General features: G+C 35.6%; 4 protein-coding genes across 7 annotated transcripts; 1 reads left to right on the forward strand and 3 right to left on the reverse strand.

Annotated features, from left to right (window-relative positions):
• Positions 1-17,796: 17,796 nt before the first annotated feature.
• LOC116165977 (relaxin receptor 2) lies at positions 17,797-24,486 on the reverse strand. The gene is made up of 18 exons (XM_031480767.1): positions 24,350-24,486; positions 23,821-23,940; positions 23,673-23,765; positions 23,506-23,617; positions 22,432-22,500; positions 22,312-22,383; positions 22,110-22,253; positions 21,604-21,672; positions 21,483-21,554; positions 21,355-21,426; positions 20,871-20,942; positions 20,606-20,677; positions 20,411-20,550; positions 19,337-19,498; positions 18,991-19,287; positions 18,815-18,944; positions 18,579-18,769; positions 17,797-18,526 (listed from the first exon to the last, which is right to left on the reverse strand). Exons 1-18 carry the CDS (start codon positions 24,435-24,437, stop codon positions 18,303-18,305), a joined length of 2,199 nt encoding a protein of 732 aa, XP_031336627.1. The 5' UTR covers positions 24,438-24,486; the 3' UTR covers positions 17,797-18,302.
• Positions 24,487-30,040: 5,554 nt separating this feature from the next.
• On the reverse strand, positions 30,041-32,138 carry LOC116166091 (arrestin domain-containing protein 17). Its single transcript, XM_031480921.1, has 6 exons — positions 31,869-32,138; positions 31,661-31,813; positions 31,214-31,608; positions 30,973-31,161; positions 30,711-30,927; positions 30,041-30,659 (listed from the first exon to the last, which is right to left on the reverse strand). The coding sequence occupies exons 1-6, from the start codon at positions 31,981-31,983 to the stop codon at positions 30,517-30,519; spliced, it is 1,212 nt and encodes a 403-aa protein (XP_031336781.1). The 5' UTR covers positions 31,984-32,138; the 3' UTR covers positions 30,041-30,516.
• A 5,569-nt stretch (positions 32,139-37,707) lies between these two features.
• Positions 37,708-40,950, reverse strand: LOC116165279. Of its 2 annotated transcripts, none has more exons than XM_031479571.1 (7): positions 40,423-40,950; positions 39,843-40,374; positions 38,770-38,939; positions 38,594-38,708; positions 38,396-38,545; positions 38,209-38,345; positions 37,708-38,163 (listed from the first exon to the last, which is right to left on the reverse strand). In XM_031479571.1, exons 2-7 carry the CDS (start codon positions 40,246-40,248, stop codon positions 37,939-37,941), a joined length of 1,203 nt encoding a protein of 400 aa, XP_031335431.1. In that variant the 5' UTR covers positions 40,249-40,374; positions 40,423-40,950; the 3' UTR covers positions 37,708-37,938. The 2 variants fall into 2 exon arrangements, with proteins under 2 accessions (XP_031335431.1, XP_031335432.1); XM_031479572.1 differs by having other exon boundaries at positions 38,209-38,321; positions 40,423-40,947.
• Positions 40,951-46,860: 5,910 nt separating this feature from the next.
• LOC116165276 (dihydropyrimidinase) lies at positions 46,861-54,527 on the forward strand. Of its 3 annotated transcripts, none has more exons than XM_031479568.1 (8): positions 46,861-47,284; positions 48,833-49,112; positions 49,162-49,577; positions 50,380-50,591; positions 50,728-51,064; positions 51,112-51,318; positions 53,773-53,896; positions 53,951-54,527. In XM_031479568.1, the coding sequence occupies exons 1-8, from the start codon at positions 47,246-47,248 to the stop codon at positions 54,025-54,027; spliced, it is 1,692 nt and encodes a 563-aa protein (XP_031335428.1). In that variant the 5' UTR covers positions 46,861-47,245; the 3' UTR covers positions 54,028-54,527. The 3 variants fall into 3 exon arrangements, with proteins under 3 accessions (XP_031335428.1, XP_031335427.1, XP_031335429.1); XM_031479567.1 differs by lacking the exon at positions 50,380-50,591 and adding an exon at positions 49,895-50,127 and having other exon boundaries at positions 46,862-47,284; XM_031479569.1 differs by lacking the exons at positions 46,861-47,284; positions 50,380-50,591 and adding exons at positions 48,494-48,674; positions 49,895-50,127.
• The last annotated feature ends 3,560 nt before the right edge of the window (positions 54,528-58,087 follow it).

Here is a 58,087-nt window from a genome sequence, read left to right on the forward strand (position 1 = left end):
ATTCGGTCCTACCTAAGTTGCAGTATTCGATTGAAGGGGTTGTAAATTTTGTGGTCGGTCAAATATTTATATTTCCTTAATGAATTAAATTATAAAGAACTACAAGCAACCCCTCATTTGCCAAGTATAAGTAAAATCTCGTCCCGTATTAGAAATTCGTAAGTTTAATGAAAATTCGCTCCTACATAAGTTGCAGTATTCGATTGAAGGGGTTGTAAATTTTGTGGTAAGTCAAATACTTATATTTCCTTAACGAATTAAATTAAAATGAACTACAAGCAACCCCTCAGTTGCCAAGTATAAGTAAAATCTCGTCCCGTACTAGAAATTCGTAAGTTTTATGAAAATTCGCTCCTACCTACGTTGCAGTATTCGATTGAAGGGGTTGTAAATTTTGTGGTAAGTCAAAAATTTATATTTCCTTAATCAATTAAATTATAAAGATCTACATAACCCTTCAGTTGCCAAGTATAAGTAAAATTTCGCCCCGTATTAGAAATTCGTAAGTTTTATGAAAATTCGCTCCTACCTACGTTGCAGTATTCGATTGAAGGGGTTGTAAATTTTGTGGTAAGTCAAAAATTTATATTTCCTTAATCAATTAAATTAAAAAGATCTTCAAGCAACCCCTCAGATGCCAAGTATAAGTAAAATCTCGTCCCGTACTAGAAATTCGTAAGTTTTATGAAAATTCGCTCCTACCTACGTTGCAGTATTCGATTTAAGGGGTTGTAAATTTTGTGGTAAGTCAAAAATTTATATTTCCTTAATGGATTAAATTAAAAAGATCTACAAGCAACCCCTCAGTTGCCAAGTATAAGTAAAATCTCGTCCCGTATTAGAAATTCGTAAGTTTTATGAAAATTCGCTCCTACCTACGTTGCAGTATTCGATTGAAGGGGTTGTAAATTTTGTGGTCGGTCAAATATTTATATTTCCTTAATGAATTAAATTAAAAGATCTACAAGCAACCCTTCAGTTGCCAAGTATAAGTAAAATCTCGTCCCGTATTAGAAATTCGTAAGTTTTATGAAAATTCGCTCCTACCTACGTTGCAGTATTCGATTGAAGGGGTTGTAAATTTTGTGGTAAGTCAAAAATTTATATTTCCTTAATGAATTAAATTAAAAAGAACTACAAGCAACCCCTCAGTTGCCAAGTATAAGTAAAATCTCGTCCCGTATTAGAAATTCGTAAGTTTTATGAAAATTCGCTCCTACCTACGTTGCAGTATTCGATTGAAGGGGTTGTAAATTTTGGTAAGTCAAATATTTATATTTCCTTAATGAATTAAATTAAAAAGATCTACAAGCAACCCCCATTTGCCAAGTATAAGTAAAATCTCGTCCCCTAGAAATTCGTAAGTTTAATGAAAATTCGGTCCTACCTAAGTAGCAGTATTCGATTGAAGGGGTTGTAAATTTTGTGGTCGGTCCAATATTTATATTTCCTTAATGAATTAAATTAAAACTACAAGTAACCCTTCAGTTTCCAAGTATAAGTAAAATCTCGTCCCCTATTAGAAATTCGTAAGTTTAATGAAAATAAATTCAGTCCTACATAAGTTGCAGTATTCGATTGAAGGGGTTGTAAATTTTGTGGTCGGTCAAATATTTATATTTCCTTAATGAATTAAATTAAAAAGATCTACAAGCAACCCTTCAGTTGCCAAGTATAGGTAAAATCTCGTCCCCTAGAAATTCGTAAGTTTTATGAAACAACGCTCCTACCTAAGTTGCAGTACTCGATTGAAGGGGTTGTAAATTTTGTGGTCGGTCAAATGTTTATATTTCCTTAATGAATTAAATTAAAAAGATCTACAAGTAACCCCTCATTTGCCAAGTATAAGTAAAATCTCGTCCCCTAGAAATTCGTAAGTTTAATGAAAATTCGGTCCTACCTAAGTAGCAGTATTCGATTGAAGGGGTTGTAAATTTTGTGGTCGGTCCAATATTTATATTTCCTTAATGAATTAAATTAAAACTACAAGTAACCCTTCAGTTTCCAAGTATAAGTAAAATCTCGTCCCCTATTAGAAATTCGTAAGTTTAATGAAAATAAATTCAGTCCTACATAAGTTGCAGTATTCGATTGAAGGGGTTGTAAATTTTGTGGTCGGTCAAATATTTATATTTCCTTAATGAATTAAATTCAAATTTGCAGCCACATACGGATTTAATTGCAAAGGAAGTGGTCTCAGTGCTGAGATCTAAAACCCTCACAAAGCGAATGACTTTTCACTTTTTCAGAACATTTTCTTATAGATTTTGTCGAGGATTGTGTACTGTGTAGAATCCAAAACATCGACAATGTTGGAGATTGGACCACCACATTAAAAGCGATTTCGGCCAATGGCCTACAAATGTGGCCAAATCGCGTTCTGCCACCATTGTTAAACGTTCGAAAACCCGCTGTCCGTCAGTAATGTTGCCCAATAAGGGTAGTTTATATAAAGTAGTTTATTCCAAAAATGTTATTGTCCAATCCAAAACGAACAGAATTTTCAAAATAGGACTAGGTACTATATCCAAACTTACATCCCTTTCCTTGCTGTTTGTAAAATCGTTTCTTGTCCACTATACGGACTATGGATGTAGCAGTGCAATCTGTAAGGGAGTTACAATCCCACTTGATCCCATGTGAAATAAACAACAAAAATTTTTCTTGTCCAGTTTGTAGTAAAGGATTGGTATAAAAATCTATTACCATAGAGGAAATACAATGGTATTACCTATAAATGACGCGTCTTTTAACCCGATTTAGTTATATGTAGCACAAATTTGAATTAATCTACTGTTTAATTTCTCAAAAGCACTCGATCAAATTCACTCGGCGCAGTTTGATCGCACTAGCTATACAGTAAATTTCATTCTCTTTGTAATGGGCAAGGAATCAAAAAATCCCGCCCCTCAAAAACTAAGGAGTACCTAAGTGTCCCAGCGCATTTTAATTTATTTGCTTGGAAAGTTTCTCGAAGGGCCAACCAATCTTTAATAAAATAAAGTTAGACAAAACTCACCCTTTTCACGTGGAATATATACAGGTTTCATAGGAACAGAGTACATACAACCGCACTTTCTGGCGATTCATTCGCAAATGAATTGGGTATAGGTATACGTAATCTTATATAACTGCAATATTGATAAAGAGAAACAGATGCAGTCACTTGACCACGTGTTTACTTTACCTTTATACATGCTACGGTCAAAGCAATGATTCATAACTGATGATTAATGTTAATAATTGAAGGAAGGAACATTTTTTGAACAGATTGATCCCATAGGTACCAGCATAAAAAGTTATACTACTTTCCTTTTTCTTTTGAAAATCGGTTTTTAGTCCACTTTTGATGTAGTCGTATTGTATTACCTACAGATGAAGCGTCTTTATTAGTTCGATTTAGTTAAATGTAAGCACAAATTTGAATTAATCTACAACCGGTTTAATTTCTCAAATGCACACTCGATCAAATTCACTCGGCGGAGTCTGGTCGCAGTAAATTTCATTCCCGAATCAAAAAAGCTCATTCCTCAAAAACTAAGGAGTACCTAGTGTCGGAGCGTATTTTGATTTATTTATTTGCAAGGAAAGTTTCTCGATGGACCGCTCAATCTTGAATAAAATAAAGGTAGACAAAACTCACCCTTTTCACGTGGAATATATAGAAGTTTCATAGGAACCATTGAATAAAAACACTATTATTCAATGTAGGAACGGAGTACATACTACACTACCGCACTTACTGGCGATTCATTCGCAAATGAATTACGTACACACGTAATCATGTTTAACTGCACTGTTGATAACGAGAAATGGCCAATGAAGTCGCTTGACCACGTGTTTTCAATACGTTTATACAAGAACCATTGAATTTACGTGCTACGCTCAAAGCAATTAATGCGGCAATTATTCATAACTGTTAAATGTGAATAATTGAAGGGAACATTTTTTGAAGAGCCCTCGGAATGATTTTTTTAAAATTCAATATCTTCATAAAAGGCAAGTTTCCCTTCTCTTAAAGTTTTGAAAGGAAACGTACCCCAAATTTATTAGATTTACCGGTGATTATGAAGAATTGCCGCATTAATTATAATTTCACCGTAACATATGGAGGCACACAAAAATGATTTGTCGTCATACTGTTTTCATTTAGACGAGGGGGACTTTTGACCCAAGTCGCCTAATCTCGAAAGTTCTTGATGTTTTGGGTTCTACCATTGTTTAAATCTACAAAGCATAATCAATTATATTAAAAAGATGTACAAACAACCCTTCAGTTCCCAAGTATAGGTAAAATCCCACCCCGTTTAAAAATTCGTAATTTTTATGAAAATTTGTGCCTACCTACCTAGCAGTATTCTATTGAAGGGGTTGTAAATTTTGTGGTTTGTTAAATATTTATATGTCCTTAATGAATTAAATTAAAAAGATCTACAAGCAACCCTTCAGGTGCCAAGTATAAGTAAAATCTCGTCCCGTATTAGAAATTCGTAAGTTTTATGAAAATTCGCTCCTACCTACGTTGCAGTATTCGATTGAAGGGAAGGAAATTTTGTGGTAAGTCAAAAATTTATATTACCTTAATCAATTAAATTAAAAAGATCTACAAACAACCCTCCAGTTGCCAAGTATAAGTAAAATCTCGTGTTTGTATCCAAATTTTCCCGTTCGTTCGTTAATGGTAAATTAGGTAAATAAATATTGGGACAGCGTCACTTACCGGTAAATTTACTTGTTCTATTTCGGCGGCATCGCACTCACTCTCCTCGTTTCGCTATCTTCCCGTGACGCTGTTTGAGAATGAGGGAAAAACGGAATTGAACGAACTTTATTTTATTTAACCTATTTCCAACATATACCCCCCACCCAAATTTAACTATTTGCTCAAGTTAAGATTTAAATTAATTTCAAAATTTCACAAAAAAAATTATAAACAAATGTAAAGCGATTGATTTGGTTTAGGTTCCAAAAATAATAACAAAAAAATGCATTTAATTAATGAATTTTCTTTAAGGCGGTCCTTGATCGCTATACAAATTACAAGGTAATCCTCGCCTTGAAATAAACCTATCTAATGCAGAAAAGCAGGCTTCGGTAGTTAAAGAGGTGACAAATTCTAAGTGAATAGCTCTTGAAACCATGCAAATGAATAGTGCAACGTAACATTTTTGATATCTATCATGTCTTAATTTTGAAATTTTTACTTCAAATGGTCCTGCGTAGGCCAGACCTGTATGAGAGAAACACCTACCCGGTTCCAAACGATATGCAGGAAGATCTCCCATCGGAGGTTGGATGGGTTTTAAAGCAAATCTATACCATACCAAACATCGAAAAATTCTTTTCCGAATTAATGTCCTGTAACTTGGTATCCAGTAATACCGTGCAATTAGCGAATGTACCAAACGTTGTCCACCATGACCCGAGTAGATATGAAAATGATCACATATCAATATCGCCAATCTGCTTTCCATTGGAATCAAGTAAGGATGTTTTTGTCGTGAAGGTAATTGCGAATGTCTCAAACGCCTCCCCCCCACCATCAGGTACCCGTTCTCCGAGAGAAGTGGTGAAAGGAATCTTATATTCTTCGAACACACTAACCCCCGTTTAATCAAACTGATCTCGTTAAATAAATACTTATAGATTGTGTTATGCGTAATGCTAATAGTATACCGTTTTGGTATTCTACAGATTTAAGAGGACCAGTTAAACAACAAGAATCAGTGGTGGTGCGCTGTTTACCTATCCAATTTTTAACAAATCTAATTACATAACCAAAAATACGTTGTATTTTTAAAAGAGACGAATACCTTTCTAAAATATTAATGTAACAGCTATAATCAATTTTCGTTGCTAGTAATGCTATCCCTATTTCAGGCAGGTCTTTTGTTTCGTCTAAATTTGAGGGAAGTTCTTCTTCCAAAAGATAACTTGGGCCTTTCCACCAGAGTTTCCACCACAGATCGCATGACACCAATTCACTCGGAGTAAGCCCCCTGCTAGCCGGATCAGCCGGATTTACCTTTCCTGGTACATATTTCCAATGGGCTGTGGGAATGTTTTCGTGAATTTGAACTACCCTATTAGAAATAAACGTTTTTAATTTATACGGAGGTGTTTTTATCCACCCTAACACCGTAGTGGAATCTACAAAGCAAGTGGGTTCCGTCATGTTTATAAATGACCTACACGCCTCTATCGTGGGAACTAATAATTTAGACAAGAGACACGCAGCTCCAAGTTCTAATCTCGGAATTGTCCAGGTTTTCAATGGAGCTACCTTAGTCTTAGCACATACCTAATTTAAAAGGCAATTATTATTAATTTCTTCACGTAAATATATTACCGCTGCCATCCCCATACTACTCGCATCTGAAAAACCTACTAACCTAGCACAAGATACTTCCGTTTTGTATATACATCTAGGTATGGTTATACTGTCTATCAAAGGTAATTGTGCTTTAACTAGCAACCACTTTTCTAAAATATCGATTGGTAAAGGCTCATCCCACCCTATTTTTTGCAACCATAACGCCTGAACCAAACATTTAAGTAAAAACGTAAAGGGACTTAGATAACCATTAATATCATAAGTTCGCGCAACCCTTGACAATATGCCTCGTTTCGTTGCAGGCTCGTTAACCTCATGTACCTTATATTGAAATACATCGCTCGTTGTATCCCAGTAAATTCCTAACACCTTGACAGCAGATTGTATGATTCCCATAGGGAGCTCTACAGAGTCTTGTAGCGGTTGAGTGACAACTACGTCAGAAGATGCCCATTTCCCAATTCAAAACCTCCTGCCTTTAATAAACCTATAAGCTGCCGCTTAATTTCGAAGGCTTCGGATTTGTTAAAAGCTCCGGTTAAAATGTCATCAACAAATGTTTGCTGCGTCAAAGCTAACGTTCCTTTAGGATAATTTTTACCTTCATCGTAGGTTAATGGTACGATTTGCTAAAAACGGTGATGAGGTTGCTCCGAATATAACTCTGGTATGCTCCCACTCCCTTATAGGTTCGTTGGGACTTGATCGCCAAAACATATGGAAATATTTACGGTCTTCGGGGTGTACCATAATGCATCTAAACATTTGACAAATATCGCAAGCTAAAGCTATCGGTCTAAGCCTAAATCTCGTTATAATTACTGATATGTCCTGTTATAATTTCGGACCCGCTAATAAGTAATCGTTTAAAGAATATCCTTGAGTATCTCGTTCCGTAGGATTAAATACCACCCTGACCTTATTCTCCCCAGTTCATTTCAAAATCCCATGATGAGTCATAATATAAGATGATGCCTTTGTTGTGGGAACTAAGTGACCCTGTGTAATATAACCGTTAATATTTTCAGAGTAAAGTCGAAAATACTCTTCAAGTTTATGAAATCTATTCAAAACACTTTCCGTGTTACTCGCTAATTGAGGTCCGTTCTTTTTAAATGGAAAACGAACAATATATTGACCCTTCTCGTTTCGTTTTGTGGACATTTGATACTGTGTTTCACAAAATTGATCAGCTAGAGAGACTAACCTTGATAAAGGTACTTCTTCACACTCCCAAAACATTCTCAGAATTTCGTCAAGTGACGGTTCGTTATCTATCGTAACATGCGCTGCCAATTTTGTAATTGTAGAGTTTTGATGTACGTTTCCCGCTATTACCCACCCCAATAAGCGCTGATGGGTGTGCCCTTAATAATGGAAGGCTGTGCAGGCGTTAAGTCTAAAACCGACTGTATGCCTAACAATATATCCACGGGGGATGAAATATTAAACTCTGGGTCTGCTAACTGAACACATTCAAAACCCTTTCCAATTTCTTTCGATAAATTTAAACCTGGCAAATTTGATGTAATACGTGACAATACGTTAGCCTCAAAATTAAAAACTGATTCAGGATTATGTATGGATTTAATCTCACAATATACCTTCCCTAGTGGTTTGCAAGATGGAGAACTTCCAATACCTGATATTTCATGGATACATCGTTTGCGTTTTAATCCTAATTAATTTATTTGTTAAAAGCGTTGTAATAAAATTGCTTTGCGATCCGGTGTCCAGCACAAGTCGACAAGGAATCCATTCCCCCCTATAACTTTTTATTAACACCCTTGCGGTCGCCAATAAAGTGTCTGTAGTTTTTTCATCCGCGCAAGATAATGCCACTGAATTAGATGTATTTTCTTCGGTGGAGTTGGGTGTTTCTAAATTGCATTCCTTTTTATTATATTGATCGTCGTGCAAAACACTATTGTGACGAGAACTTGAACAATATCTGCAATTTACTTTAATATATAAAAAAGGAACCACAATCGTTTATTGTTTCTAAAGCGATCGATTTCGGGTTTAACCACCCATCATCAGGCTATGCTAAACCCGAAATCGATCGCTTTAGAAACAATAAACGATTGTGGTTCCTTTTTTATATATTAAAGCAAATCTCAACGAACCCCAAAAATGGAGAATTACATTACAAATATCTGCAATTTATTTTCATCCTACATTGTGAAATTCGATGAGGATACAGAAAAGCGTAGCACCTTGCACAAATGAATGACATTCCTTTGGTGTCAACGAAATAAATTTTGTACATTTTATTAGCTTACCATGGTCGTTTTGAGAACAAAATATAAAAGTTTGGTTCGGATATTTAGTACTATCCCCTTTGGCAACCAATGACACCCTTTTTTTATTTGTATTGATTGTAAGTACAACGCTCTTATAATTATGCTCTACGTTCAAACTTGCTCCTAACAACTGGGATACTGAACACTTATTTCGTAAAAATTCTATTAAATTCTTAAAGGTTGGAAATTCAGTTTCAAGATATTTTTTCTCAAATTCTTCTTTAGATTTATTATCTAATAATTTCAGTGAAAATTGAACAAATATATAATCATCTAAATTAGGAATCTGCATATCACGTAAAGCCGTAACGTTCGTTTGTAGCATTTCACACAATTCGGATATGCTTTCAAAGGTATCAGTACTTAACGACTTTAAATTAAAAATCGTTCTCAAATAATGATTGGCAATGACACGTTTATTGGTGTAACGCTGTACCATTTGGTTGTAAACTACCATATAATTTTCGGGTGAAAAGCGCACGGTTTGTGCAAACTTTAATGCCGTACTCCCCAAATGATTAATTAATATAGTGAATTTTTCGACATCCGAATATGACATATTATGGACCATTGCATCATACATTGCCCTAAATGCGGGGAATTTCTCAGGACTACCATCGAACTTCATTAAATTTACATCCCGTAATGATAATTCTTTCTTCACAGGTGTCGTAATAGATACCGAGGGTTGAGTATCACCTAACGGTCTACTATATTCACCAGCGAATACTAATATTTCATAATAAATACCATCAAAGCTGGATTCTAATTGAACGACATCAGTATTGAATTCTTTATGTTTATTAGATAATAGAAATAATTTGTCCAAAACCGCCGTGAAATCATCGCGTACTTTATGAATTTCTTTACCCCTCACCTTAAATTGCGCTAAACTTGGTAATTGTTTTGTTAATGCATAGCAGTCTTGCAATTTGCGCCATAAACGCTCCTTGTAACCCGTATATTTCATAAATATAAAATCTTCTTCGCTAGGCCAAGCCATTTGCCTTATAGTATAAATGAAATATGTAAAATTATCGATAACTGCAAATTATTCGTTCTGGATCGTGAATACCTAGCCGATGCCACACCTGAACTATATAGATAACATACATTTCGTTCAAAAGGAGTTGTAGATATACGAATCCTAGATTGTACACAATTATAATTAAAATTAAGAATTGAGATAGATATGAACTAACAGACCTCAATTCTTTCGTTGCAATTTACAATCAATTAAACCAAATCAATCGTTATTCATATATCGTATAATTATTCGTTATTCCTCAAAATCCGTTTCAAGCTAAGAAACCACGCTCTGCTACCAGTTTTATGTTTGTAACCAAATTTTCCCGTTCGTTCGTTAATGGTAAATTAAGTAAATAAATATTGGGACAGCGTCACTTACCGGTAAATTTACTTGTTCTATTCTCGGCGGCACCGCACTCACTCTCCTCGTTTCGCTATCTTCCCGTGACGCTTTTTGGGAAGGAGGGAAAAACGGAATGGAACGAACTTTATTTTATTTAACCTATTTCCAACATCTCGTTGCAGTATTCGATTGCGGGGGTTGTAAATTTTGTTGTACGTGAAATATTTCTATTTCCTTTATCGATTATAATAAGAGGATCTGCAGACAACCCTTTAGTTTCCAATTACAAGTAAAATCCCTACCCCTTTTAGAAATTCATAATATTTAAGAAAATTCGCTCTTACGTAGCAGTATACGAATGAGGGGGTTGTAAATTTTGTTAGAAGTCAAATATTTCTATTTCCTTAATTAATTATATGAAAAGAATCAACAAGTAACCCTTACATTCCCAATTATAAGTAAAACCCCGTCCCGTTAACGAAATTCGTAATTTTTAGGAAAATTCGCTTTACTTACGTAGCAGTATACGATTGAGGGGGTTGTAAAATCTGTTGTAAGTCAAATATTTTTATTTATTTGATCGATTATATTAAGAGGATCTACAGACAACCCTTCACTTTCTAATTACAAGTAAAATCCCATCCCGCTTTAAAAAGTCGCAATTTGTAAGAAAATTCGCTCCTACCTACGTTGCAGTATTCGATTGCGGGGGTTGTAAATTTTGTTGTAAGTCAAATATTTTCATTTCCTCGGTCGATTATAATAAGAGTATCTGTCGTCATACTGTTTTCATTTAGACGAGGGGGACTTTTGACGCAAGTCGCCTAATCTCGAAGGTTCTTGATGTTTTGGGTTCTACCATTGTTTATATCCACACAGCATAATCAATTATATTAAAAAGATGTACAAACAACCCCTCAATTCACAAGTATAGGTAAAATCCCATCCCGTTTAAAAATTCGTAGGTAATTTTTATGAAAATTCGCGCCTACCTATACATAGCAGTATTCTATTGAAGGGGTTGTAAATTTTATGGTAAGTCAAAAATTTATATTACTTTAATGAATTAAATTAAAAAGAACTACAAGCAACCCCTCAGTTGCCAAGTATAAGTAAAATCTCGTCCAGTATTAGAAATTCGTAAGTTTTATGAAAATTCGCTCCTACCTACGCTGCAGTATTCGATTGAAGGGGTTGTAAATTTTGTGGTAAGTCAAAAATTTATATTTCCTTAATGAATTAAATTAAAAAGAACTACAAGCAACCCCTCAGTTGCCAAGTATAAGTAAAATCTCGTCCCGTATTAGGAATTCGTAAGTTTTAAGAAAATTCGCTCCAACCTACGCTGCAGTATTCGTTTGAAGGGGTTGTAATTTTTGTGGTAAGTCAATTATTTATATTTCCTTAATGAATTAAATTCAAAAGATCTACAAACAACCCTTCAGTTGCCAAGTATAAATAATATTTCGTCCCGTATTAGAAATTCGTAAGTTGTATGAAAATTCGGTCCTACCTACGTTGCAGTATTTGATTGCGGGGGTTGTAAATTTTGTTGTACGTCAAATATTTCTATTTCATTAATCGAATATAATAAGAGGATCTACAGACAACCCTTTAGTTTCCAATTACAAGTAAAATCCCTACCCCTTTTAGAAATTCGTAATATTTAAGAAAATTCGCTGTTACTTACGTAGCAGTATACGATTGAGGGGGTTGTAAAATCTGTTGTAAGTCAAATATTTTTATTTCCTCGGTCGATTATAATAAGAGTATCTGCAAGCAACCCTTCAGTTTCCAATTATAAGTAAAATTCGTAATTTGAAAGAAATTCGCTTTTAACATACGTATCAGTATTCGATTGAGAGGGTTTTAAATTTTGTTGTGAGTCAAATTTGCAGCCACATACGGATTTAATTGCAAAGGAAGTGGCCTCAGTGCTGAGGTCTAAAACACTCACAAAGCGAATGACTTTTCAGAACTTTTTCTTATAGATTTTGTATACTGTGTAGAATCCAAAACATCGACAATGATGGAGATTGGACCATTGGACCACTACATCAAAAGCGGTTTCGGCCAATGGCCTACAAATGTGGCCAAATTGCGTTCTGTCACCATTGTTAAACGTTCGAAAACCCGCTTTCCGTCAGTAATGTTGCTTAATAAGGGGACCTTTCTATATAATTTAGTTTATTCCAAAAATGTTATTGTCCAATGCAAAACGAACAGAATTTTCAAAATAGGACCACTACATCCAAACTTACATCCCTTTCCTTGCTGTTTGTAAAATCGTTTTTTGTCCACTATACGGACTATGGATGTAACAGTGCAATCTGTCAACAAAAATGTTTTCTTGTCCAGTTTGTAGTATAGGATTGGTAGGTACCTATTACCATAGAGGAAATACAATGGTATTACCTACAAATGACGCGTCTTTTAACCAGATTTAGTTATATGTAGCACAAATTTGAATTAATCTACTGTTTAATTTCTCAAAAGCACTCGATCAAATTCACTCAGCGCAGTTTGGTCGCACTAGCTATACAGTAAATTTCATTCTCTTTATAATGGGCAAGGAATCAAAAAATCCCGCCCCTCAAAAACTAAGGAGTACCTAAGTGTCCCAGCGCATTTTAATTTATTTGCTTGGAAAGTTTCTCGATGGACCAACCAATCTTTAATAAAATAAAGTTAGACAAAACTCACCCTTTTCACGTGGAATATATACAGGTTTAATAGGAACGGAGTACCTACATACAACCGCACTTTCTGGCGATTCATTCGCAAATGAATTAGGTATAGGTATACGTAATCTTATAACTGCAATATTGATAAAGAGAAACAGATGCAGTCACTTGACCACGTGTTTACATTACCTTTATACACGCTACGGTCAAAGCAATGATTCATAACTGATGATTAATGTTAATAATTGAAGGAAGGAACATTTTTTGAACAGATTGATCCAGTAGGTACCTGCATAAAAAGTTATACTTACTCTTAGACAAGGAAAGAATATGGACGCATAATTCGCGAGCGATAGTGTTACCATCTGCCACATAATGAAATTGGTCAATGGCGTAGCATCCGTAAATGCGAATAGTAGCAGAAGTACCTAAAAAACAAACTACTTTTAACTAATAATAAAGCAAGTTGAACATACGAATGAAATTTGTGCGTTGCGCTATTTATTAATCAGACACAGGTATAAACGAAGCTTCCTCTTTTCTTTTTTCGGGAATGACTTTCAAACTAACTGTCGCTCCAGCGAAAGACTGTAATAAAATATGAATCTTCATTGTTTTCTGTATGATTTTTCACGTAAAAGCTGTTGCCGTACCAATTTTCTCTTTGAAAAACGCTAAGTGCTAAGACTACGCCTATGGAGTTTGTTGAACAATTCCGTCCTTGAAGATGTTTGTTATCAAAATTTGAATGCAAGGGATTGGTTCTGTTGTGCGAAATTATGTATAATCCTTCATTAAGCTATACATTTTAACATATTAAAAGAAGAATATTCAAGGAAAAAGCTTTATGATGAATAATAGGAAAATACGTGGTAACGGCATTAGGCACATTTTCAATATTTACGTTTGAAATGAAATTCCCGGTTCCTCCTTCTCACTCCGACTTTTGCATCCACAATCTGCACAATTCACCATGAGTTTAAGTTGTTTTTTGCGTATTTCCTCTCAATTTAAGCGCAAAAACTCTTAAAAAACGATGTTACTTAAATGACATTTGTGCCACATGTAAAATGGACGACTTGCTTAAAAAGATAACACGATTCATACACGGGCTGTACGGCATACGCGGTATCCATACTCTTTCCTAATCTAAGGTTATACTACTTTCCTTTTTCTTTTGAAAAGGGGTTTTTTGTCCACTCTTGATGTAATCGTATTGTATTACCTACAGATGACGCGTCTTTATTAATTCGATTTAGTTAAATGTAGGCACAAATTTGAATTAATCTACTACCGATTTAACTTCTCAAAAGCACTCGATCAAATTCACTCGGCGGAGTCTGGTCGCAGTAAATCTCATTCCCGAATCAAAAAAGCTCATTCCTCAAAACCTAAGGAGTACCTAGTGTCCGAGCGTATTTTGATTTATTTATTTGCAAGGAAAGTTTCTCGATGGACCACCCAACCTTTAATAAAATAAAGTTAGACAAAACTCACCCTTTTCTCGTGGAATATATACAGGTTTCATAGGAACGGAGTACATACAACCGCACTTGCTAGCGATTCATTCACAAATGAGTTCCGAACATACGTAATCATATTTAACTGCAATGTTGATAACGAAAAACAGATGCAGTCACTTGACCACGTGTTTACAATACGTTTATGCACGAACCATTGAATTTACGTACTACGCTCAAAGCAATTAATGCGGCCATTATTCATAACTGTTAAATGTGAATAATTGAAGGAGCATTTTTTGAACAGCCCTCGGAATGATTTTTTTAAAATTCAATATCTTCATAAAAAGCAGTTTCTCTTCTCCTAAAGTTTTGAAAGGAAACGTACCCCAAATTTATCAGATTTACCGTTGATTATGAATAATTGCCGCATTAATTATATTTTCTCCGTAACATATGGAGGCACACAAAAATGATTTGTCATTATATACGGTTTTCAGTTCCCAAGTACAAGTAAAATCCCATCCCGTTTAAAAATTCGTAATTTTTATGAAAATTCGCTCCTACCTACATAGCAGTATTCGATTGAAGGGGTTGTAAATTTTGTAGTCGGTCAAATATTTATATTTCCTTAATGAATTAAATTAAAAAGATCTACAAGTAACCCGCTTCAGTTGCCAAGTATAAGTAAAATCTAGTCCCGTATTAGAAGTTCGTAAGTTTTAAAAACATTCGCCCATACCTACGTAGCAGTATTCGATTGAAGGGGTTGTAAATTTTGTGGTAAGTCAAATATTTATATTTCCTTAATGAATTAAATTAAAAAGATCTACAAGCAACCCTTCAGTTGCCAAGTATAAATAAAATCTCGTCCCGTATTAGAAATTCCTAATTTTTAAGAAAATTCGCTCCTACATACGAAACTGTATTCGATTGAGCGGGTTGTAAATTGTGATGTACGTTCAATATTTCTATTTCCTTGATCGATTATATTAAAAGGATCAAATAGCAACCCTTAAATTGCCAAGCATAAGTAAAATCCTGTCCCGTTTTAGAAATTCATAGTTTTTAAGAATTCGCTCTTACCTTCGTAGCAGTATTCGATTGAAGGGGTTGTAAATTTTATGGTAAGTCAAATATTTATATTTCCTTAATCAATTATTATTATATAATTATATAAAAATTATCAAAGTCCTCGTTTGAGATCGAAGGGACTTCAGCGCATTTTTGTGTGGCAGATCAGTATTCTATTAGCCACTTTCGACTCAACCATCAATAAAAGATCTTGTCAAAGGCTACTACATTCACTAACCGCTTCCCACTTTCCGCGTGCACCCGCAATTCGCTTTTAAAGTTTTGACTCCACCATCAGTAAGATCGTGTCGGGGGCTACCACATTCTCTTTTACGGTACCCACTTCCGACGTCCCGTCACCCGCAATTCGCGTTTGAAGATTTGACTCCACCATCAGTAAGATCGTGTCGCGGACTACCACATTCTCTTTGACGGTACCCACTTCCGACGTCCCGTTCACTCGCAATTCACTTCTATTGGCGGCACGAGAAAGAGAGACAGCGATTCGAGATTTACGAAACGTTAAAACGCGTGAGTTCGCAACGGAAGGTAAAAGGCGCCCGAAGTTGACTACTTCTCGAAGACGCGCGCGCGCGCCTCGCAAAAGGTCGTTAATTTCGCCCCTATGACAAAAACAAAATTCCGCCACGCAGGAGTTGTGCGCGTTTACAACATCTTTCCGACGACACCAATTTGAAAAGAATCGGACCAAAACTGTAGTAGAAGATAGGAAAAAACTGAAAAACCTTCACGTTAGTATACTACGCTCGAGGATGACGCCCAGATGTCGCCAACCCCACATCATGTAGCCATGTCCCTAAGGTTGACAAATTTCACGGCCCCGTAGATACACGTACACCCGTTGCCTTTCTACAAGAGTTCTTCTACGCGCCCACATTTGCTGCCAGCCAGCCAGCCAGCCAGCCAGCCCAGCCAGCCAAAGTGAGATTAAAAGCTACTTTTTACAAATAAATTTGCAAAAATGCGCTAAAAAGTTCTACAAGCAACCCTTCAGTTGCCAAGTATAAGTAAAATCCCATCCCGTTTAAAAATTCGTAATTTTTATGAATATTCGTTCCTACCTACGTTGCCATCGTAATCCAGAATCCAGAATTTGAGTTCAAGCCTTATTCACGTGCTCGAAGAAGTAGTCGCTGTGTCTAGTCCATCGTGCGTTTTTTTCGCGTAACTGACGCCTTTTTATATAAGGTTGTCCAAATTACCTGTTAAAGTGAAGTTTTCTACCACCACAAAAGACACTATTACATCTAAAATTACATCAAAAACAGCGTCGTTTAAATCAAGAATAAAGCAAAAGTAACGAACTAAAGTCTCCGAAGCAATATCGCCTGGTGTTTTGTATTAGTGCATCTGTTTAAAGAGAATTGCACTTGCCCCTTTAAGATTCATTTTAAATTTAATTTGTTTCAATCGATCGCCTGTTGTGTGGTATTTGTTTTTGTGTATTATCAGCAAAAGCTGTGACCTTCTAACATTTTCGCTCGCAAATAATTTTCTAATTTGTATAAAAATTGTTTATTTATGAATTTTGATCGTAGCAGAAGTAACTATAGTGACTAATACTAAGTATTTTAAAGAAGTTAAATTACACTCATTAGTGTGAAATTACGCATCCACGCAACACATAAATAATCGTCACCACATATTGTTTCGAAATTTATACATATTAATAACATCAAAGAGTTCATTTTACTCCGGTATTATTCTCTACCATGTGCCGTAAATTCGATTTGGATAGATGGATGGATTTTATTAGGGATGATCCTTAAGGTAGCAAATATTCGGGAGCAGGAAACATTCGAGGGCCAATTACCCGGAAAGAATTTAGCGCATATTCTGTTCCCTATATGCACCCTATAGACGCAATTACGAATTGCAATAATTGCAAATTGTTGCGAGAATTGTTACCATGGACATTACACGACGTATAACCCTAAACCTCTTTCCTTTCCTCTTTCGATGGAATTTATCTGGGGAGAGTAATGCTTTAGGGTAAACTCCGGCATGGAGAGGGAATTTCACATATTGCTTTTGGTTGTGCATCTCTATGAGATTTAACTCAATAAAATTGACACAGGCTATACGCATAGCAGTTGTGTCAAATTAAGATCAATCTTTTAGGAATGTTCCTTTGGACGAGTTCTTGTAAGAGCAGGACAGTTCCGCGAGGGCGAATTTTCATTTGCGAATACTCTGAGGGCAAATATTTCAACGGCGAATACTTCTCGGGACGAATCTTACCGGTGACAGATCTCCTTGAAGAATCTTCCGGGGTGAATTTTCCTGGGGAATATTCCGGGGGGGAATTTTCCCTGTCGAATATACTGGAGACCAATCTTGCGGGGGCAAATTTTTCGACGCGAATCTTACTTTGGCCTTGGGGGTGCATATTGTGGGGACAAGTTTTCGCGAGCTAATTGACCAGGAGGAATTTTCCGGGGCGAATCTACCCACAACCGTCTCTATACATTTGTAAATTATATTTGCATATACATATACTGCAGTCTTTTAATTTATTGAGCTTATTGTTAATAATAAACAATTATCCTACTGTTATACTGTCGATATAGTTACATACAATACAAATATAATTTTAAAATTAGCAAACACATACATATTCTTATTAATCTATTTTAATACCATTCCGCATAAGGTTTTGCCTTTGTTGTTGGTAGGAATAGGTAAATTTAAATTTTTCACTCAGCAATACAGGATTCACCTGGTCTTAAATATCAAGGTTAAGAGACTAAACAAGTTTAAAAATGCAAAACTATGTCTCAAGGTTGGGAACTTCAGAATGACTTGTAATTTTCAAGCAAAAAAAAAGATTTATAGACACATAACGCTTATTCATATGATGTGAATACATCATATGTATATAATTGTGGTTCCTCCCTAAACGTTGAAATACATAATACATGCACAGGTACACATAGCACAGGATACTGCATTCTGCAAGATACTTTAAAAGGATAATAAAAACGTATCGGAGTTTTCAAAAAAAATCAAACAGCGGATTGACATTACATTCGTTTTCTCACGAACACTTCTAACTCATATTGAAGATGAGGTCAAGAATGCTCCGCCACTTGAAGGAACAGTTTGCCCTTGAGTAGTTTTCTCTAAACTACTTCTTTGACTTTGTGAAATCATATTAAAAAAGACGAGCACCTTCTTCGAATTGAATCTGTACTTTGGAGTCGTGAAGGTATATAGTATGGGATTTATTGCCGAGTTAATGGGTAGAATAAATACAACTAGCCATGCATGTAGATCACCTGAAAAAAACGTTAACGGTTGTAGGTGGAGTAGGTATAGTCCAACGAGTACCTGATATTTCTTTTCCTAGCAGAAGAAGTACGTTGACTAACACACTAGGAAACCAGCAACAACCGTTCGTAAAGACAATGAAAAAGAAGCGAATGGCAAATTCGTAATCCTTTCTGGGAAGAGTTGTTGCACTTCTTGTTCTTAAAATACTTATAAACATAATACAGTAAACGAGAGTGATGGTAATTAAGCTAAAATCAGACGCAGTTATATGGGTAGTGCACTAATGAACCTACCTGACGAAATTTATTCCAAGTACTATAAAAGCCGAGTACTCCCATCCTACGTGGTAGGCCTGTGTTGTATGCAATGGAAGGCATAAAGCATTTAATCCGTAAAACTTCGTACTCGAATAGAACTGCAAAACTATTTCAGAACGTTGTAAGTGGGTTGCACATATCAAATGTTTTACCTGGAATAATTGCCAATCCAACTCCTAAAATCCAAATGCAGCCTAATATTAACGCACATTTTTTCACATCTATAGACGAAAAGCGACCGAACGGCACAGCTATTATAAGAAATCTTTCAACTGACATAAATACCAATAACAATACAGAAACTTCAGAGGAAACCATTGCTAGCACTCCAGCAAATGTGCATGGCCACGATGAGATCCATTCGTGGGCCACTTTATTATAAATATTACGAAATTTTAAATCGTAACCGGCAATAATAACCATGTATATGCCCATAATGAAATCGCTAGCTAATTAATAGTTACCTATATTTGCTGTGTTACAACGAAAAATACTTACCAGCTAAATTTTTGATTACCAAGCTTAAGACTTTATTCTCATCTCTAGACGTCATCCTTTCATAAATTACCATTGCATTACCGATACAAGTAACGAAGCACGTTATCCATATCGCATAACGTAAAATGGGTTTCGCCAATAGTTGGTCTACAGATGAGATACCTAACAACAAATTTTTAAAACACCGCAACGAAATAAATAGTGTATTTCAGCTAGGTTTCTGCGTGGTCTGATTAGGAAATGTTTATAGTGAATCAAAAATAATAAGACGTTGCCCTTACTGTTGTTACAGTTGTAATGTTGCATTTCCTTCTCTCTACGTCTCTCCTAACATGACTAAGAGTCAAAGTTTGGAAAATAAAGTGCTTGGTTAATGGATCTCATCTACTGCAAGTCCTCTTGGAGTCGAGGTCTAACTCTAGTCGAATTTCATTGGTTTATATACTGCTATGTTGTAAACGACCACCTTACACATTTCTCACGTGCCCAAAATACATCTCCAAACGCAGTGCACGCTCCTTAATTTTTGTAAATAAAAAAATTTATAGGCCGAAACCAACAGAGAAATAAAAAATAAGTACATATTTATTAAACTTATATTTTGCGACATCGATTGGATTGCAGTATGGTACATCGTTGTATGCCCTGTGGTGTAACTATACATGTAAGTACCTAACAGTTCACTTTTTTGAATACATGCATTCCCCTTCGTCCAAACTGTAGGGATGCTAATGCTATAATAAACAACATTATTTAAATAAATTAGTACACATGCGGTATCGTGAATGCGCTTCCTTCTTCAAAAATAAAATTTCCAACAAATGTACCTTGGCATTGAGATTGGATGCAAAGCAACTACGTTTTACCGTCCCAGTTTGGACGAGCTGTTTTTTTACACGAATGGATATAAACAATGAACTGTTATATACACCTATCTCATGATCAGGGGCGAATTATAACTGCAACTTCCACAAGAACCACATCGATTCCTATTTGTCTCATTTAATCAGGATTATCGGGAGGGACACGGTTGGTCATTTATGTAAACCGACTATCAATATTATGAGTGCTTACCATCAGATAAAGGTCGACATCTTCTCACTCGAGGAGCAAACGTGCAATAGAAGTACTTCTTAAAGTAAACCGACTTTAAGTTTGGAGTAGTTGAAAATATAGACAAATCTATATTTTCAATTTCTATTCCGTCCAAATTGCTATGTAGAAAAAAGGATTAGAAGTGATGATCAGTAGATCTCAAACATAACTTACAGGGATTGCAAATTCTCCATTTTATAAAATAAATGTCTAGGGAGGTAGTACAAAGGATTCTGCCCCAAATACCTACGGAAATATGAAATCCTTATATCACGAGTGCGTGTTTTCAAATTAAATTGACGTAGCATTTAATCCCTCAGTAACCAATATTTGTCACGTCTGTTAGTAAACGCTACTTTCAATTACAGCACAATTCAGAACTTTGTATTTCTATACGCACTTTATTACCCGACTATCTAATTAAATAAGAACTACTTACAAACTTCCAAGAGATGAAAGTGAATCAAACAGTTTGTTTGGAAGTTGAGTTAAATAGTTTCCGTAAAGGTTTCTACAAAAACATAATCTTAATTGTTTTCAAATACAGTGCGTTCGAGATAAGAGTCACCTCATATATCTTTTATTTGTCAAATATAATTTTATATGTGACATTATACGATCTATGCCATCGCATATTGAAATCACTTCCAGTGTAAGCGGAAATCGATGCATATTTTATGTTGTCATATATCAAATTGATTGCTCTTTTCATCTTAAAAAACATATAGGCATTGCATTTGAAAAAACAAAAGTTTCATCTATTTCCGGTTAAACCGGAAGCGGCATTTGATGTTTCAATATGCGGTCGGATAGATCGCAATGTCACATATAAAATTATGTTTGAGAAATTTTTCGTATCTCGCCAAGAGATTATTGTGGTGACCATCTTATCTCGAACGCACTGTAGATTGTCCAATACCTACAGCTCGCGTAAATTTTTAAGTTTCATAAACGAATTTACGCTTACGAATCTTATAACATTGTTTTTCAAACAACTAAAATAGATTGGAGTGTTAGTACCAAAAGATTTTGGAAGTTAAGCGTTACTTACAGTAATTCCAGGTTTGTTAACTGTGAAAATGTTCTTCCTTGGACCCTTGAAACATTGTTGTTACTAAGAAATCTAGAACACTTATTGTTTAATTGCTATATCTCATAAGGCCAATACTTACAACTCTAATAATTGTGGAAGTGGTGGAAAAGTTTCATTCTCTAAAGAGAGGTGGTTGTTAGAGAGATCCCTGCGTAATGGAAAAGTAATCAGAGTTCAGAAAACGAAAAATTGACAAATTTATAAAAGTATATAATAAGAAATCAATTGCTTCGTGTGCATGTGGTTATTGGTTTTGTACTGCCCTCAAACTTCTTGATTCATAAAGGTAAAAATTGAGAGTGATGGTGAAAGTTTGCCTTTCCTTACTCCGCAATCTCCTTTGAAAATTTCAGTTGTACAAGGACATTTTTGTTTTTGATATTGCTTCTGACACTGTCCAAATGATATTACGCGGAAAACTGGTAGAGCTTTTAAGATTCGTCTATAATGTGCGACACGATGTGTGAATCTGGGATGGCAAAATAAAGAATTGTGATTGAAATTGTCAATTTTTGTAGTGAAGTACATGGGAAAAGTAGCACTTTCTGGTAAGAATATTAAAAAAAAGAAGCATGTTTTCCTTACATCCACTCTAAAGATCTCAAATCATTAAACGCATCCATTTCCAAATACGTCAAATGATTATGATTCAAAAAGATCCATAAAAGGTTTATCAAACCATCGAACGACCCACGCTTTATCTCTTGCAAGTTGTTCTTCATTAAAAATCTGAAAAAAAAAACAAATAAGTGGTATGCTGGGAAAAACGTAGTGGAAGCACTCTTACAACCGTTCCATATTGGTTTGTTGAGCAAAGACTTGAGGTGCTATTGTTTGTAAAGTATTTCCTTCCAAATGCCTAGAATATTTTTGTTATCTTTGCATTACTTTATTGTGTAATACGTACAACACCTTTAAGTTGTAATTTGCAATTGAAGCTGGATTTATCACTCCTATACTGTTATTCGACAATATTCTACAAATGAACAGATTTAGTAGTCTGGACACTAATTTAGCATATAAAATCCATATAGCAGTAATCATGTAGCAAGAACAATAATTATTATTGATACAAAATTCAGGCTACTGCATGTCGATTCAATGCATCAGAATAAATGTAAAATGCAATAAAAGTGTTATAAAACTGGTTTATCCTATTTCAGGTATCTCATCCGACTGAACTTATAGAAAATACGAGAGCTTGAGAATAAACTGAAAAGAATTTAAGAGACTTGAAACGGAGGGGAAATTAATAAGCATTTATGAAGAAATTCAGTGAGCGGGGCCTGCAGATAACTTGAAGAAAAAACCTTAGACGAACTTGAGAAGAACTATAAGAAACACTTTTATGGGAGCACGTGATTTAAAGAGAAACTGAAAAAGAAGTTTCGAAGCGAACGTGAAAGTAATTAGAGGAAAACTTAAAAGGAACTTGAGAAAAATTTGATAAAGACTTTAGGAAAGTTAAAAAATATATTTAAATGCAGTTAAGGGAAACTTGAGCTAGGAGAGCATGCTTCAGAGGAACGTGAGGAAAACATGATATGAGAAATTTGAAAGAAACTTTGAGTTTACATAGAAACTGATAATCAAAATAATTCATCCACAAATGAAATACAAAATTGCTCCTATAAAATTTGACACAACTTAGTGTAATCTTGTATTTCTTTTGTTAGTACAAGATGCAAGTTTGTGTTCGTGTTTGACCCATGAAGTTAATATAATAATCAAATATCAGAAATATGTAGGTCATGGAGGGTACACATATCGTTTCGCATAGGGTCCAATGTACGACTAATACCTACCTACGCCTCTGTGAACAGAGTGAAAAGTTAGGTAAGTATATAGGATTATTCGAATAAAGCTAATTTACTGTTACTGACAAGTTTGTTCTACTTGCATACGCATTAAAACATCTCATTAGTTAACTCCTCTAAAATTTCCCAACTCCCTCAGTATTATTCTACTATAAAATACTTACAAGTGGCTGACGTTGTCAGATATTCCAATGGGAATTTCGGTTAAATTCCTATTCTTACAAACGATCCGAAACTGTAGTATACATAGGCAACCCTTCGGAAAACCTGTTAGACCTAATTTGGATTAGGTGCACCTTAATTCTGTATGTAGATGTTAGTGTGAACTTACTACAAAGAGGATACAGATTGTGATAATCAAACTTTTTGGCGGAACTTTTGCTTAGGGTCCGTGATATCATGTTTAAACTGCCACTCAGATTAGCTGCATACGAATATCTGTGTTTATTTAAATGAAAATTGACAACAATTATATTTACCGCACAATGCGGGATCCTCGTCATCTCCTTCTGTGCAATCCTTGTGAAAATTGCATACATTTCGTTGGGGTACGCAAGTGGTGCTATTATAACATGGAAATGTTCCGATCGGACACGTGTCTGTAACAAGTATTTGTACAACTCCAAACTTCTTAAGCAATTCCCAAATTGTACTATATTGGAACACTCCCGAGGGAAATTTTAGGAAAGTAGATAGTTTATTGAAACGCAGTCGTATGCAAATTGAACTTGTATTGGTTTGAGTAATTAATTTCCGAATCACTTTTAATTTGGCGTATTGTTTAATTAATGCTAACAAAGTTATTTTCAAAATGCTACAGTTCCAAACTCAGAATTGGAACTGAAAAACTGCATTAATTTAAGAAAGTTAATATCTCATTGCCAGAGGAATGGATAAAAACAAATCAAAATTTTTCCTATTAAGGGTGCCCTTATAACTTTTAGTTTGTGACAAGTATGGGTAGGTATAGATATCAATGGTCTACGGTATTATTATACTACAAATTACCTTTACTCCAGAAAAAAATTGTAACTGCATATATAATAACAAATATCACCACAAAACTACCAACTAAAATAATTTGCCAATAATGCATTATCGCACGTATTTCATGGATGAAAACTTGAGGCAAACTGGCACGCTTCCACTATACGTTTGCGTCTTTATACCTGACAGAGTCTATCGTGTTATCTACCCAATTACGAAACTTTTAATTTTGATTAGGTGTGCTTGAAAAAAGTTATAGGAAGATGTATCTAAAATAGAATATTAAAAATAGGAACAGGAATGCAACATAAAATTGGAATTTCTTATTGTAGATCAATAGAAATTTCATATAATCATTTGCTTGTTAGTCATCGAGATTTTTGAGTTACAATCTTTAACGTACAGCACAAACTTCTTTCTTACTGTAGGATAGTAGGTGTCATCAGTATATTAGACCATCACCTTTGAATAATAAACGGTGGACACTGATGTGATCTCATTTCAGTAGCGTAAATTGTTTCATTTTTTTATGGACGATTTTAGTCAATATATGTACAACAAAACGAGATGCATAAGACCACCATACACCGAGAAAAATTTAAAATATATTAGCCACAGCAAGTTTTCTGCATTAAATAGTTCTTAAATGGGCTCTCTACTTGCCACAAATAGAGTCATTTTGCTATGACGCACCTATTTGCTGTCAAGACTTATTGCCACTAATAGATGCGTTTATTTGCTTCTACAAAAAGTTTATTTGTGGCAAATAAGGTGCTCTATTTGTAGTAAATATATAAACTGCTACTATATTTCATTACTGATGAGTGTTTTACTATTTCCTGTAATAAAACTATCCGTGGGCCCAGGGTTAGAATTGACCCACTGCCGCCCTGCAGGTCGAAGAAGGCGACCAATGGGACAGGATGCGGCTCGTCCAACCGTGTCCTGAAATACCCTTAATCTGTTCCAATTCTTAGATTTCCATCCCATATAAACCTACCTAATGGTCTGAAGATCCTTTCTGCATCTGTCTTCAAGAGATTCCCTAAAAAATGTTGAAAAATTTATGCTAAAAGGCCATAGAAACTACAACAATAACGATACAAGGAACAATAGAGCCAGTGGTGAAATGTCCATGTCTAAAGTCAGATATTCCTGCAAAATAATACTCCAATTCAAGCTATTGCTATTCAAATTGATATACCAATTAAAGCAACAATATGCAACATCTACCTACCAGAATTCGACTGGAATTTAAATGAAATCGAAAATCTAGCTAGCAAACCAACTTCTGACACCATTCATACTACTGGGAGATTTTAACGCGCACTCGACTGATGTATGGGGTTCGCACACGATTGATAGACGAGGCGGTACAATCGAAGTTTTTATGGAAAACAACAACACTATTGAACACTGTTCCCCAACTCACTTGAATCATTGAATAAAACATTCAATGCTAGAATGTAAGATGGAGAAACTTTACGGCCATTGATTTATTATCATTTTGCACTCCTAACTTAGCATCCAGTCTCAACTGGAGTACGAATGATGACTTTCACAATAGTGACCATCGCCCAATTTACATTTATTTACCCAATAAACGTGCAGATGAGGAATGTCCAAAAAATGGACGATACAGGATGCAAACTGGTCGCAATTCTCTGAAATAATTAATTCGATGTATAACAAAAATGATACTGCTAATGGGCCTTAAAACCGTAATAACAGAGGAAATGCAGTTAAGTACAACAAATAATATCATAAATCTCCAACCCTTGAGAATCTCATTGCATTTAAAAAAAAAGCACGTGCTAACGCGCGGAAAATAATAGTTTCGAGCAATCGAGACTCATGGCAAATGTATGTCTCTACCACTAATTCTAACACTCCATCAACAGAGGTCTGGAAAAAAATAAAAAAGATTGCCGGAAAAGAGTATCAAAAACCGCCAAGACAATTAAATATTGGTCACCGAATAATTAGCGATCCTGCGGAGGTAGTGGAAACCTTAGCAGAACACTTCAAATCTGTTATGAGTTCTCAACAATACAGTGAACATTTCCTAAGGATAAAACAACAAAATGAAAGGGTTTTTTGATACCGAACAAGATCTGGACTACAACAAACCTTTCTCGCTTGATGAATTAGAAATCGCTTTACAGAAATCCAAAGATTCTTCTCCAGGCCCAGATAATGCTCACTATGCCATGTTGAAACATCTCCCAGCAGCTGGAAAAGAAAAACTTCTATAAAAATATATAATGAAATATTCACACATGCTACGTACCCAGAAAACTGGCGCGAGGCAATCGTAATTCCCGTTCCTAAACCAGGAAAGGATTTTACAAAACCTGAAAATTATAGGCCGATATCGCTTACGTCCTATGGATACTAGAAACGAAACAATTACTTACCTTCCGTCAAACTGGTTTTTGTCCTTATCACTCGGAAATGGATCTCTTAGTAAAGCTGGAAAATCATATATTAGATTCGTTCTTGCGTAGGGAATGCAATACCGGGATTGCAACCGAGATCCCGCAGCATTTTTGCGAGATTAATCCCGCACATAAATGGAGCGGGATCCCGCGGGATTTGCGGGACTGAGGAATTTGTCGACCAAGGGGACGACTCTGTTTACTTTGTTAATGAAACTGATAACGGTGAATTATTTTTTGGTGAATTATTTTTTAAATAATTGTTAAACTTTTTTCGTTAAAAATGTACTATGATTTTTGAGGCACTTTAGAAGACTTGTTGTGCTTTACAGGTAAGGTTTTTTTGAGTTCTAAGTTAGGCCGAAGGTACTTTTTTGTTAAATATTGTGATAATTACCTAGCGATTTATTTTAATACAGAAGTTAACCGCACAGAATTGCTTATTTGCCAATTTATTTAAAGTTTTGCGGAATCCCGCAAATTCCGGGATCCCGCGGGATTAACATTAACAATCCCGCAAATACCGGGATTGAGATTTTGCTGCGGGATTGCATTCCCTACTAGAAACCAATTTCGAAAGAAAATTCAAAGGGCTATAACTGTTGAAATAGTAGCCCAATCTTGGAACTGTTTGAAATTATGGATTCTACAGGCCACATTCTATAAGAAAATTTTTTTCCGGGTCGATCTGAGACAATTTTTTTTGAGGGCCTCAAAAAAAGGAAGTGTACAACCTTCCTTTTTTACCAAAAATCGACTGCGCCAAAATTTCTCGGGAAAACACTTTTTCTTATTTATTTTGGTGCGTAGAATCCAAAACAATTCGTACTTTTTCGATCAGACTTCTCAATCAAAAGTTATAGACTAGAAACCAATTTCGAAAGAAAATTCAAAGGGCTGTAACTTTTGAACTAGTAGCCCAATCTTGGAACTGTTTGAAATTATGGATTCTACAGGCCACATTCTATAAGAAAACTTTTTTTCCGGGTCGATCTGAGACAATTTTTTTCAGGGCCTCAAAAAAAGGAAGTGTAACCTTCCTTTTTTACCAAAAATCGATTGCACCAACATTTCTCGGGAAAACACTTTTCCTTATTAATTTTGGTGCGTAGAATCCAAAACAATTCGTACTTTTTCGCTCAGACTTCTCAATCAAAAGTTATAGACTAGTAAAGAAACCAATTTCGAAAGAAACTTCAAAGGGCTGTAACTTTTGAACTAATAGCCCAATCTTGGAACTGTGTGAAATTATGGATTCTACAGGTCAGGTCCCGAAACACCGGGATCCCGTAGTATTTTTTGCGAGATTAATCTCGCACATAAATGGAGCGGGATCCCGCGGGATTTGCGGGACTGAGGAATTTGTCGACCAAGGGGACGACTCTGTTTACTTTGTTAATGAAACGCATAACGGAGAAGTTATTTTTTAAATAATTGTTAAACTTTTTTCGTTAAAATGTACTATGATTTTTGAGGCAATTTAGAAGTTCACCTTTTTGTGCTTTATAGGTGAGGTTTTTTTGAGTTCTAAGTTAGGCTGAAGGTACTTTTTTGTTAAATATTGTGATAATTAGCGATTTATTTTAATACAGAAGTTAACCGCACAGAATTGCTTATTTGCCAATTTATTTAAAGTTTTGCGGGATCCCGCAAATTCCGGGATCCCGCGGGATTAACATTAACAATCCCGCAAATACCGGGATTGAGATTTTGCTGCGGGATTGCATTCCCTACTAGAAACCAATTTCGAAAGAAAATTCAAAGGGCTATAACTTTTGAAATAGTAGCCCAATCTTGGAACTGTTTGAAATTATGGATTCTACAGGCCACATTCTATAAGAAATTTTTTTTCCGGGTCGATCTGAGACAATTTTTTTTGAGGGCCTCAAAAAAAGGAAGTGTACAACCTTCCTTTTTTACCAAAAATCGACTGCACCAAAATTTCTCGGGAAAACACTTTTTGTTATTAATTTTCGTGCGTAGAATCCAAAACACTTCGTACTTTTTCGATCAGACTTCTCAATAAAAAGTTATAGACTAGAAACTATAGGGAATGCAATACCGGGATTGCGGGATCCCGAAATACCGGGATCCCGCAGCATTTTTGCGAGATTAATCCCGCACATAAATGGAGCGGGATCCCCGCGGGATTTGCGGGACTGAGGAATTTGTCGACCAAGGGGACGACTCTGTTTACTTTGTTAATGAAACTGATAACGGCGAATTATTTTTTAAATATAATTGTTAAACTTTTTTCGTTAAAAATGTACTATGATTTTTGAGGCACTTTAGAAGACTTTTGTGCTTTACAGGTAAGGTTTTTTTGAGTTCTAAGTTAGGCCGAAGGTACTTTTTTGTTAAATATTGTGATAATTAGCGATTTATTTTAATACAGAAGTTAACCGCACAGAATTGCTTATTTGAGATTTTGCTGCGGGATTGCATTCCCTATTCTTGCGTATAGAACACCTCATTGCAATAGCGTTTCGCTTGGAGAAGGCATACGATCTGACATGGAGGTATAATATACTTTAAATTATATATGGTTGGAGATTCAGGGGAAACTTACCTGTTTTTATTGAAAAAAAATTATTAGAAAAAAATGGCGTTGCTAGGAGAAATTTTCCCCCACACTATTGTGGGGTGGCACCAGCTGAAAAATGTATGACGCAAGAGGTCTGACGAACACAGCGCTTTCTTTTAGAACTGATCGGATGCAATGGTGGTAGTTGACATCGCACCCTCCGAAAGTCTAAGGCTTTTTTGAAAAATCTATATAATGGCGCTAGCTGAACCCTGAACTCAAAGGGTCGCGATATAGACAAAACAAAAAAGGGATTGCAAAAAGCAACACACCAGTTCTTTCTTCGGCGCGGTAACTCGAGAACCAAAGCAAACCTTAGAATTTTGTTTTCGGCAACAAATACCTGATGACTAAAGTTTGACAAAATCCTTCGCTCAGCATTCTAACAGGGGCCGAAAGGAGGTTTTTGAAATTCGAACAAAATTACTAGATACACTTATACCTTTTGCTACTCATAAATTGCATATATAATGTCAAAGGTTGCTGAGAATAAGAGCTGACGAGTCTGATTTAGGAAAACAACGTCACCCAATGTGACCAATGTTATCCAAAGATTGGTGATGGAGAAATCAGTGCAGTAAATACCATATTATTAGCAGTAAAATGTCTGAACTGATTCCTTGCCAACTGAGATTTTTTACTAAATTTCAAACTGTCAAAAAGTAAGTTGTATATAAAATTTACCAATAGTACGGACATATATATGTTTATTAAAGCCCATAGGGTAGGTTCATTCTTTGTATGTTTTTCAGAAATAATTCTACATAATCACGTTTTGGGACTGAAATGCCTCAGAAAAACATACAAAATGATTCTATTCTACATTCTATATATCGAGCATAGCACAATTACAATTAGCTGTTAGCATAAATCCAAAATCATTTCGAAAAAAATTGTGAGTACAATTTGTGGGTGTATCCTAGTGTGAGGGATTAGTTATTCAAATTATTGTGTAATGTCCCGTACAAAAATATCAAATGGCTGTTTTGTGCATTCATCTACAAAATACCTGAACACGATACACAAAAAACAATATACAATGTAAAAAATCTTATAAAATATGAGCATTTATAAATATCACAATAAAAGGCGCATTCAACTACTCTAGGTGTATACATTTTTAAAAATAATAAGCATACAAAGAGATTGGTGAATTGAGAGCTGCATTAAGACTTAGCATCTGTGTAGGAGTAGACAGGATACATAGGGGAATAATGCTGGCGATTATCTGCATACATCACATACTCGTTATCACCCTTCTCTCTAATTGAGCTGGTTCCAAACTGACTCTCGGCAAATGTAGGAAGTGCTACAATATTGTTAACGTTACAGTTTCAAACATAAAGAAAAATATGCATACCAGGATATATGTTACCATTATTCACCCATCCCATCGTTGGTGCCTTTGAGTCATTATCGTTAGATGGAGTTAGATCTGTGAAGTCTTCGGGTTCTATATTAATCTTTGTGCTAATTGGAGTTGGAGCACTCGATGATGGTCCAAGTGGAGTAGTGCCAATGGTGATGGGAATTTTGCCTGTTAAATTTGTATGAAAGCCGGATATATTTAATTCGACCTAGAAAGTAAAAGTTACTTCAGTTAAAAATTTGATATAGCATACATATAGTTCATAATCCAGATCTATGAGGTTGCAGTTTGTGAGATTTGAGGGTGGTATGGGCGGTATTACAATAGGTTGATTGTATGTGTTAGACCCATGTGGAGTTGTGGAGCCCACTTTAATTTCAGCAATCACTTTTACATCTTTCTTGCTCTCCCGTCTAGGCGTTTGTGTGTGATAGGTTACTATCTGGATACAAAATTAGCAATCATGGCAATTGTAAACTATAAATCAAAATTACCTTACGCAGCGAGACTTGAACATTTGTGATTTCAATGTTTGATATATTATCAACATCTAAAACTACAGGAATAGTTTGTCCAGACACATACCCAGTACGTGGTATGGAAATAATGCATGTAAGAGGGCCTGATTTGCAACAGAAGCAGCAAAAGTATTTTTCTAATGCCAAACGTGTAGGTTCTTTTAAACGAGGGTTCGAATTTAAATCCAGTGGAGAAAGAACAGTAAATGCTTTCTTGGTTTCATGATCAAATTTCCAAGGTCTATCAAAAGTAACCTTAATTATGTAACGAACATATCCATAATCCCCCTCAAATGAAGATGGTAGACTAGGAGGCAACACACATGTAAACGGGTATGAGTGATGTCCAGGAGGTATATCCACCTCATCACCTAAAAGAAATATCACCATTAGCCAATACCAACATACTTAATATAAACAAACCTTGACCACCAATTAAATAATACTCTATTTTGAAGTACTCTTCGTATCCATTAAGTTCAATTCTTTCGTTCTCTTGTTTACCATCATTGTTTGTTCTAGATTCTTCTACAAACCAATTAGTGTTCGAATCTCCTTTAAATAAGATCGATACTCCTTAAAGACCAGGTGAATTAGATAATATTAGCACAACAATTCAAACTATAACTACCTCTTACTTTCTTGGGGGAATCTAAATCAAATTCTACTCTACCAGTAACAGTTTGACCGACATAATAGGTACCCCAATTGTTCTCCAATATAATTTCACAAGATTTTAAACCCATTTCCACAAGAAATAGTAATACCGACAATACTAACTGCGGTGGCTGTAATGTGTGGAGAGTATTCAAATTCTTAATTTGTTAAAACTTGGGGGGTAGGTACATATGTGGGTGGGAGACCTTCACTCTCCTTCAAATTTCAAAGATCTCTGAAGAGGTTAAAACATTTCAATAGAAGTTAAGACTATTCCATTCTGTGGATGTTGTAATCCAGGGATGGACTTTAGGGGTGACGACCCTAGATTATTCTTTATTTCAATGGCAGGACCTCAGATACAACAGATTCTCTTCTATGTAAACGCCACATTACCTAGTTTAGGCAACTTAAATAACGCTTATTTACAAATATGGCTTACTCTTGCATAAATTTAACACCAAAATTACTTTGGTTTCCGGTTTGTAATTATTGATAGCGCTGGGTCATTGCTTCAGTATTACGTGTTTATTTTTGTAGACACACAAAAATTGGAAATGAAAAGTTTAATAAATTATTGCAGTACGAGTAGGGACTACTTATTTTACTTACTTACCGTATTAATCATCTCATTAAATGCCCATTAATTATAAAAACCGGGAATCCGATTGAAAATGGCCCATTATTGAGGTTGCAAACGGTAAGAAATACCAAATAATTAGATTGGGGAAAAAGAAAATGAAGGAACGTATAGAAACAATATAATATATTGTTTTCAGAAAATACAGAGTGTAGCCAACAAGCCAGTGAACACTCAAAAAGGGCAATTTTTAACTTGAATGTCTCATTTACTGTTAGAGATTTGGGAAAGTTAAAAAAAGGAAATGGCAGAATGCGGTCAAACAAATCTTCTGCCGCATAGTTTCCGTGTTCATTATAAAACCTTTGTTTTCCTCAGGTATTTCCTGAGGTATTTCTATTCCATTCTTGAAATAGATGCCTAATAAACATTGGTAGTTTTACGAATTATGTTAATGCTGTAATTAGTGACCTTTTGTCTAGAAAATTTGTCATTAATGGCGTAGGTAAAGAAAAAAATTAAGATTGCGTAAATAATTCTGTCATAAAACTCACAATAGTTTTCTAAATGTAAACCTTGTGAGGTATACGTAAACTCCCACTGCAAAGTTCGAACTTTCTACAGCGGGACAAAAAATTTTCTGCTACCCGATATTAATTTAACTACCCAAGTTCTATATCTTGTGACGTCTGTAAATGCACTATGCACACAGAGATATAAAGATTATTAGGTAGAAGAAACATATTAGGTACCTACTTTCAATTCTGTACCTCAGAGGTAAAGTATACTAAGTCACAAATTCAAAACTACAGAAAACCACATTATAAGAAGCACAAAGGAATAATTTGACCTTATTAACCTATACATTTGATTACTTTCATCATGAAGAACCATGTTACTTAAGTTTACATATGTACAGTCGAATTTTTGAAATTTTATCAAAAATTTTTGTTTTACGGGACTTAGTACTGTCATAGACTAAAAAAACCCAATTAGTCCATGGTACTGTTTACCTCTTATGAATTGTTTCGAATGATGGACTTATTATTGTTATGTGTAAACCAATTTTAAAACATTTCTGCTCGAAAAGGGGAAGCAAGCATGTTTCACCATGTACAGGGCGTGGAGAATTTTTTTCCTGTATGAAATCACGACTCAGATTAGAAAAAAAATCTATTTATTTGATAAACAACTTATAATTCAATAATTTTATTGAAATTAAAAAATATATCAATACTGTTCAACTATTCATCTTCTTCGTTGTTGTAAGAAAGAAATGGTCATCATTTTGTAGAAAATTTCCTCCATAAACGATAAGAAACAAGTACACATTTTTTCAGGATTAAAGCAGATTTTTAATAAAACACTTAAATTGAAAAATGACAGCCATAAATGGGATATTATAAAAATAATAAATAAACAAGTATAAATTGTGCACAACCCTTGTGCAGATAAAGCGCATTTTTGTTTAACCGATATAGCTTAGTAAATGGTTGGGTTATAAGGGGAGGAGGCTCTTTACACACAAACATTTAAAGACCGCCTGGCATACATTCAAAATTCTCCGAGACTCCATTCTGCAGATTTTGCCTATGAGAGTACGTTCCTCCGACAAACCGTTTTCGAGATATTCGCTCTTAAAGTTTTGACATCACCAATGGATATATTTCTTGCAGATGTTCCAATCGCCCTTTGTGAGTCCCCTCTTCCGATAATCCGTCCTGGAGATATAAGGGAATATATCCGAACACGATAAGAAGTCGAGGAGGAGGACTATGGTTGATAGAAATTAATTCCTTTCGTTGAGACCTTTCATTAGGGCACCATGAAGCAGGGGGAGTTTTATACATCCACTCAGGGGGGGGGGGGGCGAAAATAAAAAAGCTACAGAATTTCAGATGCAGAGGTGCGCAGGAATTTTTTTTGAGTAGCTTTGACCCAATTTCAGCTGTTTTTTTTGTTAAACTATCTATTGCCGCATTAATTTCCGAATACTGACGAAAGACAGAAAAAATACGAGAGGCGATAATGATAGTGCTAAAGTATAGTCATGAGTCGCAGTCTGGACAATACACGATTCCGCCCCCCGCCGGCATTATTTTGTGTACCTATTTTAATCAATTTTACTTTTCCGTCAGGTGGTTTGTGGTTAGGTCTGTTTAATTCGATTATATAAACCTAATGAAATAAAAAAAAACAATTGAGCAGTATGTTTAGGGGGGGGGGCGATCGCCCCTGTCGCCCTCCCAAAAAACCGCCCCTGCCATGAAGGATAAAACCAGTTCCACTCCCATCTCAGGAAATAATTGATGGGGGGGGGGGGGGGCTTTAAGACAGCGAAATTTGATAGCCATTTGGAACACCTTCAAGGTATATGGCTACCTACTGCAAAAATTCCTGGACTCTTGAAGTAGTTCGAAACGGCAGAAGTGGGTCCGAACGGACGGACGGACAGACGGACAAAACGCAAACAATAGCACATTTTTTTTCTTTTTAAATTCACTAAAAAACCTGAAACATATTCCTTATAATGTACTAAGTCCATCAAAACAATACAACTATTGATACTAAGTCCACTTATTACAGTTTACCTCGCAATGTTACTGCGACTAAGTACTGTTTAAAATTCGCTAACTCTGTTGTTTATCATCAAATATCCATATATTTCGTGTAGAACAACAAAACTTATGTGACTTAGTACAAAAAAGCAATTTTTGGGGAAAAATGGACAGTTTGCCTCTGAGGTACAGAATTGTAAACATAATTTTTTACCCTTCGATGTAGATATCGTCCGTGTTAAAGGTTCAATTCGATTTCTATGTCTATGTTGTGTAATAAGATCTTTCTCGTTTCTTTGGTGGTTGAGGATGAATATATCTTTAGAGTCGGTATACCCTTAGTGTATTCTAACACTATGGTATAGCGGACCTATAGCGGAGACGGACATCAGGGCGCCGCCGAAAGGGGCCGAGACATAGGTAAAGGAACAAGGACAAACCGGCGCGAGACATAAGGGAGCTTAAAACAAATGTAAAATTTGTATATATTTTTGAGTCGGTATAGCGATACAACGTAGGACTGTAGGAGATCTCTGGAAAACATAAGAGTTGGTAAAATAAAGTTAGTTAGGGAGGTATTGCATTGGGGTAAAAAATGACCTCCAAATTTTTTGACGGAATTAAACGTTTTGAAGCACCAGGAATCCGAATCAAACAAAATATCGATGATGTCGGTCTATATCTCATTTGAACCGATTGGAACCAAACTTGCTACACCACATATTCTTAGACTTAAAAGAAAGGACCAAAAAGCATTTGGGCAGAGCGCATGAATACATAAACGAGTGCAGCGGAGCTATACACTACAACGTGTGTATAATCAATGCTACAACCTATGCCAAAGAAACATTCACACTAGCCTCAAACGTAAGCTACCACAAGACCTGATAACCTCTGAAGAAAGGAGTGACTAACACATCCAATCACAACAGTATTGTTATTCTTAAGACGCAACAAATGTTATAAATGTCTATAATGGTGTCAATGTGGCAACCCTAGTACCAATGCGAGTCGAGTGAATATAAAGCAATCCTATTTACTGGCTCAAGATACTCGGTTTTAGCAACTTGTACGTGTTACTAGCGTCGTGTAAAGTAACCTATTTTTTAGAGAATATTCTGTGCCGCACCCATATGTCTTCGCACCCTGATGTCCCGTGCCCGTTTGTCTTTGTGCCCTTATGCCCACGCGCCCTTTCGGTAGCGCCCTAATCTCCTAGACCGGCGTATAACAACACCACTGCGTCAGGGTTTTCGTTATTTCTGTTTGTGCAGTCGCTCCTATTTGCCCATAATTGATATCAATTCAGTTTAAATAGATCAAGGGTCAATTACATATTTACTGCTCGATTTAGTTTGTTCAGAACGTCATGGCTCTGTAAATTTGATTTGTACCTACATATTTCTTTAGCCCCTTTCACCTAGTCTTTTTCACAAAAAACCCTAACGGCCAGTTGCACAAATAAATAATCCAGGATTATTGTTTAATCCGGTATTAAGACATTTGATTGGCTTTATATTGCAGTAGGCAGCCAATCAAATGTCAAAATTCTCGTTTAAACTCAGATTTGGCAAATAATCTAGGATTTTGATTACAATTCGCTTCAGGGCCGTCTTTACCGGGGGTGCAAGGGGTGCAGGGCACCCGGGCGCAGGACCTTAAGGCATAAATCGTGATACTACAAATTAATACATTTTTGAATAATCTCGAAAATTGGAGTAAATTGGAAATGCAAGAAATAAAATGTTTTAATCTACAAGAAAAATTAACAAGTGGTACATAGATCTGACATAGATGGGAAAGATCTATTCAATGAACTAGAATTACTGCCAATATTTTCTATAAATAAAGATAAAACTCCATTACCTAGATGTTTTAAATTTTATATATTCTAATAATTTAATGTCTGTGCTTCCTAACTTGCCAGTAGCTTTAACTTTTAAGAATAAGTATATTTAACACTCCCAGTGACCGTAGCGTAGCTGAAGGCGAAAGGTCGTTTTCCAAATTAAAATTAATTAAAAATATTTACGGTCCATTATGACCCAAGATAGGTTGACAAATTTGGCCATTATTAGCATAGAATCTGAAGTTAATATTAAAATGCACTTGCCAATTCAAAAGCTCGAAAAATTGACTTTGATGTATATAGGTACCACTTAATTAAATATAGTGTACCTATTGACGTATTGTGATTTTAGCTTGTTTGATGTATTTGCATTGTATTTTTTTATTGACAGGGGGGCGCAGGCTGACCATTTGCACCCCGGCGCAGAATATGCTTGAGATGGCCCTGATTCGCTTTCCTGCAATCGGCCGTAAGCTAGTTGAAACATGAACGTTTTGTTTAATTTTATATAAGTAGGTACATATAACTTAAAGTGATAATAGTTAGGAAAGTAAGTGTAACTAAACTAGGGCACATTAAAAACCCAGTGCTATAAATAATTATTGTCATTTTATAGTAGCGCCTGTAGCTTAGTGGACTGTATGTATACCTATCCACTACAAATAAATATTCCATTTTATTTAAGCATTGAATAAAAAAAAAGTGGTTTTTATTCAATGATTTAAGTATTTAATCCATATCTTTTACGTTCCCCCTTTACCTATAAGTACGCTGAAATGAATATACTCATTGCATAATGAAAATTAAATATATTTTCAACGAACGATTTGTAAGTAAGAATCGTATTTATTGCTATTAATTTTATATAGATTGGTATAAATTCAAACATATAAATTCTAAATAATCGTGTGAAGTTTAAATAGTATCACATAGCTTTAGAATGCAATTCGAGAAGGTGCACTTGTGACGAAAAATACATGAGAAGTTAATTTGTGAACGATATGCGATTTCTTTGCATTAATTGCAAGCACTAGGTCTACAATTTTACGTTTGTTAGTCACACTACGATACTATGTCTATTTGATTTTTGGTCAGGGGTGTATTGTTCGAGGTCTTCAGGCTGCGTATTCAACGCAGAATAATCTATAGGAAACAAGACTGATGGAATTGGAGCCGGTGAAAATCCCAAAAGAAACTGTCCTGATCCATTAGGATATCTTCCCAGTAAATAGTTGGCGAAGCACAAACGATAGGCACGGTAACCCAATGGATGGTCGCCATTCTAAAACAAGAGGTTTTTTAAACTATCAATTTCATAATTCCTTACGGAAGTCATAGCTTGATATGCTACATCTAATATTTCGCCAACTCTAATAGCATCAAAACCCAAGACTGACGAATAGAATGCACTTAATTCGTCACGCGAAATTATACCAGAACCTAAAAATATCGTAACACACAAACCTAATAAAGTTTAATTACTTCATTAAAGCCTAGATACTTTTGCTACAAACCGCTTCTGTTGATAACTTGAAACAGAATTTTCACCAAATACTGCAGCCAAATCGGGAAATCAGTCAGATTTCTAGATGTGGAAAGTAATTGTGCCCATTTATGTAACCAGCCGTCTTTGGTAATAAATATCTGATTGTTAACTTTAAATCCTAAGAATGAAACGTTGAATCAATATTATCCGAATACAACCGATTTACCTAATCTTTCATCTGTGATATCTTCTAAAAATGTATCCATAAATCCCCTCTCAACTTGCTGTAAGATATTAAATTCTGCGGAATTAATGGACCAATCCGCAAAATGTCGCAATCTCTATTATTTAAAAACTATCCATTTAATTGTCACATGCATATACGTTCCGAAATAAGATTACCTCGCTTAAAGATTCGAAGTCTTGATCGCTAACGAGATCATCCCTGTCGTGATCTAAAAGGCATGTAAAAAAATGATTAAGTTTATAGCTCTGCGTCTGTGTTAATTGATATTTTTCTTCATCTTCCCACTGATGCGAAGCGTCTATACTGAACCTATCAACCCATGTTGCTGAAAAAGATTAAACGATCAACTTTTACTCATCTACGTATCGAAAGTGTTGCGTTTCATCAACGCTAACGATATTATACGTAGCCATCAAGTGAAACGAGAGGAATGCTTTTCAGTAAACTTAATCTCAGAATTGAAACCTATATGCTCCTACCGATTCGCGTAATGATATGGTTTTCTAAATCCTTTGGGTAAGTAATGCGCGAAAATTTAGTTAACGAATTATTCACGTTGAGTTTTGGTTCTCCTGGGAGTTATTTTGGGTTTGATTTGTATGGCCCAGGTAGAAATTCAATAATTTTATTTCAGTTTCAAATTGCAAAATGTCACGATCTTTTTATGTGGCATGTGGAATTATATTTAATCGGCGCTATCAATATTTGCGATTTATGTTAACATTCAGGCACGATAATACACACTATGTAAAAAATCAATACTAGTAGTATAGGGTTCCAATGATAATCTTGCAGCGTTATCTTAAGTATTATGGAGGTATAATAAGAAAAAATTCAATGAAGCAGTTACAAAATTGGAACTGTCGTTAGGAGTGCCTACACCATAAATCAACATACCTACACTTTTTTTCCGCACTGCAGCAAATTTAGGCGTTTTCTATGTTATTGATTTAATCATGAAATAAGATGAAGTAACGTAACTGATTTCATGAATATTTTTACTATTAATCGATCGTAACTTTAAAGCTTATATGATGGAATGGGAAAGAAGTGCGTGACTCGGAACAAATACGAAGCTTTTGGGCATATGCGGCTTTTTGAGAATAAGCACATACCTAAAATTGTCTTGAGCCGATTTAAAATAAGTAGTTGGAATGCATTTAAGGTTTGTTTGCCGTATTCTTAGTGCAGGAGTGTAAGTGCAGTCGAAAATTTAAAACATACGTACTCCAAACGTGGACACTCCATCCACTACCTTCTTGGCCCTGTGATTTTTCAACATTTTTATTTTCTTCACATTCCGGTAAAGTTCTCCATCTTTTTAACAAATCGCGCGTTCTATCTCTAGTTCGATCACAAGCTTGTTTCCAATTTGCTATGAATTTATGAGGCACTTTGGAGGATGGATCCAAGCCACTTTTCAAAGAAGCCGAATCATGTTTTTCAGAGGATTTGTCTTTAAAGGAAGTATTTGCAAAATGTACATCTTTCTCCGATTTTATACTTCCCGTATTACTGACCCTTTTTTCTAAACTTTTTGTACTTTTTATGCTACTACGTGATCCAGAGAGCTCTTTAATATTACCTTCCGGTGCCGCTTTTGTACTTTCATTAATTAAATTGTTGCTTTCCATCACTAGTAGGTACCTGAATTTCTTATTGTCGTACCTTATTGACCATTAGGATAGAAATTCATTCATTTTGGATCTTATAAACATACGAGTGAAATTTCGATTTAAAATCACTTTGGCCGCTTTACTCTAAAATGCAAAAGTAAGTCACAGAACACTAAATTTTCAAACCTATACCGTTGCATTATGATTGACTTGAATAATATGTTGAAATTTTCATCAAAAATCCATAAATGAACTTACGCCTGTATAAATTTGATAATATACACCAAATTGAGTCAGTCATCGTGCACACGTTTTAGCTAAAATATCGCATTGTCTCTACGGGCGCCGCAATGAGTATCGCACGAAATGAGGACATACCCCGTTTATTATTTGTAAGACTTCTCCGTTTATTTCAACGAAGTTTGTATTAACCCTCTTTATTTAGTCGCGTTTGCGCCGTCTCGACGTGATACTACCAAAGACACCAATGAAAATGTAGCAACGGATTGCACACGCCAAATCAATATACAGAGGGACTTCCAAAAAATTTAAAATTAATCATAAACTTTTACCTCCATATCCTTATTTGAAGAGTTCAATCGAAACATTTTGTGCATCTTTAGGTGAATTGAATTGATTTTCCTGTATCTGTATTAACACGTTTTTTTTTAGTTGGATCCATCGTTCCTCGAAATGGGGGTTGACCATTTCAATTTTGATAACATAATGTATTAACACGGTCTATAGAATACCCTTTAGTTTTCTGAATACTCTTGATAGTTAGGTATAATAATTTGTCGCAAAAAGAAGGGGGTAGGTCAACAAGAGTAGGTATATACGACGAACGTGTACACAATCAACTATCAATGGAAGTATTTTGAAGACAACTTTTTTAAGTAGGACCTATATAGATTACCTAAGAATATTGTGGACAGTGTATATGAAAAGATACGCTATTATATTCGTTAAGGCTGGCTGGCTGGCTGTCCGGCTGAGATCTCGGCAATTACAATTGTTAAAGACTTTTCACTAAAAGCTTTCTGTTACAGTGTAGATGTGCAGGCTCTAGTCTATTTTAAGTTAGATTACTCGTGAGATCGATAATTTTAAACTTTGCTAATGAAATAGTGATCTGCATTACCAAAAATGCGTTTTCATCATGCATAATTTACAACTTGTTTGATTTAGTAGTAACAATAGATTGTTGATGTACATATGTAGAATGGAAGCAGCGTTTAGAAGCTCATTAAACAATTACTAATTAATTACCGAAGTATAATTATTTATATTAAAGAAACAGCGGTTGAAGGCAAAAGATACACATGCCATTTGCTTTCCATGAAATTTCTCCCAATAATTAACAAACGATAAGGTAATATGTAGCGTAACATAAACATAAGAAACATCGAGCCTATTACATGACAGCATTAAAACGTGTTCGAATTTTAAAGGGCAATAGGTAAGTATTAGCATTGTTTACAAGGGTATTAGAAAACGGTTTTCACACTCTCGGTCTCCAAGAAACTTCCATTGCCATTGTCCGTTTTATCTGTTAACTCAATTAGCAAATAATACTTACATATAATACCTACCTCTTTTTAGCTAAATTCCTAAAAAGGCGTACGTGCCAAAAGCGTACAACATAGGTAGGTACCATCCATTGCTAATCGAAATGAAAACGAGTGCTATTTGCGTACAGGTCATTAACGCATCAAGTTTGGCGCCATATGTACTTATTTTCTTATCTATAAAGCCCTTCGTTTTATTGTTACCGAGATTTGAAAGTGGTGCGAAACGTCAGACACTAACCTACAGGAAGCAGCTAGGAAAGGTCCAGCGACTCGCCTGTCTGGGAGTCACTGGAGCCCTAAAAACCACGCCAACCTTGGCCATGGAGGCATTTCTGGGAATAGAGCCTTTACACTTAGCTGTGGAGGCTCGGAAAGCTTCCATACGGCTAAACGATTGGGATGAATGGAAGGATCGAGGCAGTCTTGGGCACGGGCGGATCTGGGAGGAAACCCTCAGAACCGATCCCCTCCTCGCAAGGAGGGACGTGATCCGGGCTATCTTGCTAAGACCAAAGCGTTATAAAGTCATTCTCCCGGATAGGGAGCAGTGGCTGAACTCGGATTGCCCGTTCCTCAAACCTGAGGGGCTCGTGTGGTTTACAGACGGGTCCCAAACAGAAAGGGGAACGGGCATGGGTATATATGGTGATCGACCGAGAGCCAGCGTCAGCGTCTCCCTTGGTCAGCATAGCACCGTGTTTCAGGCAGAGATGTTAGCCATCATGACCTGTGCACAGGAAAACCTCCGTAGAGGTTACCGTAATAAGCATATATACATATGCAGCGATAGTCAGGCGGCGTTGAGGGCCCTGTCGGTAGACAGGTTCCGATCAGCTACGGCGCTTGATTGCAGGCGAACCCTAGATAGATTAGGTGAGTCTAATAGGGTAAGCTTGATTTGGGTGCCAGCGCACTGCGGAATAGGGGGCAACGAAAGCGCGGACGAGTTGGCTCGCGAAGGCAGTGGTGGGGTCTTCATCGGGCCCGAGCCTACCCTAGGGATTGCTCCCTCCGTTGTTAGGGCCAGGATTAAAGATTGGTTGACCAGTCAATTCCAGGCTCAGTGGCAACAAGTAACCGGACTCCGACAGTCCAAGGCCTTTCTAACAGGGCCCCTTGGCAAATCGGGTCTTCTAAGCTTCTAAAACTGAATAGAAGCCAGATTAGGAAGATCACCGGTGTCCTTACGGGACACTGGATGGTCAACTATCACCTGCATAACATTGGGCTCGCGGAGGAGTCAACGTGCAGGTTCTGTGGCGAGGCAGATGAAACTACCGAGCATGACGCTTTGATCAGGGACAGATATCAACTCCTTGGAGACAGATACCTGGAACCGAGGAGGGTGAAGCAGCTTAGGCTAAACAGGGTCCTATCCTTCATTGAGTGGAACGGGCTCTGAACTCAGTTGCGAAGAAAGGGGGTAGGCACAATGGGCCTCTGATGTGCCTAAGTGCTGCCCGGTCGGGATCCCCTGCGAATAGAATAGAACGTCAGACACTTCGGCACGAAAGTAAGATGGCTCTGCTATAGTAATATTCTGTCCAAAGTTTCCAACTGAAGTATAGAGGGCAAGTCGAGCGAGCGAGTAGGAAGAGTGAGATAGACTTGAAAAAGGTGCAAAGAAGATTTGAAGGAAGAGCAAATAAAACTGATGGTGGTGTGAATAAAGGGTCGGGAAGGTGGAAGACAAGAGGGGTATGAGGAGGATGTACAGATTGAGATATCATTATAAGAAGTTTCCTCATGTTTTGTGGAAAATTTCAGTTTGTAGATGTTAAACTGATATACGACCCTACGAAAACAGAAAGCGAAAGAGTACTTATGTCTCGGGAAGTTGATAATCAAATTCTAAATGAAAGTATGAAGTATTTACGAAGGACACATACATGGACTATGGAGGAGAATCTAAAAGAATATGTAAAAAGTTTATGAAGAAAGCGTGTAAAAAAAGTGTGGGTGAATTAAGTATAATGAAATAGGCATGGCGAGAGGGGGATGTAAAAGAATAGGGAAGAACTGTGACTTGATGGGGGAGTGAAGCTAAAATGAAACAAATGTTGAATGGTAGGAGGGGATGAGGGAATGAGACGTTTAATAACAATAGTTTAATGTTCAACAGTATTACACCATTAAGAGAAAAAAAAAACGAGTAAAATTAATGCACTATAGCTAATTGATGAAGCAGGCGAGGTGATAAACGAAATATAAAGAAGGCGTGTGAGTAAAGATGTTTGCGAGTTTCGAGTCGACATGACCACGGGTTTTTAAAACAATGGTGAGGAAGGTTTAAAGGAGGTTTAAAGCTAACGGAAAGAAAGTGTGATGGAGGTATAAAGCAGACACGAAGATATCTAAACAAATTGACACTAGAACTCCGACCATATGTGTATTTATGGACTTGGCAAAAGCATTCGATACCGTTGTTCATCAAAAACTGTTAAAAGCTTTATCCTAATGCGGAATGAGGGAAAATACCCCAAATTTATTTCTTTTAGTTATAGATAGAAAGAAATTGTTAAAATTGATAATTACGTCATCCAAGAAAATAAATTAAAATATAGGGTACCTCCAAGATGCAGTTCTTGAGCCACTTCTTTTTACTGTATAACCTGCTTTCTATGGATAATGTATTTGGAAAATTGGTCAGCTACGCTATTCATGAATGAAACTCAAAGAAAGTATAGACACTGATATAAAAATACTGCTAAATTGGTTTTGTGACAAAAAATTACTTGGGGGTTATAATCGATTTGCATCTACGTTGGAATCACCATGTATCTGCTGTAGTTAAATCTGTAAGATGTTCACTTGAATATTTTAGACGTTAGGTAGCTGAAAATAGTTTACTTTGCTCTTATGTAATTCCGTCTCCAATGGTGGTTTAGGTACAGACTGTAAATTACAGTACACTTATAATGACTGACTTCGGTTATTCTTACCAATTTGAACAACGAACATAAGTCATAACATATACCTTTTCTTCGCGTTGTTCGATTATTATTAGTGAATTTTATGAATTACGCGTATTCGTGGATCACTGGACGGCATTATTGAATGAAATTGATTGGCAAGTTTTGCTTCCGAAGTTCTGCAATATTTCTTTAAAAATAACAGTTTAGCTGAATAGCATATTATTGGTCAAATGCACCAATCACATTTCGTATTATTTAGCGCATTGAGGGCGGTTTTACTTAAGTTGCCGGATTTAAAGGGTACCTACCCAATTTGGTCACATTTGAGGGGTATCTTATCTTTAAAGATAGGGTTGCGGTTTTCGCTATAGCTCACTGCGTGTTGCTTTTTCGTGACATTTATGGTGGCACCAACAGAATTTTCATAACCTAGGTACCCGTTGGGATTGAAAATTGTCATTCTTTAGAATCGCCTATCAAAGATGTTAACACGTAACCTTATAGAATATTTTCGATAAGTAGGTATATAGAATACGGCGGGTGTCAGTTTTTCTCTAACTCATTTTGTCTTTTGTTATGAAACATATTCTTTAAACGCTCTTTTTATTGTTTTCTATGTATTAGACAGTTGAGCCGTTTCCGATATATTTACGATTTTAGAAAATATCACTTCTTTTTCAGAAGGTTGAAAAATCTATTTTTCGTAGAAACTTATTTTTTAATAATAAAAAAAAAGATATGATAACTAAATGAACGTGTTGGATCCGCTCTAATAAAGATTTTTCGAAATTTGCATTCTCTCTTCTCTTTCCGTTAAACCATTGAATAATAAATCTTATTATTCAATGGTTAAACTCACCTACTTGAATTAAAACATCTTTATTACTTCTGCATTTTTACCACAATAAAGCAATTAGAAGTAAAACCGAATTCTTCTGCATCCTGAACAATTTTTTTTCTTCATTGACTCTTCTTTCTGCCTGTTTTACTGCTGGTGCGATTATGCTGGGCCTGCTGATTTGCAAATTGGAGGAATTATGAATCATGAACTAACGTTTTTTAACGGTTTATCTATGGCAGGGATAGTTCCATAGATAAGTACAGTTCAGTGGGGTCCTTTATGTATTTTGGGGACTGGGATATGCTATACTTCATTTGATATCATAATTCAAATATGGTTTTGTCTAAACAGTTATAAAACGCCATAATTAGTAAGTCAATGCCGACGCCCACTTGAATGCAATAAAAATGTAATAAAACGTATGTAGCTCTTATCAGAAACATAAAAAATGTGTACTGTTGGCAAACGTAGTATTCATATGTTTATAACATTCAGAAAAAACTATAAAGTTTAATAAGGAAACGCAATAAATACATATGTATCTATGTCATTTTCTCTAATTCTTATAATGTGTTAGGTGGACAATTTCAAACTATATTCTTCATTTCTAAAGCGGTCTTATTCTTTTGGAATGGTTTTGGCCTCAAAAACTAACGGGTTAATGTACATACAAAGAAAAAACAATTGGACGTAATTTAATCTATTCAATGCTGTCTTGAGATTGAGTAAAATTGTACAGAGATGACTGTTCTATTAGTTCCCATCCTATCGACTACAAAAAAATGCTTTCTGCTGTTGGGAGGAGAGGAGTCAGGCAGGACCATAGCATGGTCATTAAGTCAGACGTATTGTTTATATACAAATGACAAGTCTTAAAGTGTGCCTCATTGAAGTAGCCATAAATGTTTTGAAAAGAAAGTTATATGCATTATTATATACTTAACAGTACCTATATGTAGATTTTTCTTACAAATCGCATGATAAATGTTACCTTCTTGTGCGCAACCCTTTATTTTAGATTCAAATGTCACAATATTGATTGCCAAATAAGTTTAATATACCTAATTTTTAAACGTTAAACTCTCTACGGTATTTTTTTAAAAAATATGGACTTTTCATTGGCAACGAAATCAGCGGAAAGCGTTTTCACTGTTTTGTGGAGTTATTGCAAATTTCAGAACACAGTGCGGTATCCTGCGTCGGTATACCTAAGAGATCTACCCAGGTCGAAAATGAAGTGTGCACCAGGTCGGTGGTCGGTGGTTGAAAAATAATAAAGTCGATGCGCTGTTGTCAAAGCTTAAACAGTGTTGCGATATGTTAGAAGGGGTAAGTTGCAAGCGTGACATCGACGCTTCTTTTTTCTTTTAAACTTGGGAGTCGCTAATGCGGGAGCTTTGGCTATCGTTAAAAGTAGTTCAGTTCAACGAACTACGCGTCAGTTGAAGTTCACATATAGGAAGATACCAAAATAATAAAATTCTGCCAATAGTCAAGCCGTAACGGAACGCGTAAACCTCGCCCAAGTTTTACTACGCCTACGATAGTCTACCGACGCCGTCGTTCTAACCTAACGTAGTATTTTCGAGCGCGTCCTAGTAGTAATAACGGGGATAATTTAAAGTTTAATCGGTTGTTTTGGTGCATCTAATAGAAAATCTGCAAACCGTTCAGCAGTTCCCCGGAACATGAGTACTCCAGTTAAAAAAGTGCCCATTCACTTACAGGTAGGGAGAATGAACATGAATAACTGCGTTGCATAACTCTCTTTTGGTTAGGCTATTTTACCCCCTATAGGACACAAAAGGATGAGTTCATTTCCTCTTCTAATTATTTTAGAATGAAAATAACCTAAAATGACCTCATTGCGCATTTACTGTATGAGTAATACACCTACCTATTGATTTTTAAGCACATTTTCCATTTTATTAAAGTTCAACCTTCCAGAAATTAAAATTAGAAATTACATATTAGCACTGTTTAATAGACACAATTTCAAAATAAGTTTAATTGAATATATTTTGAGTTTAGAATAAATTTGCATTATAACATATGTAAATGTGGCTGCGGTTTTTTTCAGCTGAATTAATGCCAAATAGTCTACAAACAATTAAAATTTAGTATTTCCTCTCTCAGGATTCTCAAGTAGGGTAGATTCCAAATGATACATTCAATTGAAACGTATTTTTTTATAAGATCAATTAGTATTCACTCCATACGCTCATTTAGAAATTCTTTACCTACTCTAAGTTTCAAGAAACACATGGTTTGTAGGTCAGAGTTAGCTGATCATCCTTAATAAAATGTCTCAAATTTTAATTGATTTACTGCTTGAGACAAAAAGCATTATGTCCGCGCGTGAAGAGAAACCATAATAACGGTTACCATGAAACGGAAGTGCGGGCAATTATTCATATTAACGTATCCTAAACTCTTGTTGCATATTAAATTGGTTAATAAACATTTAGATATTTTGAACTGCTCACTGACGATAATTAAGTAACTCTTCCTGTAATGGACGGAAGTGTGAATGAAACCAAGACGATTTACAAAATTTTATTTAGCAAAGCTTACGCATTTAGGTATATATTTCAAGTCATTCGGTTGCACAAAGTTTTCCTTGGTTTAACATTTGCATATAATTCGGCAAAATTTTCTTCATTTCTTTTATAAGACCAATTACATTTAGATACTGCTTTACTTACCTACGTACAGATGTTAGGGGCAGAGACATCTCGTCCTCTTCGAGCTATATTGATCGAAGCAAACAAAATTGAGAAACTATAAGTTGGCCATTTTCCAATTTTCTCACCAGGAAAGCAAATATCACACTTGCACAGTTCCGCAATGTTAGGTCCTACAGATTACATTGATTCCATACCCTACGAAATTAAACAACGAGATTAGATTGAATACCTACTTAATTGTTTACTACAATATCGACAACTTGATGAATTACTTAACGATTTCATTTTCCAAAACAAATTTTGTTCAAATTGAAGCAGGACAAAGGTTCAAAGATTACCCATGTTGAAATATCTAAGAGATATGGAAGCTATATAAAACCGTGTTTGTCCTTAATTGCCATTAAAGTACATACTTTCAATGGCTACAGAGGTATGATATTTTTGTTGTTTATGTCATTATCGCCTGGTCATTAAGATTCTAACAAAGGGTTCAAAACCAACTAAATCAAATTTAAAATAAACAGTTTGGAAGTTACTTTTTTCAATTTGTGTGTTGTACACGTTCATAACAAAAAAATTTGTTATTAGAGCGCTCAAAACCGTTTATTAATCAAAAATGGGAAGGTGGTAAACGAAGATGATATTGTTGAAGAAGACGTTTATATTGAGGATGGAATTATTAAACAGCTCGGCCGCAACCTGATTATTCCAGGTGGAACGAGAGTTATAGACGCTCGTGGTAAATTAGTAATTCCTGGTGGAATAGATCCCCATACTCACTTTGAGTTTGAGTTTATGAATACTACATCTGTAGATGATTTTTATCAAGGAACCAAAGCCGCGGTTGCCGGAGGAACTACAATGATAAGTATGTATGGTACTTACGAAAGTATCGTCGCACTCAAGTATTATTTCAGTCGACTTTGTGTTGGTGAAGAAAGGAGAATCATTACTGGACTCCTATTATTCTTATCGACAAAAAGCAGATGAGAAGGTATGTTGCGACTATGCACTTCATGTTATAATTTCGTACTGGAATGATAAAGTTTTCGACGAAATGTCAATACTTTGTTCAGAGCACGGAGTTAACTCATTCAAAACGTTTATGGCATACTCCTTTATGTTGAACGATTCCGAATTATACAGTGCATTTGAAGCTTGTAAAAAATTAGGTGCAGTCGCAATGGTACATGCCGAAAACGGCTCGATCGTTTTCAAGAATACAGAAAAATTATTGGCTAAAGGTGTAACAGGACCCGAAGGGCATGAATTGTCACGGCCCGAAGAAGTAGAGGCAGAAGCAGTCAATCGTGCCTGTACAATTGCAAATCAGGTAAAAAATATATGAGTGCTGTCACTTCAGTAAGAATCCCTGGACTATTATTTTAAAAAGTTAGTAACCAAGCAGTAACACTATTGCATGTGTTTTTTTTATTTAGCATGTTTTTTCCAAAATTTTGTTTTTATCTTTTTTTATTTAAGAAGACCTACTTCGGAATGTTCGCATAAGATCATTAAATCAGAATTCTGTAAGTAGAAGGCAGATGGCCCTCCCCCCACCCATATTATACCTTAATTTGAATTTTTATGTGCACAATCTTCCCGTTTTTGTGTTGAGCAATTTTGTTAGGTGTTCATGGCATGTTGTAGGTAGATTGCCCACTGTATATTGTGCATGTGATGAGCAAATCAGCAACTATAGCATTAGCACAAGCACGTAGTCGTGGAGTTAGAGTAATTGGTGAAACTTTGGCCGCTGCGTTAGGTACTGATGGTTCTCACTGTAAAAACACTTGCTTCCAACATTCAGCAGGTCATGTGCTTAGCCCTCCTCTCAGATCGGATCCTATGACACCGCAATATTTAATGAATTCTTTGGCACAGTAAGTTATTCCTTTCCTTTTGAATTTGGGCACATACGATACTAATATTATTTAACCCAATTTTGTGCAACACGTTTGTATATAACCTGTTTCATTAAGCATGAAACTTTGCAATTACTCATATAGGTACGTTTTGTACAGAATCGTTAATAATTACACACTTTCATATTGGGTAAGTTTGTTTGCATATAACCATATTTATTGTAAAACAATTTACAAAAAGCGGCATCAAACATTTTTAAGTACCTATAGGTGAAAACGCCTTTGTATGTGGCGCACATCTCCAATAGTCATTCCGCCAAAATCATAGCTGAAAGACAAGCGAATGGTCAAATTATATTTGGGGAGGTGCTTGCTTCAGCTGCGGCCCTTGCAGGCGATCGTCATAACGTCACCACCATTACATCACCACCTTTGCGGTCTAATTCTGATACCCCTTCTCAACTTTTGGGACTGTTAGCATCGTAAGTGTGTTATTAACATCTAACATTGTCATTTGAGCGCATTTTGAACACTATGAAGTATTTGTTTTTTTGTATGGAATCTAACAGCTATTATTTTTAACTAAACTATCGAAAGCTTCAATAATTTATCTCGTAGAAACGATCTTCAATTAACTGGAAGTGATAATTGTACCTTCAATAAGAGTCAAAAGGAAATGGGACTGAACGATTTTTCAAAGATACCCAATGGTGTTAACGGTGTTGAAGATAGAATGTCTGTGATTTGGGAAAAAGGAGTACATAGTGGATTAATAGATGCTTGCCGCTTTGTGGCAATTACTAGTACAACTGCCGCTAAAATATTTAATTTGTATCCGCGCAAGGGATGCATCGCTCTTGGTTCCGATGCCGATATTGTAATTTGGAATCCTAACAAAACTAGAACAATTTCCGCTAAAACTCATCATCAAGCTGTTGATTTTAATATTTTTGAGGTATTTAATTATCGTCAAAACAATATGATAATGAAAACCTTTACTAGGGTATGGAATGCCACGGTGTTCCAGAATATGTCATAGTTAATGGGCGAGTTTGTGTAGACGATGAGCAAGTAAAAGTTGTACAAGGCCATGGCAACTATATTGAGTGCCCAGTTTTTCCACCTTTTGTTTATGACATCGAAAATGCGTCGAAACTTAAACCAAGCGATAATGGAGATGCAAATTGGGTAACTCAACCAACACAAAAGGTAAACGAATAGTGATCGTGAGATAAATACGCTTCAATTTTGGTTTATTTTACGCAGTCGTTTTTAAGTTGCTATTGTTGTGTTTTATTTTTATATTAAGTATCTAACACATTTTGTAGATCATAATTATCTAACAATGTTGTATATTACCTACATGATTTTTTATGCACGCATGGTGTGTCATAGGTTCACCCCCTTTGTGGGAGTAAAGTTTTAATTAATAATTATGTTGTGATTTCTTTTATTATATAAATGTACCCCTACATACAATGCAGCCTGTGTACCAAAGTGTATTACATATAATCTCGCATATAATCTTTTTTCGAACACCTAAGCGTGTGAGTTTTATAAATAAAAAAACAATTGCCACGTGATGATCTAGACCATAGTATAAATATAAAGGCGCTGTAGGTATGTCTCTCGAAGGATGAATGTCTGCCAATCATTATCTAAACAAGTGTAAGAACTAAAACGATCATTAATTATTTTAGCATTTCAAAAACCTTTTAAAATGACAGTCAACAAAGGCACAAAGACACTTCAGATTTAATTATATCTAAACCATAAAATAACATAAGTCTCTTCCGTATTGAAATTTATGGAGACGTCCTTTTCGAGCGTCGCTAGGACATAAAAAATGTTCCAAAACCCACTCGTGGGTATTGCCGCGTAACACAAAGTATTGAAACGACGCATCGTCACCAAAAGCACACAAAATGTCGAATCTGCATATTGAAGCACATCCACGTCCAGAGAAAGAGAGGAGTTATAAGTTATAAAGTTTCAAAGAAATATTACCATACATAAGAAAGTTGGCTATGAGCAACCTGTGCAGTCACTGCGTATGCCCACATAATTTTTACTATGTGCGAAATGTTTGCCTTTACTAGAAGCGCCTGTGGCTAAAATTTCAAAGAAGTATCTCCATAAATAAGAAAGTTAGCATTGCGCAGTCACTGCGCATGCCCACATAATTTTTACTATGTGCGAAATGTTTACCTTTACTAGAATCGCCTGTGGTTAAAATTTCAAAGAAATATCTCCATAAATAAGAAATTTGGCATTGCGCAGTATGCCCACACATCACTGCGCATGCCCACACATTATTTTTACTATGTGCGAAATGTTTGCCTTTACTAGAAGCGTCTGTGGTTAAAATTTCAAAGCAATATCTCCATAAATAAGAAAGTTGGCATTGCGCAGTCACTGCGCATGCCCACATAATTTTTACTATGCGCGAAATGTTTATCTTTACTAGAAGCGTCTGTGGTTAAAATTTCAAAGAAATATCCCCATAAATATGAAAGTTGGCATTGCGCAGTCTGCGCAAAATATGGAGTTAAATGAAACTGATCGAATTGGGCAAATATAGACCATAACAGCTATCAATTAGCGAAAACCCGAAGTCTCTAGGTGGCCCAGGGGCCGAGATCTCGATGGAACGGACGGACGGACGGAAACACGAGCACATAAGCTTTACCTCAACTTCGTTGTGTTACGCTAAAAAGGGAAGAAAAACACATTTTCCGAGCTCTAGGAAACTATTGCCTTAGTAATGGACCAACGTTGATATAATAGTTGCGGGAACAGGTGTAAGGTAGTGGTCGGTTACCTATTTAGCGCACAATTAATATGCGATAGTATTTTTGTTGGTACAGGGGAACTCTTGAGCTATGGGAAAGCTAGGACTCTGCAAGTCAGTATAGGGTAGCGACTTGAATGTAGTTAGAGTTTCCTTGTTTAAGCGTTTATTTCTACTGAATCTATAACTACACACCTACAAGTCAGTCCAAATTGCAAATCAGTAACGACAATTTTCACCCTGCGCCGTTGTAGTGCCCTTATATTTATATCATGGTCATGACTGCTCCTTTATTTTGTTACAAATTTTTGATGAGTTCTCGTGACCTATATAATAAACCCGGAATTGGATCACCAGCAAAGACATGTGTTACGGATTGATCTATTTGAACTATTTTGTTTATTTATCAAGCTACAGTTGAAGTTGGAGGTTTCGAAAAATGATTCCAGATTATGAAGCCGCCAGTTCGTGAACTGTATGTACCACAGTAGGGAACGGGGTCAGCGATCAGCGTATCCCAAAACATTTACTAATTATATTAACACGTGAAAGAGATATGATTTAACAACAATATGTAACAATCAGAATGCATTTTTGTTTGTTTAGTTCGAGACAAAATATCAATAAATATACTTTCCAAATGCAGAGTGAATCGATCAAGCTGGTGTGCATCATCTGATATCAAAAGCGATATTGAACCACAAAATGGTGGATCCTTTACTTGTTGATATGCTATCCTAACATGCAACAGATTAGTGATACTTATTGCTTATTAATTCAAAATTAATGATTAGACAAGTAGGCAACATATAAGTCAGTTAATTGCATTTCTCCGCAAAACATACCTAAAATAATTTGCGTTTTCTTGACAGGAAAATGACCGTAAAGTATGTCCAACACCAACATTACCCGAATCATCAGTATCAACACCATCCTGTAAGGGACCAAGGCCGGAAGGTCAACGCAATTTACAAGACTCGACGTTTTCAATTAGTGGTATGAGAGTGTTTAGCGTAGTGGTGCCTTAAATTAACAAATGAAATTTTACAGAGGACCTGGACGTTGCGAGACGTGCTTGTATCAAAGTACAAAATCCCCCGGGTGGTAAATCGTCCGGGTTCTGGTAATTAGTTGATTAGCGAAACGGCATACTTAATAAACAAATGAAAAAGGTTTTACTTCCAATGTCTCGTTACCATATTTCTGCTTATATTTTTCTTGTTTGCATAAGCCTTTTTTATTACCTATAGGCGTGCATTTGGCATCATTTCTATGTGCACTGTTTAAGTTTGGTTAAGTATGACATGGTTGTGTACAATTTAATTTAGGTACCTATACATTTAAGTTAACATCATCACTGTTGTAATGTTTTTATTAAGTATTACCATGTTAAAAGATACATATTAATTTTATATTATGTATTTAACTGTTAAGGGAGAGTTTATGAATTTGTATTATCTGATAGCATGGATGTGAGAGTTGCTTAGGACATTCGTTACGACAATTTATTTATTTTGTAGTTGTTTAACTATTACGTCATTGAAATCAGTTGCACGCATTTTATGTTATCATTTTTGATACTCTATGTATTCGTTATTTAACACAAATAAACGTTTTAATAAGTATATGTCTGGTATGTAAATCTCTATAATAAAGGCTGCATATAGTTTTCACGATATTGATGCTTCATTCTTTCCCTAAGGTAAGTACTTAATATAAATTTGGTAGATACTTAGTAAATAGGTTGTGTTTCGGCTGTCTTTGTATTTGATGTTTGGGGAGCTTTGGAGGTTATTATTAGGCGGAAAAGGGTTCCCGATAAAATAAAATGAGCATAAGTAATTAACATACATAAGTATTACAAGTTCTGATGTAAAGTTACTAGGAATCCTTTAGATTATTTTACATAATGTGTAAGTATTTGTCACCTATTATATTTACTTTTATGACAATGATTCATCAAAACGCCCACACGGACTTGTGTGGGCATTTTGATGAATTATTGTCACTCACAAAATTAAAGATAGGTAATAGGTTGAGCCATTTAGATTTACAAACTAACTCCTTGGCTCAAATAGCGACTTGAATTGTATACACAATTATAATACAGTTCAATGCCTATCCCATACCTAATTCCTGCCTCAGGGGATACATCACAGGCTAAAATTCTATTCGCATAGAAACTACCTGCCACCCTAGCTATGCGAAGAATAATAAATTAATAATAACTGTGGATAGGCCAGTAGATATTTGCTTTTCCCAAATTTAAAAAGTTAATAGTACCTAAAGGACGTGCAATAAAGTTTTTGACCATTTAGGGAGCGTTTTTATGAATTTGTTTCGCAAATTGCATAACGATTTTCATATTACCAAACCATTTCACTATGCATTTTACCTAAGGGTGCGTATACATATATGTGAGCCTAACCGTTAACGAACTGAACCTTAATGTACTTAATTCATAAATATCTTTTAACTGCGCCTTACTTTATACCTACCTGTTTAATCTTTATAATATAATGTAATGTATTTTCTTTTTTATATCAGTAATTGAATGAGTAGGTAATATAACATACCTACCTACCTTCTTAATTAGTAATAATAAGACTATTGCTCTTATCTTGACACTTCGATTAGAGAAGGTAGATTTTTAATTAACTTATGTAGGTAGTTGGTAAATTCAGGGCAGAAATTAAAAATAATAGTTTTACTTTCAAACAACAAAATTTGCATTGCCCAGTAATTAAATTTGCACTTAATAAACTTCATCCATAAGAAGAGTTTATGTACTTATCTCATTATAGTCATTGACTATAGTCATTGTTTATTCAATGCTATAGCATTGAATATTTTTATTCAATGGCTATAGTCAATTTGCATTTCAATGTTATTACAAATGGTTAGACCACCAACATCACACATTGCTAGGTATATATGTCGCAGCCGTTTAATGAAATTGGACATTTCATGAAAAGTCTAGTCATTTATATGAAACTGTGGAACAGTTTACTTTCCAAGACCAAGCGATTGGATTCCCTTCCCATTAGAGATCGATAAATGGTATCCTTATCAGTGGCGGATTTCCCATTAGGCACGATAGGCAACTGCCTAGGGGCCGCAGGTCTAAAGGGGCCGCAAACCGAGTACATAAAATTGTTTTATTACTATAAAACGAGTTTTTCGTACAGTAGACTCCCGATTTACCGCGAGCGGCTTAAGGCTTAACCGCGATGCTATCCGCAACGAAAATAAAAAAACCGTAAATTTACGCTACACAAGAATTGTAGTAATTTAAATGCGCGATCGCCTTCGTTCATCTTTCCGCGCGCCGTCTATAGGGTAATCCTAACTTAGTTTTAATTGTAAGTCCCAACCTTTTTTATTTTTTGTAATTCTGTTTTTTTAGGTAGGGGGGGGGGGCGCAAGTTAACATGTGCCTAGGGGCCGCTAAGGTCATAATCCGCCACTGATCCTTATCGATCTAGAAGGGGAAGGGAAATTACCCCACACGTACAAATTTTCAGCGTTTCACTAAATGACTAGGCCTCGGACTAGGCGTTTCGTGAAATGACTGATTTCACTAAAAGACTACGACATATATAAAGCAGAGCTGGGCAGAATACTTTCAAAAAGTATTTGAATACTAAATAGTAAATACTTTACACAAATCAAAGGTATTGGAATACTAAATACTTTTACGTCCAGCACAAACGAATACTAGATACAGATACATAGAAAAAAGTATTCAAATACCTTTAAAAAATAAGTATTCAAATACTTTAGAATGTATTTGAATACTTTCAAAAGTATTCTAATACTATCAAAGATATTCGAATACTATAAAAAGTATTCCAATACTTTGAAAAGTACCTATTTCATTAACTTACTTTGAAAAGTACCTATTTGAATACAGTAAAAAGTATTCAAATACTTGTCACTCAAATACATTAAAAATTTAAAATAGTATACTAGATAAAAGTCTTAATACTACCATTGAATAAAAACCACAGGATTTTATTCAATGATACTACTTCAAAAATCAAGTTACCTATACTTTGTAAATGAGGTTAGCTTTTTTATATTCCTATTGTTATATACAAATTCAAGGGGAGTAAAAGCGTATTATTATTATTATATAGGAGGTACCTACCAGGACCTTTCTTATACCAGTTATATCCTTAAAAATACGTGTACCTATTTTCAAAGCGTCGTGCACATGATAGGTACGTACGCCTTTCTGAAATTAATCCTAGCGATTTTGCAACAGATCCATTTTTGACCATCCGTTTGTCCGTGTGCATGATAGTTTGTTTAGAAACGTGCGATCGCTTTGAAAATTGGTACACATGGTCTTAAGGATATAAGAAAGGTCCCTATTATTTTTAAGTTACGTGGACTATCGCGTCAAAAAGTTTCACTCCAGGATCGTTCGGTATTCAGTTGTATCGGATTTTTATATTTGATTTTGTGACAATGGAAACTTCCCCTAAACATTTCTAAATTGTTCTCAAATATTTAAATAACTTCAAAGTACTGCGTTTTTTTGAGGCCGGAAAAAAATTGTCTGAGATCGACCGGGAAAAAACATTTCCTTATAGAATTTGGCCTGTAGAATCCATAATTTCACACAGTTTGAAGATTGAGCTACTAGTTCAAAGGTTACAGCCCTTTGAATTTTCTTTCGAAATTGGTTTCTAGTTTATAACTTTTTATTGAGAAGTCTGATCGAAAAAGTACGAAATGTTTTGGATTCTACGCACCAAAATTAATAAGAAAAAGTGTTTTCCCGAGAAATTTTGGTGTAGTCGATTTTTGGTAAAAAAGGAAGGTTATTACACTGCCTTTTTTTGAGCACCGAAAAAAAAATTGTCTCAGATCGACCCGGAAAAAAATTTTCTTATAGAATGTGGCCTGTAGAATCCATAATTTTAAACAGTTCCAAGATTGGGCTACTAGTTCAAAAGTTACAACCCTTTGAATTTTCTTTAGAAATTGGTTTCTAGTCTATAACTTTTGATTGAGAAGTCTGATCGAAAAAGTACGAATTGTTTTGGATTCTACGCACCAAAATTAATAAGAAAAAGTGTTTCCCGAGAAATTTTGGTGCAGTCGATTTTTGGTAAAAAAGGAAGGTTATACACTGCCTTTTTTTGAGCCCCGAAAAAAAAAATTGTCTCAGATCGACCC

The sequence above is a fragment of the Photinus pyralis genome, unplaced genomic scaffold (genome assembly GCF_008802855.1).
Source record: "Photinus pyralis isolate 1611_PpyrPB1 unplaced genomic scaffold, Ppyr1.3 Ppyr1.4_LG3a, whole genome shotgun sequence".
Lineage (NCBI taxonomy): Eukaryota > Metazoa > Arthropoda > Insecta > Coleoptera > Lampyridae > Photinus > Photinus pyralis.

Excerpts from the sequence above, each read along its gene's own strand:
- LOC116165977 (XM_031480767.1), bottom strand. The coding sequence starts at position 24,437 with ATGCATTATTGGCAAATTATTTTAGTTGGTAGTTTTGTGGTGATATTT. Across the intron at positions 20,551-20,605 it reads ATGGAGAATTTGCAATCCCT|CAATTTGGACGGAATAGAAA; the intron begins GTAAGTTATGTT and ends TTTTCTACATAG. Across the intron at positions 18,770-18,814 it reads CTTGGAATAAATTTCGTCAG|CTTAATTACCATCACTCTCG; the intron begins GTAGGTTCATTA and ends GTCTGATTTTAG.
- LOC116165276 (XM_031479567.1), top strand. The coding sequence starts at position 47,246 with ATGAGTACTCCAGTTAAAAAAGTGCCCATTCACTTACAG. Across the intron at positions 51,319-53,772 it reads TAACTCAACCAACACAAAAG|GAAAATGACCGTAAAGTATG; the intron begins GTAAACGAATAG and ends TTTTCTTGACAG. Across the intron at positions 53,897-53,950 it reads CTCGACGTTTTCAATTAGTG|AGGACCTGGACGTTGCGAGA; the intron begins GTATGAGAGTGT and ends GAAATTTTACAG.
- LOC116166091 (XM_031480921.1), bottom strand. The coding sequence starts at position 31,983 with ATGGGTTTAAAATCTTGTGAAATTATATTGGAGAACAATTGGGGTACC. Across the intron at positions 31,814-31,868 it reads TTCCCCCAAGAAAGTAAGAG|GAGTATCGATCTTATTTAAA; the intron begins GTAGTTATAGTT and ends CTGGTCTTTAAG. Across the intron at positions 31,162-31,213 it reads TTCAAGTCTCGCTGCGTAAG|ATAGTAACCTATCACACACA; the intron begins GTAATTTTGATT and ends TTTTGTATCCAG.
- LOC116165279 (XM_031479571.1), bottom strand. The coding sequence starts at position 40,248 with ATGGAAAGCAACAATTTAATTAATGAAAGTACAAAAGCGGCACCGGAA. Across the intron at positions 38,940-39,842 it reads ATGGAGTGTCCACGTTTGGA|CAACATGGGTTGATAGGTTC; the intron begins GTACGTATGTTT and ends AATCTTTTTCAG. Across the intron at positions 38,346-38,395 it reads TCAAGTTATCAACAGAAGCG|GTTTGTGTGTTACGATATTT; the intron begins GTTTGTAGCAAA and ends AAACTTTATTAG.